At 35.2% G+C, this 72,089-nt stretch overlaps 1 protein-coding gene and 2 pseudogenes across 1 annotated transcript; 1 reads left to right on the top strand and 2 right to left on the bottom strand.

Annotated features, from left to right (window-relative positions):
• Positions 1 to 21,783: 21,783 nt before the first annotated feature.
• LOC136418905 (uncharacterized) lies at positions 21,784 to 27,159 on the bottom strand. Its single transcript, XM_066405116.1, has 3 exons — positions 27,112 to 27,159; positions 23,076 to 27,057; positions 21,784 to 22,472 (listed from the first exon to the last, which is right to left on the bottom strand). Exons 1-3 carry the CDS (start codon positions 27,157 to 27,159, stop codon positions 21,784 to 21,786), a joined length of 4,719 nt encoding a protein of 1,572 aa, XP_066261213.1.
• A 14,297-nt stretch (positions 27,160 to 41,456) lies between these two features.
• LOC136418904 (ATP-dependent RNA helicase SUV3 homolog, mitochondrial-like) lies at positions 41,457 to 48,044 on the top strand (annotated as a pseudogene).
• On the bottom strand, positions 41,897 to 43,629 carry LOC136418910 (piggyBac transposable element-derived protein 4-like; annotated as a pseudogene).
• Positions 48,045 to 72,089: the final 24,045 nt, after the last annotated feature.

The raw sequence follows: 72,089 nt of genomic DNA, 5'->3' as shown, positions 1-72,089 counted from the left end.
AATTTATTAAATGCATTTTAAACACATTCAATTAATTAATCGGTTGTGGTTGGTGACGCTGCATATGTAACGATTAAATAGAGTTAAAAAAAAACTATATCCAAAACATTTAAATCAGGACTGTTTGGTAGTTGTGACTTAAATGTAATATTCTAACCATCAATAATAAGCATCAACGAAATTGTGATCATTATCAAAAGAATGTGATTTTGCATTATCTTGCTGTAGGTAAATTATTTTGTTTTTATAGTTTTGAGGAAATTTTGATTTAATTACTGGAATAACATTTTCTACTATCATTTTTTTTACAGTGGTGGGCAGTAACGGATTTCATATTACGTTACGTCATTACTAATGTTCCTTTAACTCTATTTTTGGAATTTCTTTTAGTCGATTCTTGATATACAAAGGGCCATATTCCAATTTTATCGTCAAAAAAATGTTTTCGATGTGTATTATAGCGTGGTTGAACCACGACAGCCATAAACATCACTAGTGATAAACCGTTTACTTTTGCAGTTTCTATATGGTTTTTCTTCGTCTAACATTATGTAATAGGAACGTTTAATTTTAGTAAAATAAAACCATTTCTCATCAAATATGAAAATATTTATATAAATTAAAAAAAAACTCCATTATCTACTTTTGACAAGCAAAAATGTAATCTATCCAGTTTATTTTTATCTGTTAAAGTAAGTTTAACTCTAAAAGATATGCGCTTAAAATGCTTTCGCTGTTTGAAGATATCAAAAACTGTTGATTTTGGGATATAATTGCGAAAGAAAGGCTGCGAATTGTTTCTCGACGATTCAATGGTATATTCTTTATTTCAGCTAAATTAGTGGGATAACCTTTTCATTGTCTTCCGCATTTTTCTTTCCTTTTTGAAGAAAGATACGCTCAAATTTTGCCCTCTCTGTATTGATCTTGTGTAGTATACCAAATTCTACTTACAAACAAACGGCTTATATGAAATGTTGCTACAACTTTCTTAATGGCATCGTGTTTTAATTTTCGTGTTTTCTTCATCTGTAGTAGCTGTTCCAAGATACCACGACGTTGCTCATTACTTAGATGCTACGATTTAATATCTCTTCTTCGCAAATCCACATTATTTTGATTAAAATTTTCCATTTTGAAATTGCCGTGGTGGATATTTTAATTTGATTAAAAAAATAAAATGTTGATTTTCATAATCTGACTTCACTAATAAATAATAGATCTCAAATATATACTATTGTTCAGTTGTTAATGTCAATTATATTAATTTAATTATTATTGTCATTTGCTCCCAGCACACTAGATAATTTATGATTTTATTTCAAAGTGTGGAAAAGCTAAGTATGTAATTATCATTTTCCTCCCCATATCCTAACAGAATGGTTCCTTGGTGTAAATTCGGAGTAAATCCATTTAGTTTATCGAAAAATAAAGTGCGTTTCATTGTTCTTCCGATATTTGAAATTTCTAGCCGTCGTTCTCCTTGTGTTGTTAGAATTGTTAATATGGCTTAGGCTATGGCTACATCGGGGGTTTTTAACACTTTAAGTGCCATGAGAAACATAACATGCTTCTCAGTTAAATTATACATATATATCAGCTGCGAGAAACAATTGTTGATTCTCAAGCTCTCCTATGCATTTTCGCGCCTAGAGCCACTGTTCGCTTTTCTATTCAATGTGATATTTACGGAGCGTAAAGTATGCGGCTGGAATGTCAAAATGTCGCGGTTGGCCTATGATTATATGAGAAACAAATGTTGCTGCTTGGGGTCTAATTATTATAGGCTATAATAATTACTTATAAATATATACAGGGTGTCCGGCAAGTCGATACAATAATTTTAAGGGGTGATAGATTACGTAATTCTGAATCGATTTAACCAAACATGCCTATATACCAAGTGTTACAGTTTTCCTGATAATTCAGTTTTTAATATTTTTTAATTTAACCGTGCTCTTTCACAATTGTTGGAGGGTAGACGAACACCAAACCTTTTAATCACAAAAATGTACTAAACTTTTTTATTGTCTATAGATAGATTGTTTAAATTATTTAAAGTATAAAATCTAAAATGGCTTTGTTACCTACTTAGAACTACATAAACATGATCTTCCCAGCTTGTAATAAAGCGAGGAGTCAAATTCAAACATGGATTTAATTTAAACGCTTAGGTGTAGGTTTATTCAAATTTCTTAAAAACTTCCTTAGGGAATAGTCTTTCAGTCATGCTGAAAAGATTCTTAAGAAACATTTTAAAAATGAGAGAAATTAACTTTTTGTGTACCCGAGCAGCGCATTCACCAAAACGTTATCTACTAAAAATGATATTAAAAATGAAGATATTTGCTAAAAACGCAAATCTTTAAAAAATACATGATTTATTAAAATACCAGAGGATTCAAAAACTAAATATTTATTTTAATTATTTTAAAAACTAATTTAAAACTACAATGTAAAAAAGAAATAATTATGAGTAACAACTTTACAATTATGAACTTAATAAGAAAGCTGATCATAGAGAATAGTATAATTAATTATCTTTCGTTTTCAAAATGTGACCCTCTATTTCTTATACACTTGCGTGCTCGTGTTCGCATTTAAGTTGTAGCAATTCCTAATGAAATATTTTGCTTCATTTGTATAAATGCTGCGTCGATTCTTTCCACTAATTGTTCCCGAGTCAAAATTGGTACCTTGGTAATTATACTATTCTCTATGATCAGCTTTCTTATTAAGTTCATAATTGTAAAGTTGTTACTCATAATTATTTCTTTTTTACATTGTAGTTTTAAATTAGTTTTTAAAATAATTAAAATAAATATTTAGTTTTTGAATCCTCTGGTATTTTAATAAGTCATGTATTTTTTAAAGATTTGCGTTTTTAGCAAATATTTTCATTTTTAATATCATTTTTAGTAGATAACGTTTTGGTGAATGCGCTGCTCGGGTACATAAAAAGTTAATTTCTCTCATTTTTAAAATGTTTCTTAAGAATCTTTTCAGCATGACTGAAAGACTATTGCCTAAGGAAGTTTTTAAGAAATTTGAATAAACCTACACCTAAGCGTTTAAATTAAATCCATGTTTGAATTTGACTCCTCGCTTTATTACAAGCTGGGAAGATCATGTTTATGTAGTTCTAAGTAGGTAACAAAGCCATTTTAGATTTTATACTTTAAATAATTTAAACAATCTATCTATAGACAATAAAAAAGTTTAGTACATTTTTGTGATTAAAAGGTTTGGTGTTCTTCTACCCTCCAACAATTGTGAAAGAGCACGGTTAAATTAAAAAATATTATATTAAAAACTGAATTATCAGAAAAACTGTAACACTTGTTATATAGGCATGTTTGGTTAAATCGATTCAGAGTCACGTAATCTATCACCCCCTAAAATTATTGTATCGACTTGCCGGACACCCTGTATAATAAATACTTTAGTAAGACCAATACACAGCTAATATGTCATTTATTTCATCGAAAAAACTAAAAAACTTGATTCTCTATAGTTGAAAACGTAACGGTAACTCTATTTCTTATACAAAGAAAACAAGTATGAAAAATATTATTTTTGACATTTATGTACTTCAAAGAAGCAACTCCAACAATAATGTTTGTTACATATTACGCAGCAATACCTTGTGTGAGGCGTTCTAGCTTGCGCTAATTTTCGGTCCGTTTTTAATCATTTTTCGTAACACACTACATATCTTCAACGACGCTGAGTTCCTACGTCTTCTAGCGAATGATTTTGCCGATCTATTGGTGGAGTAATAGCTGATTGGCTCTCTACCTTCAGTAGCTCCAAAACAACTTTTTCTTTGAATTTTGTTATTGTCATTTTTTCATTGGCTACCTCTTGGTGAAATATATAAGAATTAACTAAAGCAGATCCCGCAATCAATTCAATGGCTAGTTTTCTATACCACTTTACATCTTTACGCAGTGAAGTTTCATTTGATGCGAAATATCAATAAAAGTTTTATTCTTGTTATAGTCGATATTTACGGATGGTTTTTCAATTTGTTTTCCATGGGAATTGATAGTTTTTAGTTCTGATGTATGTTTGGTGCTAAGAGTGCACACATCCATTTTTGCACGACGACACCTGTATTACTTTCGGCCGCAGCAATTTCTCCTTTCTTTAGTGTTTTATTGATTATGTGTTTTAGATTTAATTTTCGATTTTCTCTGCGAGTTCCTACTAAACGCGTCTTTTTTTCTTGTAGTTGTTGTGCCAATGAGACACTCTTATAATAATTATCTGTATATATTGTGCGTCCCTTATTGAGCAAATTATCTGCCAGAGTCAAGACTACTTTTCCCGATGAATGCTGATGTAGAGTTTTATCTTTCCCGTAGTATATTTGAAAGTTATAAGTGTAACCTTGTTCAAAGCAAAGCTTATAGAGCTTTATTCCAAATTTGTGTATTTTGTTGGATATATACTGTCGAAAGCTCAACCGGCCTCTAAATGGTACTAATGTTTCATCAATACAGACACTTTCTTTTGGAACGATAAGACTTCGAAAGTTATTTTTTTGCATAATTGATAACGGTGTGATTTTCTGTAGTCCATCTTGAGTAATATTATCATTGTTATGAAAATGCCATGTTTTTAGAATCAATTGAAGACGGTTTCGAGATAATACTGTTCTCACCTTATTATCATAAAGAACGTTTTTAGACCAATATGATTCTAGTGCGGGAAATCGACAAAGGCCCATCCAAATAAGTACATTGATAAATCGGCGCATTTCGTCATGATTGGTGTTCGTCCATTTAGAAATTCTTGCTTGAGGAAGTTCAGAAGAATTCTTACATTGGTTGGCATACCGATTTGTCTTCATTATCATCAAATCTATAACTTCATCGGTGGTAAATAGAGTAAAAAAATCGTAGGATATTTTATCATAATATTTATCATAAATATCATTTGATATGCCACAATTTATTTCAGTAAAAGGAATATCCTTGAGATTTTTTCTAGTTACATCATCCCAAATAAGATCTGTCGAAATACCATGGTCATAATCCTGATCACTGTTGTCTTCTGTTACGTTCTGCATGCTTTGCTGAATCACAGAATTTATAGTGTCCATAACACTATCCGGAACATCCTGTAACATTCAAGAAGAAGAAGTACCGGGTTCATCAGAAACACACAGTCTCTTTGACTGAGGGAGAGATTCATTATCAGACGATTCATCAGATTGATTTGGTACAAATTCGTCTCCCGAATCTTGAAATGGTTTACTCTCCTCATCAGATAATACTTCCTGCTAAACTCTTTGCAACTCTTCCTGTTGTTTCTCATAACTAAACTTTTTTAAACTCATAATTCTTTTATAAATAAATTTCTCGACTTTAATATGCACATAATACGTTCACGTTGCAATTCAAAAACTGGCTAGTTACAAATCCAGAAGCGAGGAAATAACACGAGAGTGGTTGTAACTTGTTCAAACTCGCGGAAACTGAGAAGCAATATTTGCTTCTCGAGTAACAAATTATAAGTTTAGATGCCACGAGAATCATATGCTGCTTCTCAACTTCAAAACACGAAATTTTGCAAATTTTGAACAAATAATAAATATTACATATAAAGTAATGTTATTCAAAGCGATTTAACGAAAAAAAACACTGTGGCCAGAAAAATAGTTATTTTTCTAAATACGGCGGCAGTCAACGTGTTAATGTGCAGCGGTATGGCATTTTCTTTAGTTTAGTTAACTGTAATTTCTTCCACGTTCCAACGATCTCATCCATTGAAAATGAAAAGGTTATTATGTCTTTAAAACGAGTTTGTTATACTAACTTTTTGTCATAATGGTGAGAACAAATATCACGTTAGATCAGTTAAGAAAAAGTTAGGATTGATTGTCAAATGTGAAATGGAAAAATAAGCGGTGTGTATCATTTGCTAGAACTTCATTATTGATCGATGAAGGAAACTGTAATGTAGGGATGTTATATTTATATAGTATATATTTCTGCCGTAAGATTGCGCGGCCATATCGAAAATATTACAATGGTTATACAGAGTGTCCCGAAATTAATAATAAAATTAAATGAAATAAATTAAATAGAATTAAAATAAAAAGAACACCAAAATTTAAATTAACACATGTCGAAAAATGCTTATTGAACGAGCTATGATTCTTTAAAGAGGTAACTTTGATTATGAATATTTTGAAATATTTCCAAAACGGTGCTAGATAACTTTATGAAATTTGGTATGATTTTATACCTTTTAAGCCTTAATTGCCAGATGTCGCCCAATGGAAATATTCCGTCAGAGGCGTGCTGCATCGGGGGTGTCGGAATTAAAAATCGAGCACATAAAAAAAATGTAACATTTTTTTAGTTGCTGATGCAAAATTATGAAATCACATACGCTTCCAGAAAAAAAAGGTACTCTTGGTTCATCATTGATGGAACGCTCAGTTTTCGAATAAAATGAATTTAAATATTAAATTCCATGACAAATACAAATAATTCCTAAATCGATAATTTATTAACCACATCAAAACGATTAAACAGTAAAAAAAAAACAAGAAATTGAAAAGACACATTTTTAGAGTAAGTTTTCAAATAAGTTTCCTGAATTATGTAACTTTTTTGAACTCTCCTTTTTTAATTTGTTTGCTTTTGCCAATTTACAAAATTTCTACAAGATTATAATAAATTTAACTAAACTGACTCTGAATCCTTACTAACTCACATTTACGAACAGTTAGATATACAAAGTGTCCCAACTTTATTTAGATGCTAAATATTACCGCCCCTGTACATACCAGAAAGAAAAGTTTTAGACAAAAAACTCATGGCTTAGAAAACAGTTTTCAATGAGAATTTACTTATATGTACAGAGTGGATCAAAAACGCACTTTTCAACATAAACTTCGTTTTTTTAAATGGAACACTCTGTATTTTATTGAAGATTTGGATTTTTCTTTAAATTCCTAATTAATAATGTATGACACTTTTTCTCATATCAATAGGTTTCGAGAAAATCATGAAAATAAATAACATCTGAGAAAAATTATTAACTAAACTTAGAAAAGATGTTCAACCTAGCCACCATTTTCGGTTTGGCAAACTTCATACCTTCTAAGCACGTTTACAGTCCAAGCATTTTCAATGGTTTGAGGCGTTATTTCCCTGCAAGCACGAGTAATTTTGTTTTTTAAATCCTCTAAATTTCTTGGCCGAACAGAATAAACTTCATTCTTTAAATAACCTCATAGAAAATAATTTAATGGTGTCAAGGCAGGTGACCTGGCGGACCACCCAACTGGTCCTCGGTTTTCTATCCACTTATTTTCAAAATTATTATTTAGAAAGTTTGACACATTAAGGAGTTGTGCGGCGACGCATCATCTTGTTGCCACCACATAGTTAAGCATTCATTTATGTTCATTTCTTCCATCAGTACCGACAACGCTTCGGTCAAAAACAATAAATATCTCTGGCCATTCACAGTATCTTCATAAAAATATGGTCCAATTAATCGTTCGTTAAAAAGACCGCACCAGACATTAATCAGATTTGCTGGAAGTGTGTCTCTCTAACTCAACGTGGATTTTCCACTGCCCAATAATGACAGTTGTGACGATTTCTTTACACTTCCATTATTGTGAAAGCGCGACTCATCACTCCACATAATCTTGCTAAGAAATTCTGGGTCATCATGTAGCTAAACAGTTAAAAGCGCAATAAATTCAAGACGTCTACCATAATTATCTGGCCGCTGCTCTTGAACCAAATGAATTTTAAAGGGACAGTGTCCATTTTTAAACAAGATGCGTTGAGTTGTCGTTGTGTTAGCTTCGGTTTCTTCCGAGATATTCCGAATTGAGATGTGAGGACTTATTGCAACAAGTCCAAGAATATTTATTGTTGTGGCTACATCTCTTATCGGTCATTCACGTCTGGCATTTTTTGGGCTTGGAAAAGCTCCAGTACGCATCTTTCTCTCCACATTAGCAAAAGTTCTTACGGCTGGTGTGTTCCGGTCTGGGAACCGTTCTCTGTAAAGTTTTTGTGACTGACGTGCATTTTTTTACATTCACCGTAGATTAGTAACATATCTACATATTCTCTTGTAGTAAAAAGGAAAGGCATGATTAACCCTTTACTGCATAAAGAGTCATATATATTACTTACCAGATATTTTATATTTTTTAAGTCAGAAAATTGAAGAAATCTAAAACTGCATGATGTATCATGTCTGGGACCGAGTCATATACACATATATGTAGGACTCCTAAGTCAAATAACTTTAACCCTTTTGTATATATGTAGAATCTTCTCTATTTTTACGACAAAGTCGGCACCTTTTTTTGCCGCAATTTTTACGGAAAAAAGATTTCGGGCGATTTTTGGTACATACAACACGTCATAGAGAGTTCCTGCCAACCATGTTCCGTTAGCATACGTTTCGACATTTATTTGTCCACTCCCATAGGCGGCAATACTTTCCCCGTTTCCGACACGTATCATTTGAGGTTCCGGAAAAACTTTAAATTCATCAAACCAGTCCCTGCGGTTCGTGATGTGATTTGTCGCACCGGAGTCAATTAACCAAATATCAGAGTTGTTTTGTTCACTTCTGATTTCTACAAACGCTTGTTTTTCGCCATAATCGTCTATCTGCATTTGAGCACTGGCATTTTTTAGACAGTCTTCTTGCAGGTGCCTTTTTGAATCGCACTTTGCGCACTCCGGACAGTCTTTACGGAAATGTCCCGTTTTTCCACATGTAAAACACTCCTTTTCCCTTTTGAATTCCTTTTTGTGAGTGAATTTTGCTTTTGTCATTAATGCTGTTGTCAATTCTTCCACTTCTGATTCACTCTTCTGCAATCGAAGCTCTTCTGTCATGAGACGAGTTGTTAGTGTCCCGATGTTATGCTTCGACGAGTCCATTGAATCCCAAGCGCTATGGAAGTGATTAAATTTGGCTGGCAGAATTGATAGGATCCTTGCCATCAGCATTGATTCTGGTATTGGACTGTTTAATTTTTTCATCTTACTTGCCATTTGTTCCAATTTTGAAATGTGCCCTGCTATGTTTAACAGAGAGTCCCACTATAATTCAAAAAACTGTTTTTGAATTAATCCTAGACTTTCGTCAGACTTCAAGTCATATACGCTGTGTAACTTGACCTACATTTCTCGAGCATTTTCGCAATTCATCAATAACTGCAGCGGTTTGGTTTCTACGGAGGTGACAATGGTTTTCCTCGCTAGACGATCTGCCTTTGTCCACTCTCGACTTCGTTGGTCGTAGTTCTGGTCTGTGCTTTCTGGCTTTATGAACGATCCATCGCAAACTCCCAGAGCATCCTCACTGCCCAGTAACGTACTTACAACAAACTGCTACTGTTGCCAGTTGTCAGCGTCCCTGAGCTTTTCAATCCTTGGTTTATCACTCTCCATTTGAATGTCCACGTCTTTGACTGTATTACACTAGAAGATAATTTTACCAATCACAATTGCAGCACCTGTGTAACTGGGTCCATAACCTGTTGAAATTATATGGTCTGGAAGGGTGAAGAATTGTGACGGAGGTAAAATGAAATAAAACAGTGTGGTGAAGTTTTAGTTGAGACGTTTAATGCCGAACTGAACCCAATTTATCAGTTATCCAAAAACGGTTTTTCTTATCATAAGAGAATGGCCACTCAGCAGTTGACTAAATCGCACAGCTGTTTTGGCGGTCTTCTCATCAAACAAAAAGGAACATAAACTATTATTATTTTTGCTCAAGAGCTTACACTATTTCAACAGATAGTGCTAATATTGTTAATTAGGTTAGGCCTGTTAGTTTAAGATGAAAGAGATTTGAGGGGGCTGATGTTGCCCCTATAGGACGCCTATGTATGTCGCAACCTGGTTAGAACTACACTGGTTTCGTAGGTGTCCAAGAAGACAGTGATACGGATGAAGAGGCTGACGTCACTACTCTACCTGATTAATAGCCAGTCTTCTCAAAAACATTGAATTTCTTCCCTTCTTTATGGGTACATAATTATATTTACTTGCCCATCACTTTAGAAGGCAGCTCTAGGGGCTCTATGCCGTATATATTGTATAACGACGTCATTTGGTGTTGATGCTGTTTTCTGCCGCGTTAGTTATATGAATTATATGGATTTCGACTTATAAATTATTGATATTTATATACCTATATTTTCAATCGTTATATCCCAAATACTGAGTTTGATACAAATCTGATTCAACGTGGGTAGGTACTTCGAGAGGCCCTCTACACAGTGTGCAAAAATGGTTAGTGTACCAAAGTGCGAACTCCTCTAAAATCACCTTTTTTTTTTTGAGATTTCGGCCCTTTGGCATCAACCGATAAATCTATAAGTATACGAAAATAAGAAGGTGGCTACTGAAGGACGCACCATTTTGCCCCACGCTGTACGATGAATAGTTCCCGAGATATGGCGTTTTAAAGTTTTCACCCTCAACCCTGTCCTACCCTTGAATGGTGAGACTTAGGAAGTTGAAATTTTATGTGGTAAGTCCTTTAAGTAGTAGGGACAATTGGTAAAAATTTCAGATCGATCGCCTGTGGGGGCCGAATTGACCCCTTAACCATACACGGCCTTTGTGTTTTTGAATGTGATGTGAGTGGTGTAAAATGTGTAACGTGTCATGTTAAGCTAATTAAAGATGATAACAATAATTTCAAGGTAAATGGCTTTTCAAAATAATAAAATAAGAATCATACAATTTTTAACTTCCACCAATTTAGTGCATTTTATTAAATATGTACTGTAAAATCTATCAGACCTAAAAAAAAACGTGTAAAAAGCCAACCCACTTCATGCGGCTACTTAGGTAGGTGTGAAAATGAAATAAATACGAGGCGACGTTGCCAATTCTCAGAAAATATTTTTTTGATTTTCAAGGGAAATGATTGTATTTACGACCCCTGTTGTAAGGATTTTTTTTGTTCAAAATGATATTCTTAATCACTGGTTAAATTTACGAAAGTTATTTCACTAACACCCTGTATTTTAGATGGATCCACAAACCTTTTATGGTACTAACAAATTTATTCAAGACATACCTAGTGACAATGAGAGTGATGATTCTGATCTGTCCGAGGATGAATTCAATGTTCCCCATTTAATTCTGACACAAGAAAGCGACGAAGATGAATCTCAAGATTTTTGTGTTCAAGAAAGCTAGACCATTTACCAGAATGGAAAGAAAATCAGAGAGATCCTTGCAAATTTCCAAACTGCAAATCTCAATCATATATGTATATACTGTACGAAGTACCAGGTGTCGCTCTGTTTAAATAAAGAAAGAAATTGATTTGTTCGGTTTCATACAGAGTGAAGCTCTATTACTGTTGAATATCGCATAATGTCCCATATATGATACATACTAGTTTTTATTAAAAAGAAAGTTTAACATTTGAATAAATTTTTTAAAATATTTTTTTACTAATCCGATCTCACTTTTTTTACTTGGAATATTTTTTTTTAAGAAAAATAAAAATTCATGCATTAAAGGGTTTATTGAAAATTCCATTTTCGAAGGGATGAGTAAGTATGACAGTGACAGTAATTATGTTGTTATGGTTGTTGATAAATCACACGAGACTATAAAAACATACCCAGATAATATTGAACTATTTTTTATTTTATTTTTTCGAAAACTATTAATGTGTGAAAAACGTGTCATACATTATTAATTAGGAATTTAACGAGAAATCCAAATCTTCAATAAAATACAAAATGTTCGATTTAAAAAAACGAAGTTTACATCGAAAAGTACGCTTTTGATCCACCCTGTACATATAAGAAAATTCTCACTGAAAGCTGTTTTCTAAGCAACGAATTTTTGTCTGAAACTTTTCTTTCTGGTATGTACAGGGGCGGTGATATTTAGCGTCTAAATGGAGATGGGGCACCCTCTATAGTGTAATATTTCTCGCTGAAGTCGGCTTTTTCCTACAGAGGTAATTCCTATAAGAATTATTATACTGATTATACTGAATTAGCAAATCCAAAAATTGAATATACTATATAATGTTGTTTATGTGAGTCAGAGCTGCCTAGCATGAAGAGGTATATCACTATTTATTCTTACAACGTATTAGAAGATCAAATGCGTATTTTCTTGTACATGACTAATAAAATATTTAACCAGACGCTGAATCAGCAGACTATTATTATTAAAAAAGGAATTTTTAGTTTAGTTTACAAATTGACCTATGCAGGGGATCTTCGAACAACAAACTCAGAAACATTTTCTTAGTAATTTATTTCACTTTCAGTAATACACCCCGGTCGAATTTACAAACTGATCAGCTCGGTTACTGAAGTGCACCAGGACCGTTTCAGTCAAAAAATAGGAATAGTCAGAGAGTTCCTGAACAAAATCGGGAAGTCTTAAATAATAATCTTAGGGCTAACGTCCATAGGCGCGCTATATTTTATTTTGTTATTTGTAATGGTTTTATTGACGATCCTTTCAGATCGTCACATTTGGTCAACAGCGAAAATGGGTTTTTGCTATTATACTACAGTTATACTAATTAAAGCGGAACTTTATTGCATTTGAGTAGTAACGTTTTCACGTTTCTCTTTCAATTTAGTTACAGGATTTTTTAGTCCATGATTTTTCATCATATATTCAATTATAAATTTGTAATACATTCGCTCTAGAAATGTTATACTTACGTCTTAATTTTTTTTTTGTTATAGAACATTTCGTTCTCGACTAGTTCGTAAATTTTTAACTTTTGTTCAGGATTCATTTTTATATTTATTTATTCATATTAAAATGAAATTTTTATAACATCAACAAAACACTGACTACACATATAATCTTGTAACGTAAGTGTAACAATAATACAACAAATTACCTAAATTTCCTCTTTTAAAGTATTTTTTAGTATATCGTGATGAAAACTCATATTTGAAATCACAATTAGGTAACATCGTTCCTTCTGAGGTTCTCGTTGGAGCAGTGACATATAGCTTTATTAAAATTTACAAGAGGAATAATTTTGTTTTTTAAACCAGAGATATTGACAGGCTGCCGAGTATTGTTGAATGGTACAGGTGTATAAAGAGGAACTGTATTACCAAAGAATTTACAAAAGGATGAAGGGTCTGGGAAACTGTTATACAGGGTGTTTCAGAATAGTATCTCATAAATTTAAGGGATGATTCTATGAGTGATTTTGAGAAAGAAAGGTTATATGAACCTAGATCTATTTTCGCTTTCTGTCTGAAATACAGAATGTTAAAATTTGCTATTTTTTTTTGTTTTTTTTTTATAAGTCCGGATCTGTATTAAATATTTTTATCAAACTTGGTGGGCGTAAGTTAAGTATAAAAACACATCTTTTAAGTGAAAAATGAATTTTTAAATTTAAATAGTGGCGCCACCAAGCACATGACCCTGATTATTTCTTGTGAAAAATATATTGTTAATTACTTGTTGTAATTATGAAAATTAAAATGAAGATGGTATCTCTTAATAGATTATATTCTCTCTTTAATACCATCCATCTCTCATTCACTTAGAATCAAGAGGAATAATTGGACCCCGTTATGCAATAAAGATCCAACCGACAAAATTTTAAAAAATGAGTTATTTATTAAAATAGTATAGAGAATAGTTTTCAATGCTCAGTAAAAATTGCAAAAAAAACAGTAAGTATATTTACTGAGTATTAAGTATAATACCGAGCATAAAATTTGTATCGATACATTATAACATAAATAAATAATAGTAAATACGGAACATATCTTACGCCGCTGCTTCTTCAAAAAATAAAAATCATTTTTTTAATTCTAGTTCTTTTTGTTAAAAAAACGGTTTTTTGAATTTTTTTCGTAATATCAAGAGTTTTCATGCAAAAAATTTAAAAAGAATATCTGTAATTTCTTACTTTATTGAAAACCGGATTTTAAAATTATTATAAAATATTTAAATTCGTTTTTTCTTAAAAGGTGTATTTCTACATTTAACTTACGCTCATCAAGTTTGATAAAAATATTTAATGCAGGTCCGGACTTATTTAAAAAAAAACAAAAAAATATAACAAACTTTAAAACCCTGTATTTCATACAGAAAGAAAAAACGGACCTAGGTTCATATAAACTTTCTTTCTCAAAATCACTCATAGAATCGCCCCTTAAATTTATGACATACTATTCTGAAACACCCTGTATTATGTAGATAAAAACTAATGCTTGTGCCAGTGCTGTGCCAGGTGTCATCGCCGGCCATTCTAATCTGGTGATATTGTGATTTTCCAATTATATTATATCCAACCATACTATTAGTGATATAATAAATTGATGTTTGTAATTAACATAGGGGTGCAAGACTTTTCAAAGTGAGTGTATTTATCAACATATCTTAGGGTATGATAATGCTTTCATATTTATAATGCGCAGAGAAATTATTCGTCCACTTGGCTCGCCCAACAAAATATTTGGTATTTCTTTACATATTTCTTTTTTCTAAAGTCCCTCCAGATAAATTGAACAAAGTATTTGTGATATCTGAATAGTATTCACATTCACAAAAGGCGAGTTAATTTTCAAAATGGATCATAGATACTTTATACGAATTATTATACTGAGTGTTACAATTTTTTATAACTAAAAATAGACATAACACCTATATCTCCGCCACTGGTGACTGGTTAAAGTTGATAATTTGTTGAATTATACCTACCCATATGCTAAATAAATTTACGAAATTTGGTTAAAAACTTTTAAGCCGTTTGGAAGTTAAAAATAAAGATTTTTTTTCTTAAACTTTAACACCCCGTATCTCGAAACTAAAGGCCAATTAGACATTTGTTTAAATAAACTTTATACCTCATTTCGATCACGAGAACCTACAATAAGCAATTAGCAGAGCGATTCTGATACACTCTGTATATACTATTGGCCATAAAAATAGTACCCGCGAAAGAAAAATTCTGTTATCCGTAATTTTCAATTGCTTTTGTTCAAACTTTGTATAATGAAAATTCAAATCAAAACTCAGTTTACGTGTTCGAGTAATTTTTGAAAATTTAATTTTTAGCGTGCTTTTCAGAGCCTTAAAAAACTTCTGTTTTGGAAACTTTTTGTGTGGTGGAAATTTTTTTATATGATTGCAATGATCTTCTAAAATGGATTTTTCTAAATGTACCCTGAAAATTTGATCAGAATCGAATCGCAAATAAGGGAGTTTTTTTTTTATTTATTTATTTTTTATTTATATTATAGTGCCTCGACTGCATTGGTCATTGGCACTCGGTACAATGTTTTATATAATTAGGCAATTACACTATATACAATTATACATATCGATATCCTTTAGGAAGTCAATGATATTTCTTTGATTTTCTATCACACTGAGATTCTCCCTTAGGTTTGGTTTTAATCTATGTAGAGTTCGGCTTTGGCTATATTGGGGGCAAGTTATCAAGATGTGCTCGCATGATAGTGGGGTGTTACAGGTTATGCAGTTAGGGGGCGTCTCTCTCGCCATGAGGAAGCCGTGTGTTACTCTGGTGTGCCCTATTCGGAGCCTTCTGATGATTATGGTGTCTTTCCTGTTTAGCGGTGGGTTGTTGGGTGATGTTCTTGCGATTCCTGACCGTGCCAGCTTTGGGTTCGATTGATTCCAGGTGTCCAGCCATTTGGTTCTAGTTGATTGTTTGAAGTGACGTATTAGATCTCCAGGGAGCACTATTTCAGCTGTTGGATATTTTCTGACGATAGCATCTTTCGCAGCTAGGTCAGCTTGTTCATTACCAGGGATGTTTCTGTGAGATGGAATCCAGATTATATGGATTTTGTTGTGGTTTATGTTGAGGACTTGACATATGTCATGGATTTCTTGCACCAGACGGTTGGTAGAGTATGGATTCTTGATGGAATGCAGAGCCGACAAGGAGTCTGTACAAATACCTATTACTTGACCTGTATCATTTACAGTTTTTAAGGCCTGAAGAATTGCATAAAGTTCTCCGGTATGGATGCTACAGTATTTGGGCAGGGTGGAAGTCCATAGTATGTTATTTGTTTTTATGGCCGCACAGCCCACTCCTTGTTCATTTTTCGAGGCGTCAGTGAAGATGGTGATATTGGGATTGATTGTATGCATGCTTTGCATAAAGGATTGATTGATAACAGAAGATGATGCTTCTTTTTTGTCATGGTGTAAAAGGGATAGGTGAATAGATGGAATGATTTTCGTCCAAGGGGGAGTCATTGGGAGATAGCTAGTATTTGTTGTTTGGTATTCGACATCCTCCAATAAGCCCCACAGAATTTGAGGAACAGAAAGTGGGTGTTTGCCGGTGGGTTCCAGTGGTGTTAACATATTAAAGAGTCTGGAAGTCGGGTTTTTCGGGCATGCTATAATTCGGGTATAATATGCCAACGTCAGTTGATGTCTTCTGAGCGAGAGGGGTAGTTCGTGTGCTTCAATGCAGAGTGAGTGAGTTGGGCTGGATCGAAATGCGCCCAGGGAAAGTCTGAGAGCAGTGTTTTGAATTGGATCCAACGTTTTGAGTGTGGATCTGCTTGCGGATGAATATGCGACGCTGCCATAGTCCAGTTTTGACCGGATTAGAGCTCGGTAGATTCTAAGAAGTGTTGTTTCGTCACTCCCCCATTGCTGGTTTGATAGGATTTTAAGGATTTTCATGCGATTAAGGCAGGCAGCTTTGATGTTTTGAATGTGTCTGTTCCAGGACAATTTGCTGTCAAAAGTTAGGCCGAGAAAGCGATGTTCTCGGACGACTCTTAGTGGAGTGGAATTTAATGTAATTTGTGGTATAAACTTCTTATGTTTTCGGCTAAAGAGAACCACTCTCGTTTTCTGCGGTGAGAAATTAAGTCCTGTCATGACTGACCAAATTTGAAGGTTGTTTACAGTATTTTGTATTAGTCTGCAGGTACTTGTTGTGCTTCTTCCCGTACAGTATATGACCAGGTCGTCTGCATATAGCGAGTGTTTGACTGGGGTAGGAATGGAATTACAGATGTCATTGATGGCTAGGTTAAATAAAATTGGACTTAAGACTGATCCTTGAGGGACTCCCTCATTCAAGGTGACGGTGGTCGATGTAGCTCCGTTTAGAGAAACTTTGGCAGATCTATCCGATAAGAAGTTTTTTATGAATGCTAGCATGTTACCGGTTATGGAATATTTCTCTAGTTTGTCGTATATGGTCGATTTGTGTACTGTGTCGAAAGCAGCTGTTATATCAAAAAAGAGAGCTACTACTTCTTGTTGAGACGTTAGTGCGTTGGATATTTCTGTTTGGAGCAATATCAGACTGTCCATGGAACTACGTTGTGGTCTGAAGCCAAACTGGAATGGGTTCATAAGGTTGTTAGACTCCAAGTGCCATCGTAGTCTTCCATTAATCATTTTCTCCATTAGTTTGCACATTGTACATGTGAGAGAAATGGGGCGAAATGAGTTTTCATCTGGCGGTGATTTGTCATTTTTCCTGAAAGGCAAGATTATGGTTTCTCTCCATATTGATGGGAATGTATGGCTTGTCCATACCTTATTGTACAGTTCTAGCAGTTTGCCCAGTGCAGAAGAAGAGATGTTCTTCAAGAAAATGAACGGAATGTCGTCCGGTCCAGCAGCCGAGTTCTTACATGTGGATAGCGCATGCAATAGTTCTTCGGAAGAGAAAGGCAAGTTCAGTATGTCTGAGCATATTGGTATCTTTTGCTGCGGGGGTATTGCTACCACTGGGATTGATGTGCTATTGGATTTTTCCTGAAAGGTTTTTGCTAGTATGTTGGCAATTGTTTGGCTGTCGGTGATAATGCGATTGTCATAGTTAATGCAATTTATTTTCTGATTATTCTGCTGTCCTCTTATTTGTTTGATTTTCTTCCATACTTGTTCAGGAGGGGTGTCCGAGGAGATGGTGTTTACGAAGTTCTTCCATGACTGCGTTTTACTTTCTTTCAAGACTTTTTTGGATTTAGCTTTAAGTTTTTTGAAATTTATATAGTCAATCATTTCCCTAGTACGCCTGTAGCGGTTAAGTGCCTTTTTACAGTCTTTGATTGCGGATTTACAAGCATCATTCCACCATGGGAGAGTCTTTTTTGTCGGGTCTATTTTTATCTTTCCTATACACTTGTTAGCTGCAAGTAGAATAGTGTCTGATAGTTGTTTGGTGGCTTCGTTAATATCCCCAGAGAGGATTAGTCGATCACTTAGAACTCTCGTTTCCTTCTCAAAGATAGTCCAATCTATTCCGGTTAATTTCCATATAACAGGCATATGAGTTTCAGAGTTAACGTTATTGGAGATCACTATGGGGAAGTGGTCACTGTCATAAAGGCTGCTCAGTGTCTGCCAGGTCAATTGTGTTGCGATATTTAAGTCAGTGAAACTCAAGTCAATTGAGGAGGATGTTCCTGATGAAATGTTGAAGTGTGTAGGATGACCAGTATTCAGAAGATGGATATTAGAGACATCCAGTACATTCTCAATGATCTTTCCTCTGCTAAACGTTTTCTCAGATCCCCATATTTTATTGTGAGCATTGAAGTCTCCAACAATTATGAAAGGTTTTGGGAGTTGTTTGATGATGCCGATGATATCAGACTCTTTGAGGGAATAGTTGGGGGGAATATAGATGTTACATATTGTTATTTTTGTTGGACACCACGCGCTGACAACAACAGTTTCTAGTTCGGTGTTTAGAGGTAGGAGTTCTGAATATTTTTCATTGGAGATAAAGATTGACGTACCTCCACTGGCTCGAGTGCAGTCTTTGCGTATTTGATGATATCCTTGATATTGTTTTAGAAATTTTTTGTATGATTCTTTAAAGTTAGTTTCCTGTAGGCAGAGAATATCTGGGAGATGTTCGATGATTAATTCTTGAATTCTAGTAAGGTGCGGATAGAATCCGTCACAGTTCCATTGTATAAGTTTGAAGACGAAATTTTTTAATATGAAGTGATATTAGATTGTTGGGAGCAGTCCGAAAAGGATTCTTCTCCATCTGAAGATTGAGATATGCTTTCGATTTCCACTTCTTCCGATAATAGACGCGTTTTGATCTTTTTGTGCAGTCTTGTAAGTCTATTTTTGATGGATCGTTCTTGCAGATGAGGATACAGATTGTAGATATTCTCCAGAAGTGCCTTTATGTCACTTGTGAATTTTGCTGCCTCAGTATAAGGGTCGTTTCGTTCAAATGAATTTTTTAGAAAAGCTATGAAGTTGTCTATTGGGAGTACAAAATTATCGGGTTCTTCCTGATATCTCTCTTCAATTATTTTTTTTGTGTTTTCTGATAGTGGGTTTGGCGTTGATGAGATTTTTCGTTTTTTCTTTTTGGCTGGTCCTGTTTTCGTAGTTGGGGGCGGCATAGCTGTTTCTGTTAGCGATCCTGGATGCTGCTCTATTGATGAAAGTGTGTCTGAGTGTTGCCGTTTTGGATAATAAGCAGGACTGTTATTGAGTGAAAACTGTGGATCATTAGGTTGGGTGGTTGGCTGCGCAATGATATTTTCTGAGGGTGTTGAGGGAATTGGGCAGTTCGCCGCGATATGTCCGGATTGTTTGCAAATAAAGCATTCCATTTTGTCGGTTGATACGAAAATTCTGTATTCATTGTCATCGTGTTGCAGGATTATGGATGTTTGCAATTCGAAATCCTCCGAACTTGGTAGGATATATACTTGCCTGCGGAAACTTAGAATATGGTTGTATTCATCTCCAGGTATACCAGCCTTCAGGAAGGAAATTGGGGATGTCAAATTTAATCCGATGTTTTTCAGAGAGGCCTCCACCAGTTCGTGCGGGATGTTTGGACTGACGTTAGAGATTACTATTCTTTTTGTTGGGGAAATTAGTCTACGGATGTTCATTTGTATTCCCTCAATGATGATTGTTTGGTGGGTGCTCAGAAGTTGATCCACCATAGTACTATTCAGTAGATAGATGCAGACTCTATTATTGGATATTCTTGAGGCAAAAGTGATATTTTTTGGACCAGTTAGTTCTCCTATTGCTTTTACGTAGTTAAATAATTTAAGAGTGGGTTCAGCATGTAGTACTATGGCTTGGTCTTTTTTTGGAAATACAGGTTTTGGAATAGTTTTCGTTATTGACGAATAGGACATGTGGTTTTCACTATTTGGCAGTTTGTTTTTACTTACAGTAGGAGTTTGATTGGCTGTTGGGGTTATCTTCATTGTTTGGGAGTCCTTGTAGACAAAGACGTCCCTATCTGGGTTAGACATCTTGCTATGTTTCTTGGTAAGTTACTAAACTATCGGGCATTTTTGCCTATGACGATGTGAAATCTGAATAAATGCTAGGAGCACTCGTATTTTCTTATCGCGGGCAGCGTAAAAAAAAAACACACCGGGATAGCACTATCAAAGATGTTTACACTTTGGCAGTCCTACACCGAATCAAATAAGGGAGTTATATCCTTTTAAAATCGCCAAAAATAACCCGATTTTATCATTTTGTTGAAAACCGTTACTTATATTGAGTATAAAGTTCACATTTTAAAGATGAGCTGCAGTGATTGAATTTTGATGTAATTCCCCGCATGCCACTATCATATCCACGAGTTCTTCGTTTGAGAAATTATGTGCCATACTTTCGAATACGACCACAATAGTTAAGAAAGTACTGTTAGAAACATCACTCATATCGTCCTGACTTGTTTACTTCTTAGTTTTTATGAAAAAAAACCCACCTTATAAACATTTCTTTTTAATTATTTCTAAAATAAAAAATATTTTACTATAATTTATAAAAATGTTTAGTAATTTTTTGCCCTCAGCCGTAATTTCCCAAGTTTATGCGTATAAGTTATGAATCACCCTCTAAATATATCTGCAATATTTTGGATTGTGAAATTGTCAAAATCCGATTGTAAAGATTTTATAGAGGTGGTACGGTTGTTTATTCGTGGATCGTGGTACCAAGATGTTGATTAGACGTGGCCTAATTCTTGATACGTCTAGTTAGCAATGGACTGGATGCTTGCGAAGGACCACCCTGAATTCGCGGTCTCAGAGACACCGTGTTCGTGCAAATGAAGAAAACAAAAACCCTTTTTAACGGTAACGAAGGTTTATTGTTCACAAACAATTTCGAGTAATTTAGCAAAAAAATAACAACTTTTCGTGACAAGTTAACTAGTGTACTAATTAACCGTGTATAGGAACCGTGAGTAAAGAATCGCGTACGAGTAACGTGCAAAGTACGGAGTTAAGAGTCGACGGAGACGCACAAGAAGAGAGCGAATTTTCTTCTTGCAAAATCTTAAATACTAAAGTTAATGGTAAGCGTACATAGGCTTACCAGAAACTAAGAGGTCATCATCGGCACTTCTTCTAGATTTGTCCTTGTGACTTGCCTAACTTTAACAATATAATTGGGTTTTATTGGAGGGCGTTTATGACCAGCTTCGAGAACGTGTCTAAATTCTAGTACGCACAAAAGGTCGGCGAGGAGTTTTATTACATAGTTAGTCTAAGATCAAACGAAATGCGAATCAACATCTGGTCATACGGGCAAAGTGGCAAGAGAAACGAATAATGTCCATAGGCGTAGCACACGGGTTCCTTACATACTAGTCACAGATTTAATACTAGGCTTATGAAGAATACGATATCGAACTAATAGATTAAATTAATTATCGAATATTCTGTCCTCTACACAAGCCCTAACATGCCGGCCCCGTTAAAAGGTCGTTACCTTTTAAATTAATTACAAAGAGTTATTCGTTATTCATGGGCAATGGGCATATTTTTGACAATGATCTTCGCGATATAGTTCCACTGGGTAAGCGCACTGACACTACACGTATCACATGATCCTTTCCTTCATGGAGTTCGACAACTCGAGCTAAAATCCAGCGCAGTGGGGCAGTATTGTGTTCCACCAGTAAAACTAATGCTCCAATATCTATGGTTTTATCTACAGTGTTCTTCCATTTGCATCGAGTTTGCAAATTTGTCAAATAATCTCTGGACCAACTATTCCAAAAATGCTGTTGGAGTTGTGGTAGTCGTTCGTAATGAGATAAGCGAGAGATAACGGCGTTCTGGTAGTCGGGTTGTGGTAAACTTGCCAACGAGTCACCAATAAGGAAATGCGCGAGGTTTAAGGGTGCATAATCGTTTATGTCGTTTGAGATTGGCATTAGTGGTCGCGAGTTGAGACAAGCTTCGATTTTTACTAATAAGGTGTACATCTCTTCATATGTTAGAGATGATTCACCTAAGACGCGGCGAAGATGAAACTTAGTCGATTTCACCACCACCTCCCACAATCCTCCCATATGGGCACTACGCGCGGGTATGAAATGCCACTTTATCAAAAGATTGGCTAAAAATGTAGTTGTGGCGTTAATGTGTGATTCATCATTTATTAAGTTATTGAGTTCGATAAAATAATTATTGGCCCCTACAAAGTTAGAACCATTGTCTGAATGTATATTTGTTGGTTTTCCTTGTCTTGAACAGAACCTTTCCAATGCATTCAAAAAGCTATTAGTTGAAAAATCTTTAACCAGTTCGATATGTACTGCACGTGTGGCGAAACAAACAAAAATGCATATGTAAGTTTTTACGGATTTGGCTCTACGCAGCGTACCCTCCTTTATGAATATAGGCCCTGCATAATCCATTCCACAATTGGAAAAAGGTCGTGAAGGCGTTACCTTTGCGGCCGGAAGGGAATCCATTAAAAATTTCGAAGGTTTCGGTTTTACTCTAAAACATCTTATGCATCTACTAAGGTTACGTTTAACTGCATTTTTTCCGTTTATTATCCAAAATCTGAGGCGAATTATCGAAAGCAAATTTTGAACTCCCGCGTGGAGGTGTTTCATATGCTCATTCTGTATTATTAAGTCAGTGAATTTATGTTTATACGGTAATATAATAGGGTGTTGTTGTTCAAAATTAAATTGTGAATTTATTAAACGTTCCCCAACTCGAAGTATCCCTTCTGAATCGAGAAATGGGTTTAGATTCAAAATTTTACTATCGCTTGGGAGTTTTTTACTTTTGGATAAGTCGGAAATTTCTTTTTCGAAGCTATTCCGTTGAACCAATTTTACTAATATAAGCAGTGATTCGTTCAATTCTTCAACTGTCAAGGCTGTTGACTTATTCATCACTTTGCGGCATCGATTTTTAAATCTGCATATGTAACCTACTACTCTGTGCAGTTTGAAGAAGGTAGAAAATCTATCAAAAATGTTAAGTCCGTAGTTGTCGCTATTTATACTCGTTGTTTTATATACTGTGGTATAATTATTTTTTAATTCGGGCAAGACAGCGACGGGAACCTCATGGCTATCTAAGTTCGCTTCCGTCCTTAATGTGTTTTTCTTTAAAAATTCGGGACCGTGAAACCAAAGATCACATCCCAGCAATTCCCTTGGGCTCAATCCTCTCGATATTACATCTGCAGGGTTGGCCTTGCTTGGCACGTGAGCCCACTCCGTTATCTTAGTCAATTCATTAATTTTTGCCACTCGATTGGCAACAAAGGTCTTAAGGTGAGCAGGATCAATTTTCAACCATGCCAAAACAATACTAGAATCCGTGAAGTATCGTACGTCTAATATTTGTATGTCTAAAATTTGTCTTACCGTATTCATTAGTTTGGCCAAAAGGTGGGCCGCTAGAAGCTCAAGTCGAGGCAAGGTCAGTTTTTTAACTGGAGCTACCCTTGATTTTCCTGTCAACAGTCGTAATTCGTGACTACCTGACTCATCCTCCGAGGCCACGTAAATACAGGCTCCGTAAGCCTTTTCGGAGCTATCAGAAAATCCGTACAATCTTACACAGGCCGTCTTTGTTGGAATTACAAGCCTATCGATCTTGTATTCATTGAGACACTCCAGTTCATTTGAGAATTCCTCCCAAATCTGTCTTAAGTCATTCGGGACTGCTTGATCCCAACCGATATGTAATTTCCATAGAGCTTGAATGATTAACTTGGCCCTAGTTAATGCGGGACCTATCAACCCAAGCGGGTCAAAGATCTGCGAAATTTTTGAAAGAATAGTCCTTTTGGTAACACGGGATGGCTCGTATTTAATATTTACTGAGTATTTCAGAGTATCTTGTTTAGGATCCCAGCTGATTCCAAGAGTTTTTAGATGCTTATTTTCATGAGGTAGAATTAAATTGTCGTGATTTTCGTTACTGTTTGCTTGTAGAATACTGTTTAAAACTATGTTACTGTTGGACGACCATTTTCTCAATTTAAAATTAGCTTGACTTAAAATATCGTCGAGTTCCCTATAAATTTGGAATGCATCTGTTTCCGAATCAATGCTAACCAACAGATCATCCATGTAAAACGAGCGTTTAATTATTTCTGCTGTTCGTGGATACCTGTCTTTGTTGCTCTCGGCCAATTCTATCAAGCAACGTGTGGCTTGAAAGGGTGCACTCGATGTGCCATACGTTACCGTGTTGAGTTTATACACATTAATCGGATCATTAAGATTTGGTCGCCATAGAATCTTTTGGAAGTTCCGTTCTTCCTCATGAATTTTTATACATCGGTACATCATTTTGATGTCCGCGCTCAAAACAATTTTGCGAAGTCTTAGACGTATCAAAATTGAGTACAAGTCATCTTGTACTACTGGTCCTACCAAAAGCGTGTCATTCAGGGAAATTCCTGAACTTGTTTTGCAGCTTGCATCAAAAACGACGCGACACTTCGTGGTAATAGAATTCTTTAGTACCGCACTGTGGGGTAAAAAATAAGAATTGTTTGGAATAGAGATGTCCTTTTCAATGGGCCCTTGAAGCGTCATGTGGCCTAAGTTCTCATATTCCGTCATAAATTTTACGTACTGCTTCTTGAGGTCCTTGTCCTTTTCTAACCTTTTCTCTACATTTTTTAACCGCTTTAGGGCATTCGATTTGGAGTCACCGAGACTAAAATCTGTTTGATTATTGAACGGATACCTTACGACAAAACTGTTGTCCATGTCGCGGGTTGTAGTTTTACTAAAGTATTCCTCACAGTAATTTTCATCTTTTGATATGAATTTAACATTTTCAAACTCCTCAATCTGCCAGAATTTCGTCAACGAGTCATTTAATGTTTTATTTGAAATACTAGTCGCAAGGTTGCACACTACTTTCCGACTTTGAGATTCTCTGCATATTAAATTGCCCGATATTACCCAGCCTAAAGAGGTTTCTTGTAACATTGGCAATCCCTTTCCTAATTTAAGTTTACCCGAACCTAACAGATTATAAAATATGTCTACCCCTAATAAAACATCAATTTGTTTTAGTTCATTAAATTTTTCATCAACTAGATTGATATTTATTGGAATTTGAAGTACCGAACTAGGAAATCTAAATGAGGGTAGATTTTCGGTAAGAATGGGCAAAACCAAAAATGCTATGTTAGATTCATATTCGTTGAACCTGGATTTTATTTTCGTGTGCACTCGCTGATTAATCTTTGTGACAATTTGACTGATACCTGACAATGAAAGGTCAATTTTTTGGGGACTTAAGTTTAACTTTCTGCAGAAGTTTTCTGTCATTAAATTTGACTGGCTTCCGCAATCGAGTAAGGCATTGCATTTATATCCTTTTCTGTCTGAGATGAGGATGGTAGCCGTGGATAGTAGTACATGATTTTTATCAATACCTAACGATGATAATGCCAAAGGATTGTTTTCCGTATCGTACGTGACCGCGTTACTTTGGCCGATTGTTAGAACTGTAGATTGTTTGGATTCTCCATACCTTCTAGATACATCGTGAGCCGAAGGATTAGATGGAAAACTGATCGATGATTCATGTTCAGTTAATGATGAGGAAGGTTCATTAGTGCTGCTGTTGCTAGAATTTTGAACATGTTCACTCCCTGAACGTTTCTCTATATGTAACGTGCTATTATGTTTTTGGTTGCATTTTTTGCAGCCTCTTGATCTACATTCCTGTTTCAGATGCCCTGGACGTAAACAGTTGCTGCACAATTTATGTCTTCGAATTTCGTCATATTTGTCCGACACTGATAATTGGATAAAACGAGGACATTGATGAATAAAATGGTTTTCGGTGCAGATGTAGCACTTACTGATTTTTTCGGTCAAAGAATACGAATAATTCCTAAACTGATGTGATTCGTTTCTTTTCTCGTGGCCTTTGTTTTGCGTTCTATCCCTGTCATGCTTATTTGATTGTATGGTTGAGAAGCCGCGAACCGCTTCCAACAAACGACATTTTTCGGTTAAAAATTCCGTTAATTGATCAACAGTCGGCAATTCAGTATTACATTGTTTCCGCTCCCACTCGTGATTAGTACTATCATCCAGTTTGTTTAATATTATCGGTATCAACAAAACATCCCATTGATCCACGGGTAATTTTAATTTTTCTAATGATGATTTATGTTGCTGAACTGCGTCTATTAATTTTCTAATATTTACAGATGATCCTTTATTCGCGTTTGGTAAATTAAGAACTAAACCTTTAGCGTGAATGTTAATAACTGCCTTTTTATTCTCGTATCTTTTTTGTAACAGATTTAAAGCGATTGTATAATTATCGGGAGTTATGTCGAGAGTGTCTATGAGATTTAGCGCATCGCCTTTACAGCATAATTTTAGATATAACAATTTTTCTGTTTCACTCAAGTCGGTTCTGCTATGGACTAAGGAATCAAATATGTTTTTGAAACTGAACCAAGTTTCATAACTGCCATAAAATGAACGTAAGCCTAAATCTGGTAGTTTTCCCAGACCTCTTGGTGAATTTTGCTTTCCTAAATGAGTATTAGTACTATTTTGATTTTTGCTAATTGAATTTATTAACTTCTTTAATTCTGAAATTAAATTAAAGTAGGCTGATTCGATCTCAATCCGTTGTTCTTCTTCGTTTAAACTTAAAAATTCTAGACGAGATTGTACTTTATCGAACTGATTATAGTTCTCCTCCACGTTCTTGAGGCGGATTTCTAATTGAACTGTTTCTTGAATGTCTCTGTTATCACAAAGGTACTATTTAAAACAGGATAAACGTTTAGTTAAAATTCTGTGAGCGTGCAAAAGTACTCGAAATTCATCGTTTTCGCTCAGAGATTCTGCTGAGCCTACTTCCATTTCGGATCGTTTTGAAATTTTTTCTTTTTGAGTTCTCGTGGTCATTTTTAACTACTATTGATAACGTGGCGTTAAAATAAATCAATTTACGTAATTCAAACAGAAGTATGACTGGAGAAATTAACTAGTTTCGACTTCTTTAATGTGCATAAATCGAGCATAAACCAAAGTAAATAAGTCGTATCAATCTCATACAACTAACGACCATTTAAGGTATCAAATGGAAATCGGGATTATGAGGTTATGCAAATTCAAAGAGGAAAAATCGTGATAAAAAGGAACTGACTCACCGGGATTGTTTCTTGCTCTTCTTGGGATCCACCATTCTACTCCTTATTCCGCTTTCGATGTCCTATGTTCCACAGGTTCTGATCCAGTCCCGTGATATCCGGTTCGAAGTGACCAAAAATGTTTAATCCGTCTCGAAGGACCAAAAATGTTTAATCCGGGATCGTGGTACCAAGATGTTGATTAGACATGGCCTAATTCTTGATACGTCTAGTAAGCAATGGACTGGATGCTTGCGAAGGACCACCCTTAGTTCGCGGTCTCAGAGACACCGTGTTCGTGCAAATGAAGAAAACAAAAACCCTTTTTAACGGTAACGAAGGTTTATTGTTCACCAACAATTTCGAGTAATTTAACAAAGAAATAACAACTTTTCGTGACAAGTTAACTAGTGTACTAATTAACCGTGTATAGGAACCGTGAGTAAAGAATCGCGTACGAGTAACGTGCAAAGTACGGAGTTAAGAGTCGACGGAGACGCACAAGAAGAGAGCGAATTTTCTTCTTGCAAAATCTTAAATACTAAAGTTAATGGTAAGCGTACATAGGCTTACCAGAAACTAAGAGGTCATCATCGGCACTTCTTCTAGATTTGTCCTTGTGACTTGCCTAACTTTAACAATATAATTGGGTTTTATTGGAGGGCGTTTATGACCAGCATCGAGAACGTGTCTAAATTCTAGTACGCACAAAAGGTCGGCGAGGAGTTTTATTACATAGTTAGTCTAAGATCAAACGAAATGCGAATCAACATCTGGTCATACGGGCAAAGTGGCAAGAGAAACGAATAATGTCCATAGGCGTAGCACACGGGTTCCTTACATACTAGTCACAGATTTAATATTAGGCTTATGAAGAATACGATATCGAACTAATAGATTAAATTAATTATCGAATATTCTGTCCTCTACACAAGCCCTAACACAAATTAATAATCTGTTTTTATATCGGCGAAATTCCGAATAGTTACGAAGATATCCGGAAAAAAACGAATTTGGCGGTTTTCGTTTTTTGCAAATAACTTTTATACGGTTATAGGTAGAGGAATAAAAGTTTTACATTATTAAAGCACTTTTTTGAGAACTGTTTAGCAGTGTTGCCAGTTTTCTTATTACATCCTTACTTTCGGAGAAAAATGAGTAAACTTTTGATTTTCATATGGGCGTGATATCAATTATTTATATTTTCAAAATCGTCATAAAATTCCCTTTTCAGCCATGTATTACATTTAATATTTTTCTTAGAAACTCTAATGGTTATAACTCATAAAGTATTTTTTGATAAGTCGGCCATGATTTTGACTTATAGTAATGGTACACATTAAATAAATGAATGCTGTGGAAACGTCAAAATTATTTAAAAGTTGCAAAACCTTAAATTTGTTTGACGTGTGCATAATAATGGCTCAAAATTGCTTTTCTAATGAAGAGAAATTTGATATGTTGTCATGCTACATATTATGTCATAGAAATTGTGTAGATGCTGAACATATGTATTTTAATCAGTTCCCGGAAAGAAAGCAACCCGGAAAATCCATATTTAGAAGACTGATGTCTAATTTAAAAGAATATGGTTCGTTTAAACAACCAGTAAATGTTCGCAAAAAGAAGTTAACCGAAGATATACAATATGCTGTTTTACAATCTATTATAGAAACTCCCGAAGCATAATGTAGGTATATTGAGATGCGTACTGGTGTTGCTAAGTCAACGGCCCGTCGTGTTTTAAGAAAGAACAGTTTTCGTCGTTATAAATTTAAAGTTTGCCATGCTCTTGTACAAGGTGATGAAGTGAGGCGTAGAAGTTTTTGCGCGTGGTATACAAGAAAATGTGAAGATGATATAAATTTTCCTTCTAAAATAATTTGGACAGATGAAAGCATGGTAACCAACAATGGAATTTTTAACCGACACAATACTCATTATTGGTCACAACAGAATCCACGATTAAAAAAATCATCAAGACACCAACATCGCTTTGGGTTTAATGTGTGGTGTTGAATATTTGGAAATAGAATTATCGGACCAGTTTTCTATTACAACTCTCTCACTTCAGACCGGTATCTCAACATATTGCAACATGATTTTGAAAATGCATTTGATAATTTACCATTAGCGGAAATTCGTGACTGTTGGTTCCAGCAAGATGGGGCTCCAGCACATAAGGCGAGGGTCGTTAGGGAATATCTCACTAAGCAGTTTCCAAGAAGATCTATTGGAACTCACAATAACGTTTTGTGGCCAGTGCGATTTCCGGACATAACACCATTGGATTTTTTCCTCTGGGGTTACATAAAAAACAAAGTATACACTCAAAATTTTGAAAACGAAGAAGAATTAGAAATATGTGTAAGAGAGGCATTCAATACAATTACCCCAGAAATGTTAAACAGAGTTTTAGATTCGACTGTGAAAAGAGCATACCTATGCCTGGAAAATAATGGTGGTTTATTTGAACATTTGTTATAATTTGAGATTTCGATTCGATCCAAGTTTAGCTGCATTGTTGTTATTAAATACATAATTTGAAACAATTATTTTTTTAACTTTAGGCTGATACCAGTAATATATTTATACTTTTAAATAATTTTGACGTTTCCACAGCATTCATTTAATTAATGTGTACCATTACTATAAGTCAAAATCATGGCCGACTTATCAAAAAATACTTTAATGGCTATAACTCATAGAGTTTCTGAGAAAAATATTAAATGTAATACATGGCTTAAAAGGGAATTTTATGACGATTTTGAAAATATAAATAATTGATATCACGCCCATATGAAAATCAAAAGTTTACTCATTTTTCTCCGAAAGTAAGGATATAATAAGAAAACTGGCAACACTGCTAAACAGTTCTCAAAAAAGTGCTTTAATAATGTAAAACTTTTATTCCTCTACCTATAACCGTATAAGAGTTATTTGCAAAAAACGAATACCGCCAAATTCGTTTTTTTCCGGATATCTTCGTAACTATTCGGACTTTCGCCGATATAAAAACAGATTATTAATTTGCTTTAAATTGCCCAACTTTTTCCCAATTTAAACCATTTTGTATCTATTACCGTTTCCGAGATCCCCATGCTGTTCATCCTTATCTGGGACAGACTGTATACATTTTTATGTATTAATTAGAATCACTAATTAATTCTCGTTCAATTGTTCTATACCTATCTTTTACCGTTTTCCCATAATATGAAATTTTATATAATTTTCAATAATAACATTAAATAATACAAATTATTGTCAGGTTATGCCTTGGATTGGTTGCTATGGTTACAGGAAGATCTGAACATCATATATATAAGTTATGTTGAGTGTAGGTTTAATTTTCGGTAGTTTTTAAAATTGAAACTAACGGTTCGGTAGCGAGATTTTAATTTAAAAAAAATAATACAAGGCGTCTGGTCGCAAAGAATACCAAATCAGTTCTGGCCCTTTTAGAGACCCGATTCGTAATCGGAAAAAATAATATAAACTATACAATCGATACGCCGAATATCTTATTCAGTGTCTGCAAGATGTGAACGTTGGCATAACATCTCCTTTCCCAAAATACCGACGTAGAGATGAACGATGGTCCGTGCGAAGTGATTTTCTTCTTTGTTCTTATCATCTGAAGTTCTCGAAAACAAAGGAACACTATAGGTTAATGGTGATTCGTTAACAATGTCTTTCTGGGTACAATTCAAGTTAAAGTGAAGTCAAATTATAATATAATATATTCTCATCAATAGTTAATTTTCTTGCATTTTCACTGTGAAAGAAAGTATTCTAGTTATTCGTAAAATGGTTTCGTACTATTAAAATGGAATTTTCGTTTTACGTTATTATCAAGTAAAATTTCCAAGATTTTATTTTCGTTATTAACAGATAAGATTTCATAAGGTCCGCTGTTAAGTACAGTTTTAGGAGTATTTGGGTTTCTCGGCCTTTTTAACAAAATTTTTGGCCAGTTTGGTATTGTATCTCGGAGTTTCTCGTGTTCAATTTATCGAAACGACGCTTCTGAATTGTTTTTTGAATAATTTGTTTGTCTCTAATTTTTTGTATTCTACTTCCAAAAGATTTTATTTGATGGTTGAAGTCAAGGTTGCTACGATAGGGAAATACGAGATCGTATGGACTTACTGACGTAGAATCATGATTACTAAAATTATATGAATTCACAGCAATGAGCAGAGCATCATTTAAATTACAATTGTTATGTTTCAACAGATAAAAACGCAATGAATCAGTGAGCGTAGCATGAAGCCGCTCAATTATCCCATTAGAGCAATGGTATTCTGATGAAGTAAAATGCCATTTGATGTTAAGATTATTAGCAAAATTTTGTATCTTTTTGTTGTTATATTCACCATCGTGATATGACATTATTTCTTTAGGAACTTCAAAAACGTAAAAATAATCTTGAAGGAAAGAAAGTTTAGAATCAGGTTTTTTGTCGGGCATAATTTTTGCTTGTGCAAATTTTGTCAAGTCGTCAATTATGGTCATTATAATTTTCCTATCCAAGAAAAACAAATCTGTAGATAAACGTTCAAAAGGTTTTTCGGGAGAGCTTTTAATATTTAAAGTTTGAGTGTGATTCTGTCGATCAAATTTGAATAATTGACAGGTGGGGCATAAAGAAATGAACTGAGGGATCTCTCGATGCATGTTCTTCCACTTATAAAGTTGACGAATTTTATGAGTAGTCTCCTTGATATCTTTGTGATAATTAGATGGGTCAGTATGATATTCAAAGATGATGGTTTCCCGTTCGTCTTTCTCGGGAATTGTCACGATATTTTTACAAATGATAAATTTAATGTTAGGGTATAGAAAGTTTAATATTTTATAATAATAATTTTCTTTAAAATAAGTTACAAAGTATGTGTCATTTTTGGATAGTTGTAAGTCAGCTAGGATTTTAAAATTTTGTTCGCAATGATGGGGTTTAATTTTTATTAACGCAATATTCCTGGTTTTCGAATTATTCTGCAAAGATAAAATGATTCTCATTTTTGTCAAGATCGTCATAAATGTAAAGAATATTCTTATTATAAATATCTAAGATTTGTTCGTTGGAATATTCGAAGTTTTCTATTGACAAATTAGATTTGTGGAGTTGGAATGCATCGAACGATTTAGGATTTAGTTGGTTAATATTTATGCGCGACAGAACATCTGCTACTTTATTTGTTTTTCCAGGAATATGTTTAATAGTAAAACCGTATTCGCTTAATTTCAAACGCCACGTAGTTAATTTGGAATTTGGATCCTTCAGATTTAAGAGCCATACAAGGGGTCTATGGCAAGTTGGAACTTCACACCGAATAAATATGGCTTATAGTGATTTACTGCCCAAATTATAGAAAGAAGTTCCTTTTCAGTAGTGGAATATTTAATTTCGGTATCGTTAAGTGTGCGAGAAGCGAAAGATATCGGCCTTTCTACATTAGTTTTATCGTCTATTTGAGATAATACGGCTCCTATGGCAAAATCTGAGGCGTCAGTTGTCAGAATAAACTGTTTATCAAAATTTGGATAGGCTAAAATAGTGTCGGATGTTAATAAGCATTGACATTCTTCAAAACAATTTTCAATTTCCGAGGATATGTTTATTTTTGTGGTCTTCTTTAATAAATTTGTCAAAGGTTTCGTTAAGTTTGCAAAATTTTTTATGTATTTTCTATAGAATCCAAAAAGTCCCAAAAATGATTTTATCTCCTTTTCATTTTTTGGCAATGGAAATTTCACAATGGCTTGAATTTTAGCGGGATCTGATTTTATTCCGTTGGCGGTTATTAAATGTCCTAAATAGACAACTTCATCGACAAAAAAATTGCATTTGTGAGGTTCAATTTTTAGATTATTCCGACGTAAGATTTCAAAAGCATCAGTAATATGGTATAAATGTTCATTAATAGTGTCGCTAAAAACTAGAATGTCGTCAATATAGATATAACTGAACTTTCCAATAATTTCTTTAAAAATATCATTCATGCAGCGTTGAAAAGTGGATGGAACGTTTTTCAACCCGAAAGGCATTCTTGTGAATTCAAAATGCCCTTCTTCTGTTGAAAAGGCCGTCTTTTCTATGTCTTCTGTAGCCATTTGAATTTGGTGAAATCCGCTGGCTAAGTGGATTAATGTGAAAAATTTCGAGTTCTTTAATGAATCAAAAATGGTTTGGACATTTGGAATTGGATACCTATCGTCAATAGTTATTTGGTTGAGTTTTCTATAATCTATTACTATACGATACTTTTGGGTCCCGCTACTACCTAATTTCTTTGGTATTATCTATATTGGAGAATTCCAAGGGGATATAAAATGCCTTATAATTCCTTGTTTTAAGAAATCATCGACTTGTCGGCTAACTTCCTTTTTGTGGATATGAGGATATCGGTAATTTTTTGAATAGATGGGATTTTCGGTAGTTGTTCGAATGCGGTATTTAATTTTATTATTGAAAGTTAGTGATTCATTTGTTTTAACAAATACGTCCGAATAATTGCTACAAATAATTTTAATTTTTCTATGTAATTCTTTAGGTAAATGATTTAAATTAAGCTTATGAAGGGCCTCAGTATTTTCAGGTTTGATGGATTTTATTAGATTTCTCTTTGTCTAGTGAACAAAGTGAAAATATTTCATCTCCAATAAATAATATCTTCATTTCAAAATCAACAAAACACTTATTTTTAACTAAGAAGTCTAAACCTAGAATACCATCAAAAGGTGAATTGAAATCTGCGATGTAAAATTTATGAAGGTTTTTATACATTTTGAAATTTACACTTTTTCTATTTTAATTGGTTTATCTTCAATGCCAAAAATATTAAAATTTTCGTCTTCGAGTTCGTAGTCTTTCAAAATATGCAACGGTTTTAAAATAGAAACAACTGCACCAGAATCAATTAAGAGTTTAAATTTAAATTTTTCTCTTTAACATATAATAAATATTCGTTAGTTAGTTGGTAAATTCTAGTGTGTGTTGAGTATTTTTCTTCATCTCGTTTTTTAGTAAGTTGGCGCCTAAAAAATGTTCGTCTAACTCAATTTCGAATTCTTCTTCATCATTTTTGGTTTGCTCGTCAGTCATGTGATTTACAAAGGTTCTATTTGTGTTTTTGAAGCATGTTTCCGCTTTGTGTCCATATTTGTTACAAATCCGACACTTCGAAATTGTAACTTTTATAGGCAGTTTTGAACTCGATACATCATCGTTAGTAAAAAATGGTTTAGCAGAATTTTGTCCTTTATCATTATTAATAGATAACTTGGCAAATTCAGTATTAGTTTGTTTAAAAATTTGTTGATTTTGATAATCGATAGTTATCTGTTTTACTCTTGCCACTGATGCTGGTTTTAAAGATCTTAACATTTGTGATAAGGGTTCTTTGATTTCGGTAATAGCTGTGAGCAAAGCAGTTTTTTCGTGAAAATTTTTCAAACAATCCTTGTCAGTAGCCTTTAAATTCTGATCATATTGAATAACTTTATTGATTCTTATCAACTGCCCTTCAACTCGATCAATAAAAGCAAGTGGTTTTTCATTTCCTTTTTGTTTAAACTGACATAACTTGAAATTCAAACATTGCAAATCTATAATTTCTTCAAACTGTTCCAAAAGAGCATTTTTTATTTCATCCCAATTATTTAATTCCCTTGAACTAATAAAATCTAAAGCTGCGCCGTCGAGCCGGCTTTTAACTACAAAAGGAAAAATAGTAATTTTGTTTGGGTCAAATTTCGTAAAAACAAAATCTACAGCATCTATGAAATTATGTAAACGAGAAGAAGTTCCATCATAAGTGTTGATAAGCTTTATTGCTTTATCGTAATTTATGTAATTTGCAGTTGCTTGGGGAGTAGTCATACTTTTGAATTTTTATGAAAAGGAAAAAAAATACAAGTGCGAATGCAAGAGAAAATAAAAAGATAAAATCGAAATAAAATTTAAAACCGAAATATATTATTTGACTCACTCCGACTGTTACGATGTTCCAAGGAGTTGAGAACTGATCGATTTCTAGGTTCCAGCAGCTTTACACAAACTACAGATGTCTTTTATCTTCGCTCTTCTTTAGAAGATGTTGATCACGAACAGGAATGGGCAGCTACAATTAGTGTCCAGTTGTCTTCTGAAGTCTCGTGGCCTTACACGAACTACAGATGTCCTTTATCTTCGCTCTTCTTTAGAAGGTGTTGATCACGAACAGGAATGGGCAGCTACAATCAGTGTCCAGTTGTCTTCTGAAGTCTCGTGGCCTTACACGAACTACAGGTATTCCCGGTATGGCTGATGTTTCTCCCAATTCAAAGTAACTTATGAGCTCCGTTAAATCGATTAAAATCGAAAAAGAAAGCTTTATTTCTTCTCCAGAGATCTTACTGACTGCGCCAGTTATGTTGAGTGTAGGTTTAATTTTCGGTAGTTTTTAAAATTGAAACTAACGGTTCGGTAACGAGATTTTAATGACAAAAAAAATAGTAAAAGGTGTCTGGTCACAAAGAATATCAAATCAGTTCTGGCCCTTTTAGAGACCCGATTCGTAATCGGAAAAAATAATATAAACTATACAATCGATACGCCGAATACCTTATTCAGCGTCTAGCAGGATGTGAACGTTGGCATAACATATATATATGTCGGGGTAATATTAGAAACGTTTTCCATGTTTAACGTTATAATAATTTAAGAAAGCAAAAGTAGAAAGGCGAACTAACGAATTCACTACTACTCGACCGCCCTTCTGCCCTTCTATCTCTTAACTACTTGTTCCTTTTCTCTTCTTAACTTTCCCCGATCGGGTGGTCCTTAAGACCCAAGGGGAGTACCTGCTAGTCCCTGTTTCTCGTGGACAAATCCCACACGTGGGCACTTAATTATGTCGGTAGTAGTGACCTCGTTTGACAATGCTTTATCTTCAAGATGGCTTTGTCAGCCTGCCCCTCATCTATTATCGGTTTTAATGGTATAATTCTAACTTAAGGACTAATAAATCTCCGACATATATGTATGTGTGTGTGTATGTCGGAATAGCGTTTGATGCGTTTTCCATTTTCGAGGAAAGGTATCTTTTTAATAGTCAAAGAATGAAGACAGATTAGCGAATTCACTACCCCACGACCGCTCTTCTGCTCGTCAATCTATTAACTGCCGGTTCTTTGTCCCTGTTGTCTTAACTTTCCCAGTTCTGGTGAGTCCTTCAGAACTGTGGGAAAAGTACCTGCTAGTCACTATTACAAAGGAACCCATAGTTTAGTGTCACCCAAATAATTAGCACACATGACCACTTAAGAGCGTCGTGGTATTAGTGACCTCGCTCGACAATGCTTTTTCTTAAGAAGGCTGTCAGCCTGCCCTACATCTTATTGTCTCTTCTAATATTACATTTACAGAACTTAAAAACTAAGAAATCTCCGACATACACATATTGCGGCATCGATTAGTGTCTATGAACGTGCACCCACGTCGCGCATTTGGTACGATATGTGGTGCAGCGGCGACGGAAATTTACGTATAGACAACATTGGTTACTTTTATATCGAAAATTAACAAAATTATTAGTATTAGGTAGAGGTATTTGTGTTAATTTTCGATATAAAAATAACCAATGTTCCCCACATGCAAATTTTCAATTCCTGTCGCCGCTGCACCAGAGATCATATCGAATGCGCGACGTGGGTGCGCGTTCATAGACACTAATCGATGCCGCAATCCGTATATATTTCGTATAATTCTAATCTCCCAGAAAAAACTGTTTATAGGGAGTCCGGAACGGAAACGGAGTCCATCTTTAGTACAGAGATACTAACTACTTCCCTATCGTGTTTTTCCATTCTCAGATTTTCTGAAGGTAATGGATCTGTCTCCCAAAGGAAACCTAAGATTCGCCATTCTGTTTCACGTAAATAATTTTCGGGAATGCAATAAATTTACCCAATGGAGAAAAATGGATGCGCAGCTTTGCACATTTTAGAGTATAATTTTGACGCCGCATCCGCAAACCTATTGACAGCGAAGCCCCATGATTTGAAAGACTCTTGATATTGACTTGCAAATTCCCTAAACTGGTCGTATCTTAAGCTGAGCGTGCGGTCAAAATTTTTGAATTGGGTTTCATTCAGGAAACCTCTTACTGTAATATGTTCGTTCTGTTTAAATATCTCCCAATTTTTCCTTCTCTAAAAGATAACAAGGTTAATTAAATTAATTCACAACAATTAAAGTCACATAAACTAACAATCTCACTGTTCAATTTTTCTAATTTTATTTTATACTACTGGATGGTAATTTGTAGTTCTTTTTTGAGAAGTTGAATTTCGATATCTTTTTGGAGCTTCTGGAGTTCGGCATTCTTTAGGACCTTCTGGAGTTCGAGTTCGGCGTTCTTTTGGATCTTCTGAAGTTCTAAATCTTTTTGCAATAATAACTTCTCATAAATAAATTTTTCTATTTGCCGAAATTCATCAACTGACTGGGCATTAACTTTTTGTAACGCACCTTCCTGAAAACACATTACATTACATTATTTGTATGCAGTTACAATTTATAAACAATTTACCATTCTTAAGAAGTTTCTTCAAATCGCAAACCTGAAAAAGAATATTGGGTGTAATATTGGCTGCATATCAGTCAAATCAATAAACTTTAATAATTATGGCATTTCTAAATATAACACCTAAAAATTATTTTGCATCTATCGGTTTTTATATTCTAAAAATGTATCTCTTCTCATTTTGAATGACGCGCCTAGAAAATTTAGATGTGTGAAATAAAGGGGTAGGCTAGTAAGATCTGCTTCCAGCAGATCATTTTACAGAGTGTCTAATAATATCAGATTCGATTGCCAAGATCACTTATTAGTGCCTATGCTTCAGAAGAAAAAAAATCGGTGTATAAAAAATGCGTACGAAATGTATAAAATGTGATGTTGGACTTTGCGAAAACTGTAATTTAGTTTTTCACACAAATATATGTGTACAGCATGAATCAAAAGGGTGGTGCCAAACTTGATGAGGTTATAGGGGACATTGCGATAAAGAATTTTTGCATATAAACCAGTAATCGAAAATGAGAGCAGTTTTGGCCTTGGAGCAATTTTTGTCCAAAAACATAATATAATCTCGTTGATGCCAAAAGACTTCGATGTTTCACTATTTTTTATTAAAGACATTCCATGATTCCATGATTCGATGGACAAATTTATGTAACGAAGTTGGAAGTTGCCATTTTGAATCCATTGTTATAATTTTTTTGCGTTATCTTCAATAAAAAATAGTGAAACATCGAAGTCTTTTGGGATGAACGAGATCATATTATGTTTTTGGACAAAAATTGCGCCAACGCCAAAACGGCTCATTCCCGATTAGGGATTTATATTTAAAAATTCTTTACCTCAATGTCCCCTATAACCTCTTCAATCAAAATGTCAACATGTTATATATGTCGGGGTAACTTTAGAAGTATTCTCCATTTCTTTGTATTTGGTATATCGTTTTTTTATTAACAGAGAAAAGAAAGATAGAAGAGACAGACAAACCAGTTCACTATTCCACGAACGTTTTTCTTCCCATCAATCTATTAACTGCCAGTTCTTTCTCCCTGTTGTCTTAACTTTCCCAGTGCTGGTGAGTCCTTCAGAACCATGGGAAAAGTACCTGCTAGTCCCTATTGCAAAGAAACCAATAGTTTAGTGTCACCCAAATAATTAGCACACATGGCCTCTTAAGCGCGTTGTGGCAATAGTGACCTAATTCGACAGTGCTTTGTCTTCAGATGGTCCTGTCAGCCTGCCCTTCATCTTATTGTCTATCCTAATGCTACTTTTACAAATCTTAAAGACTAATAAATTTCCGACATATACAGGATGTTTCAAAATTATGGTGACAAATTGATAGAGGTAACAGATTATCGAAAAATAAATATAGTTTACTTAATAAAAGATTGTCTTAAGACCCATCATTTCTGAGATACAGGGTATTAAAATTCTACTTTTTTTTCTTTTTTTAAAATTTATTGTAAAACTACTGGGACTATTGAAATGAAAATTGGTGTATCTTTGTTTCGTAATCCGATAAATTTGATGGGCATAATTAAAATTTGTACATAATAGAGGGCGCTAGTTACATGTGTATCATTACATATTTTCATCCAAAACTTTTTTAAATTTAGATTTATCGGTAAAAGAGTTCAAAAATGTTAAAGAACAGTCAATTCTGCATTAAAAGTCACTCTTAGTAAAATACTCTAAAGTGAACGGTAGTCCAGAAAAATGACAATTATTGTCATATCGACTTTAAACGCTTTTTTTAAGGAAAGTCTGAGGTTTTTCTATTATTGCTTTTAATACTATCTAATTACAATGAAATAAATACTAATATTACAATAAATGTTCAAAGTGATGACCGCGGTGATCAATACATAAATTGCACCGTCGTAACAAGTTTTGTTGTACCCTTTGGAAAATTCCAGGGGTATTCCAAATCACATCAAAAGCATTGAAAATTCTTTCAGTTAATTCTTCAACATTTATTACTGGTGTCGTGTACACTAAACCCTTCACATGACCCCAAAGAAAATAAATTAATGACATGATTATAAACTGTCAATTGACTGACAGTTAACTTACTAATAGTTTTACAGTAAAATTGAAATAATTTCAAAAGCAACCAAGCTAAACGCGTGCACAGACTAATTTTATTTTTAGCACAAAAAATACAAAGGAAAAAAAAGGTTTTTTTTGTCCTGATGGAGATCTTGGTTTTAGTGTCCTTGAAACCACAAGTTGTTAGTGAAATAAAATCTAGGTGTCTGTTTCATTAATACTAAAATTACAGGGTTGAGGTTCCTAAAATCATTTATACATTAACTGTTTAAGAAAAATCCAACAAATAGGACATCATTAGCAAGATAAGTGTGTGCTCTTTAAAAGGATTTATCACTCAACCCCACTTCCCATTTAAAATTTTAAGGGTGATATTGTCTTCCGCCGGAGGACTGAATATGTGAGTTAGAATTCATGCTTAAAATATGTCCCCTTTCGAAGCAAAATCGACGTGTTTCCAGCATTTGTGTTTTAAATTGCACAAAAAGAGACAAAGCAAGTTGCATATTTTTCATTGGATCTCTCTGTATAACCATATTAATTATGGTATTTTCTCAACTCAGTGCGATAAATATTTAAGAAAATATTTTAATTAAAGTTACTAAAAACGGTTAATACTCATCCAACGTTTACCCTTCGAAGACGAAACCAACCAAAGAAGCCCACAAACTAAATATATGATCGTCAATATTGTATGACCTTGACAACTGATGGCGTTGTTAGATTTAGAAGTGTGTTTATGAACACCGACTTGGCGTCGATACGGTGATGCATGTAGCTGGAGCTAACGGGGTAATCAAATAACCCGTTCCTAAATGAACACACTGGAGGCATCAGTATTCAACCCGACAAAGAAACTGATCCTGGACATAAGATACGTGTTTTCCTACTTAATCACTTTATTAACACTGGACTATTTATTTACACTAGTATCACAGCTTTGTATAATAATACTGCGTGATACACTTGGTACTTTATCTTAAGAATGCTTAGAATTATGGAGATGTTCCGAATCGAAGGAGCGGACCAGAAAGCAGAAGTTTCAGGGTGTCGTTTGCTTTTTAAAGGCGAACGAACCCTTTCTGTACTTCCGGTACTGGGTACCAGCCAAGTGCAACTTGAGTATGTGTCACTTGTCGGTGCAGGTTCCGGAGTGAACAGCTTTCGAGTAAGGAATGCACCACAAGGTCGACGCACCTCAATTTATAAGCTGTATCGAATGACAAGCTTGCAAAGTATGCCTTTCTCTTTTTATACAGTAGCAATAAAGGAGGGGACACATAGCCTGAATTGTTCTTTCACATTGCCTTTCTAACACTAATGAGGTTAGATTTTATTTAAAATGTTTATATTATAATTTTACAATTTTTCTAAAGATTTTTCTAAGGAATTTTTCTTATCTAAAATGTTACAGAAGTCAAAAATGCGTACAGTACTTCGCACAGTAAACAGTGTTTTCCTTCAGAATCCTTTGCCCCTAACCGATGTAAACCGTCAAATAGGTCTCCTCCTTCGCCTGCAAATCCGGTTTAGAAAGGGTTCCAAAGACAGTGTCTCCTCCCTATTTACCCCCATTCAAGTAAATCCCAATCCCGATGATATTAACGTGGAAGCGGAGCTCACTGGCAACCTTAACCTTTCGGAGGTCGCTCTTAAATCAAGACATAAAAGGTCGCACGCGGACTACTATTCCGCTAAACACTTTTGTGCTTTCTTAACCAATTATTTATTAATTTTTAAACAGGGAATAAAATGTAGTATTCTATTATTGTTAAACATAAAAACTAAACAAATTATTTTACTATATAGCAAAAAATGAAGTGAAACTAATTCTAGAAAACGAATGTCTTATTCACTTTCTTCTTCTACAGCAGAACACTCATTACAAATATTTAGTGAGTGCTCTAAAAATAAAAATTTTCTGCATTTAATACATGAAAATCGCATAGGCCGATTTTTTTTTTGGTCACAATAAACGCAACGACCACGCACATTCGCCGCCGCAGCAGCGGGTTTCGGATTGGCATCGATCCCCAAAATGCTTCTTATTCGTCGTTTCAAAATATTTGAAACATTTTGCGTTACACGGCGTCGAAGGTGGCCTTCTATTAGTTGGAATGATAATCGTCGTAGAAATTGACGTCTTCTAACGTTCCATGTCGAGTTATTGATAGAATATACGACGTATGAATTAATTCCTGCTACATTGAGAAGAGAATAAAATAGCACCATGGGCCATCTCCGAGTGTTTCTCGAAACATCATAAGCCGCACATAGTTTATCAACGCAGTCCACTCCACCTTTGGTGGCGTTATAATCCAATATTATTTCGGGTTTTCCTGTGTTTCATCAATTTTGTCATCGTGATGTGTGCTCGATACCAACAGGACATTTTTATTTCTTTTTGGAAGAAAAGATACAAGTGTGGCATGGTTATGAAAAGCAAACATGCTTGATAAATTAGGACGATTTGTAGGACGGGTAAACTCTTGCGGCAGCTCTCTCTTGTTCTTTCTTATTGTACCAATAAGAGTCAAGTTAAAATCCTTTTTCAAAGTTTGAAGAAGTTCCATGCTGGTAAATCAGTTATCCACTGTGATATTTCTGCCAGTACCTTTTATCGGGTCGCAAAGCCTCATAACCACATCTTTTGGCGAATTACTAAATGAAAAGGGACCTTCTGGTTGACGACCAAGGTAAACCTCTAAATTCACGATGAAAAATGTTTTTGAATCAACTAGGGCGAACATCTTAAGTCCATATCTACCGGGCTTGCTAGGTATGTATTGCCGAAAGCTGCATTTTCCCCGGAAAGCTTCGAGCTTCTCATCAATGGTCACGTTCTCAAAAGGCACATATGCAGCTTTACATTTTAAGACAAAATCAGTAAAAATTTCCCTTATTGGAGCCAGTTTATCATACTGCCGTCTGTCGGATCGTGTGGTCCCATCATCAAATTTTAGACGCTAAATGAGGAAACGAAATCTTTGTTGAGGCATTGTCAGTCGAAACAGCTCCACTCCTGTCCCATTTTTGTCCCACATTTCGTCGAAATTTAGCCGATTAGATTTTAGAACTCCAGATAAATACAGAAGTCCGATAAGTGCTTTAACTTCAAATAAATCAGTAATTTTTGCATCTTTTTCTCTTTGGTAATTATCTCGATTCCCTAGTATATACTGATTTGTGTGAATTACAATATCGTTGAGAATTTTATCCGAAAAAAAGTTACTAAAAATTTTTGATTCTTTTTTTACGTGTTTTAGACAAGTTTTGACACCTGGAAGATCTTTTATAAGATTTTCTTTTCGAGTCCTTCCATATCTTGCTATTGGATGTTTTGACCAAATTGTTGTTTTGTCTTTACCAGTGAAAGTAGGCCCCTGTATTGAAATTTCTTCACCACTTTCAGAATCGGAATATTCTTGTTCGGTGCTGCTATCAATACGTTGTGTTTCAACCAGATCATCCTCTTCCAAATCTTTATCGTCATCATCAAAAGTATCTTGTGGTATATCTTCCCACAAACACTCTTCCATAAGTTTTTTCAAATGGTTCTGTTCGTCTTCCCAAGAACACATCTAAAAAATTAATAGTTCGAAACATTTAGATGTCATTTTTAAAGAAAAAAAACAACTTATCTTGTTTAGTATCACAATTTTAACTTAGTTGTATACTTTTATTAAACACAAAACTAAGGCAAGGAAGGTCGTATGGGGAATTACCGTCCGCAATGAAGAAAGTACCAAGACGAAACGCACTAAATGACGTACAAAAGCGCATGCGCCACTATTAACGCATTTTATGAGACTACTGTGCAGCGCCACATCAGCAGGTGACGCATCACGGAATTATTTTAAATATATTAATCTTGCGGAGTGAGACTCCGCGCGCGGCCCCCGAAAGGTTAACAAGGCAGATTTGTTGACAATTTTAAACAAGTTTTTCCAGAACCCGTCCATCGAGCACTCGTTAGCGGAAAATGAGTTAGACAGTGAGTTCTTCGTCTTCGCATTGGTGTAATATAGTTTCATTGTAGATTACCTTCAACACCAAGCATATGTTAGTTTTCGAAGGTATTGCCTAGAGACATCAGCCCTGCTTGTTGATTTACATGTAATAGTAAGCGATATTCTACAGGGCTCACGGAATCATACCGACATTTTCCCTTATTTCTTGCGACATGCCAAACAAATGTTCCCACATTTGGAATGTATGAACGATTTGAAAAAGATCTCAGTGTTTGGTCCAAATTTGGCGCGTGTACGTGGTTGGGTCGATTCACCCCTTTCGATACGATAACCATGAACTACGTAGATCGTGGACTGGATTGATCGATTATGAAGGACCACCCTGAGTTCGCAGTCTCAGAGACACTGTTTTCGCGTATAAAAGAAACTAAACCTTCTTAACTTAACAAAGGTTTATTGATAACATTAACAACTATACAATATCGAGAATAAAGAATGTTGACGAGAGTCTAACGCGTACGAGTCCGTGATGAAGTAGGGAGAAAAGAGAGCTTCTTCAGTTTCGCACTCTCCTTAAATATTGATACGGAGGTGTAACACCCATAGGCGTACCCCCGATAAGGCCCCATTAGAGGCTTCTAGGCTACCTTGTCGCGTTAAAGCGTAGCACTTAGAAGCACGATTGCTGGACTTTTATTGGAGCCCAACCATTGTATTCGTTTGGCGGTATCTTTAATTTAGATTCGCAATGTTAGTCCGACAAAGAATAGTGCTGGAAATCCCAATCATAAAATAACTTCCCTCAACCGAAGATGGGTGTTAAGCGCTAGGAATTCCAACAGTATTACACAATGACTGGGGTTGTCCATGGGCGTAACTTCAGTTTCTTACTCACTTTGAACATTTAAACTAATAAATAACCCAACCATAATCCGTGATAAAACAATACGTCGCAAGTCCTAACACTCAGATCTGCAGTAACTAACGTTTGAGTTATTAGTCCTGCTAAGTTATGCAGGAGCATAATTTTCTACATTTGCTTTCTGTAAAACTGCTTTACTAAACTTTCCTTTACTGATTATTATGTACAGATTTCCTGCTAATTGGTACCCTGAAGCCAGATTTATAAACAGGAAAATTATCTTTTATACAGGTCCCGCCAACTTGGACAAGACTTACCATGCCTTTGAATGCTTTATTACAGCAAAATCGGGCGTTTATTGTGGGCCTTTGAAGTTATTGGTCTCAGAAGTTTTTAGCAAATGCAATGACATGGTGTATAAGTATTGAAGAATATCTGCGGTTTTTAGGAAACCCCATGTGACCTGGTCACAGGAGAAGAGAGAAAATTTGCAGATCCCGCTAAAAATGCCTCAGCCCAAGTTTCTTGTGCAGTTGAAATGACTTTAGTAAACATTCCTTGTAAGTATTGGAATTTTGAATTGCCTCAATTTCCTACTTTTAACAGTTTTTGCTTCTACAGCTTGCCAGTTTGCTTGCTTGCAAAAGTTTTATTTGAAATTCTGAAGTGGACACCTGAAGGAGAAGAAGTTGAGTTAAAAAAATATCAACTTTGATGGTGCCTTGTAATCTGAAAAATATCATTTTATTTCATTGTCATGGTTGGTTCATCAAAATCTGCTCATAAATAACTGAGTTATAGCATTGCTTGTTATTATTATTTTTTTCACAGCCTGTATGTATAGGATGATTTCTTAGTTTATGAAATTTATTAGAGTATCTTGAAAATCTATTAGTTTTATGTTTTATATTGACTGTTGACCCACAATTTCAGTTTTTTTAATAGTCATAATAACTAATTCAGTTTTTAGAAGACCATTCAAGTCATTGACACCATTTAAAGAACTTTCTATTCACCTCACATTTTTGTTTTAATTTCCCTTCTGAAAAATTCAAGAGTTAAAGTTTGTCTAGTGAGATAATATTTCACCCTTAGATGAAGTGGCCATAATCGATGATATTTAAATCATAAGGGATCCACAAAGAGATTGGGCCTGGACTAAAGCCCTTTCAGTGCTCACTGCAAAGGAGATTCATTTATGCGGCGAAATCGGCGCAGTGGATTTAATAAACCAACTTTGCTTGACTACTGGGGAGGGCGTAAAAGTGCGTAATTATAAAAGGTTAACTGAATTGAAAGTTGAAGACAAAGCTTTAGGTATGTTTGACTTGATACTTTATTGGCGCTTAGTGAACCCATTTACAATGTTATTAACTATATATAAGCAGATGTTGGCCGACAAATCCATCTTAGCGTTAAAACTCACCCTCCTTTTCCAATTTCTTAGTCTTGTTCCCACGTTCTATTTGCATAAACTCTGCAAATAATATAACTACTGTGGAGAAAAGCCCTTTCCTTTCATGTGTATTTATTTCTTTGCAGGTAGTTTGCAAAACGTGCATCCTGGCGACTGTATCGTGTGCTTCAGCAAAAATGAGATATACTCTGTTTCACGTGCCATTGAAAGTGGGGGAAATGAAGTAGTAGTGATCTACGGTGGTCTGCCTCGAGGTAAATCTGTGGCAATTTTCAAAACAAACTTTTGATTGGTAATAGGTACCAAATTGGCGCAGGCAGTTAAATTCGACGATCTCAAAAACAGCTGCAAGATCTTGGTGGCCACTGATGCTATTGGCATGGGACTAAATTTGTGAGTTTGCTCCACTATTCATACATAGTTTTACCCAAAATAAATCCATAATAGGAGCATACGACGCATCATGTTTTATTCTTTTATCAAGCTTACAATGAACAATAAGGGTGAGAATGAGAGATGAACAGCATTTCAGTAGGTAGGGCTGGAAGGTATGGAACCTGGTGGGAGCAAGGCTTCGTGACTACCTTTAAACTTGAACATTTGCTCACTTTACGGAATTTATTGTTGTCTGAACCTGAACCTATAATTCAGGCAGGACTCCACCCTACTGCAGAGCAAATCGAATTATATGCTTATCATTTACCAAATTCTACTTTAAGTAACTTAATCGTACTTAGGAACAACTTTCATGCCTTCAAATAGCATTGAAAATTTGAGGAAATTTTAGGACATATTCGTGAATATATCCACGGTAGACAACTCGTTATATTTCATGTGTAACATTGAGGATTTCAAGTTTTTTGCTGATATGATTTAGTACGTACCTCTTCCCTTGAGGGCCAGATACGTCTTCTGCTGCTCTCCAATTAACAAGAAAATGCCCTTTGCGTGTACCATGTTTCTAAAAGTAACAATTCTGTTTTTTTTTCTCCTTTTTTAAATTCCCTTTTCTTCACTATACGAGGCAGCTCAGCAAAAACGAACCGATAACGTTTGGTTGGCTGTGCAGATTCATTGAGTTACCCCTACAACCCCCTAAAACCATAATTGATTTAGTACACCTAGAGGCTGTTTTCGATGTTCTAGATCTATATTTGTGGCTAAGGTATGTTTTTGCTTGATGAAGAAATCGCTCCTCAAATTGGCAATAATTTGTTCAGTTATCGATTTGTCGATTTGTTCAATGAACCGGACTTGGTTCAAGACGTGGAAAGAGAGTTGGACCAAATTATCCAGGAGGGCGTAGTGCAGCTCACTCGTTTGCTTAAAAACTCCGAAACGGGAATTAGTTCTGGGACATTTAAAGCTGAAGATGAATTCAATAGTCACACTAAGAAGCAGAATTATTTAAGAAGTGAAAGTAAGAATGTTGTTTAGACTAAGTTTTATTGGGAATTTCTTTTTTTTTGCCCAGATATCCAATCGGCTACAGTAGGCAATCCCCCACATTATAAAGCTGCCTATAGTACGGCAAAACTACGAATTCGTTGCCACATACAGGGATTGATATTAACGGAACTGGAAAAGTTGGAAACTTGTTGCAATCGCAACAATTATTATCCGCATCCAAATTCCCAAACAGCATTGCAAATATCTGAATTTCCCAATATAGTATCTTCTCATTATTTCGACCAAGTGTGTCTGCCTTTGCTTTTAACAACCAAACATCGGCACAACGAGTTTTGAACACTTTTGATTATGATAACGGCAACGACGAAGTTTGACATATAGTTAGCTGTACTGTTAAAATATAAAATACCATTATCACTACATACAAATGTTTTTTACTAGTTATATGATGGAATATACTAGATGCATCGCCATAAGCCAACAACGCCATTCCTATTTCTGCTGACATAAACAGAATTAAAATATAAATAGTTCTAAGCTCGATGTAAATTATTATTATTATTCCTGTTGTTCTGATGTTCACATTTACTATAATTTTTGAAGTTAATATATAAAACCAATTTTATGACTTAGTGATTTTTTTTTAAAGTCCGTATCGGTTTACGAAGATATAACTGGTGCAGTCGATATAGAATCACTTTTGGGCTCGTTATCGAATTACCGATACCGAACTAACCTGGAGTGACCGAATTCTACGTGAAGAAGAAAAAGAAGCCATCCAAATTGAGAAGGGGTTAGGCCTAAATTCGCCGACCTCGCAAGGACCAGCATCTTTGGAAGGATAACCATCGCTGACCAGAATGCCTGCCCTTATAGCTATGATAGTGAAAACCATCGTCATACTGTGATAAGTGTAATTGACGATTTATTGGTTCATTTAGAAAAGCCTTCAACAGACTTTGCCACAAATAACTGTCATTCCATTAATTCAATTAAAAATCAAATTAAAATGGCTGAATTCAGAACTAAGTATGTTAAATGCATCCCTGATTTTAATGGTAATCCTAATGATCTTGGCAGATACTTGAGTGTATGTCGATCAATAAGCGACTCATTCATTCTATATTGCTCAACAACCAAATAAGTTTCAAAATGTATATCTTTTAAACTGCATCATAAGTAAATTAACAGGAAATGCAAAATTGGTACTGGGTACGCAGAACATCAATACATGGGAAGAATTAAGGAACATTTTAAATAGACATTTTGCCGATCAGAGAGACGAAGCTTGTCTAAATAGAGATATGGTAATGGTTCGCCAACAGAATAATGAAAGTCCGAGTCAATTATATGATAGAGTTTTGTATATACTTAATTTATTATGTTCATATATTGATGTTCATGAAGAAACAGATAATGCGAGAACCTTGAAGAAGAATTTATATAATAATCTAGTTTTAAAAAGATTTTTGTCGGGTCTTAAAGAACCGTTAGGTACTACAATTCATTGCATACGTTCAAGAGATCTCCCTGAAGCTTTACAGTTCGTAAACGAGGAAAGTAACATTCACTATTTTCAATCAAATACAAAATTACAAAATTCCAGATTACCTAACAGTACACATTCATACGCATATAATAATTTCCAACGTCCAAGTTTCAATACAAATAATTCAAATTTACCATTTAATCCCTTTATACAATTTCAATCAAACAATCGTCCGCAACAAAACTTCCAAGCAAATTCTCAACCTTTCGTTAACAGATTAACGACCAATGTTTTCAGACCTAATCAAAATAAGCTTTCGCCAAGACCCATACCAATGAATATGTCAACTAGACAAAGAGCAAGATTTAACAAACCATGTTATAATAGTAATAATATTAATAATAATAATAATAGAAATAATTTTCAAAATTCCAACCGTGATGGGCAAATTACTAATCAATCCCCGAATTACGCAGTTGAGGAATTGTATAATAAAAACATCGTAAGAGAAACGTTTGATTCTGTTGTTGACACGGAAAATTGCACATAATTAAATTCATTAATTCGAGAACTCTATAAAGAACCTTGAAAAAATACGTTTCAATCCGATGTTTATTACGAAAATGTTGAGTCAGCAAATGTTCAAGTAAACAACTCGAATAAAAATTTTCCCCGAACCGGCCGAAGGAACAACGACACATGACACTATAAGTTATATCGGTAAACAATAACAACGCAAGTGAGCTATCCTATGTGATCTTTCCTGAACATAATTTAAAATTTTTAATCGATAGTGGATCAACAAAATCTTTCATGGATCCACACTTGGCTAATATTTTTTTTCTAAATTGTATTAAATCAGATCTATTTATAGTCTCAACAGTTTTTCAACAATCCGCTCATAAATTCAGTGTTGAAATTCCTGCTTCAAAATTATTCAAATTGCCCACTCCTGTTTTGATGAAGTTTTATTTATTTAAATTTCACAACATTTTTAATGGTTTGATAGGTGTAGACAATCTAAAAATTTTGCAAGCTAAATTGGATTACGATAAGGGAATCTTAGTAACACCATATACTAAAAAATAATTCCAATTTCATAAAACTAAGAATCAAATAAATAATATTACAATACAACCGCGTAGTGAACAGGTTATTGAAATTAAAACAGATGTTCAATATGGAAATATTATAATACCACATCAGAGATTGAATAATTGTGAAATTCCAAATTGTATTACAAAAGCTAGATATGGTTACGTTCTAACAACGATATTGAATAATACAATTGAACCAATAACCTTGGATATTTCTGAGCCATTTAAAGTAGAAACCTATAACTATGATTACGATGCACCGATTAACATAAATTTCCTTGAAACCGATCTTAAAGCACAAAAAGAGTTTGATCCCTCGGAAATTCGAACTGATCATCTTAACGAAGAAGAAAAATTAAAAATTTCAAGTCTCTGAAAAGAATATTCCGATATATTTTATCACGAAAATATGCCCCTTACATTTACTAGTAAAATTAAACATTCGATAAAAACATTTGACGAATTACGGGTCTACGCGAAATCGTATCGATATCCATTTGTACACAAACAAGAAGTAGAAAATCAAATAAACAAAATGTTAAATAAAAATATAATCCGTCCTAGAAGTTCACCATGGTCTGCACCAATTTGGATAATACCAAAAAAGGCTGACGCATCAGGAAAACAAAAATAGCGTGTATGTGTAGATTTTCGAAAACTCAATAAAAAGACAATTGATGACAAATACCCGCTTCCAAACATAACCGATCTTTTAGATAAATTCGAAAAATGTCAGTATTTTAGCACGATAGATCTCGCAAGTGGATTTCATCAGATAGAGATGGAAGAAGCTGACATACCGAAGACCGTCTTTAACACAGAACAAGAACACTTCGAATATACTCGTATGCCTTTCGGACTAAAAAATGCCCCAGCAACTTTTCAAAGAGTGATGAATAACATTTTGAGAGGAATTCAAAAGTGTTTAGTTTATTTAAATGATATAATAATTTTTTCTACATCATTACAAGAGCATTTGGAGAGGCTTAGATCAGTGTTCAATAGATTAAGGGAAACCAATTTGAAAATACAAATGACAGCGAATTTTTGAGAAAAGAAGTAGCGTATTTAGGACACATTGTGATACCAGAAGGAGTAAAACCGAATCTAGACAAAATTTTGGCGATAAAAAACTATCCGATACCCACAAATGCAAAGCAGATTAAAGAATTGTTAGGATTATTGGGTTATTATCGGAAATTTATTAATAATTTTGCTAAATACCAATGCTTAAAGAAAGGTGCTAAGATCGAACATAATAAGGAATTCATTGATTGTTTCGAAACCTGTAAAACTTTATTAATTAACGAGCTAATTCTTCAATACCCAGATATGTCCAAATCGTTCAATCTAACTTGCGACGCAAGTAATGTAGCATTAGGTGCAGTGTTGTCGCAAGGACAAATAGGTCAAGATTTACCCATCGCATATGCATCGAGAATTTTAAACGATTCAGAACAAAAATATTCGACTATTGAAAAAAATGCCTCTGCCTAGTATGGGTAACTAAATATTTTAGACCTTATCTTTTTGAAAGGAAATTTAATATAGTAACAGATCATAAACCACTACAATGGTTATTTAATTTAAAAGACCCGTCGTCAAAACTTTTAAGATGGCGTATTAGGTTAAAAGAATTTGATTATAATATAATTATAATATAAATAATGTATGAGAAAGAAAAACTAAATACAAATGCTGATGCCCTAAGTAGAATTGAAATACATACGAAATAAACTGATGGATTTACAGAACTCGTAGAGTATATGGAAAAGTTTAACGAAAATTTACAAAAACCAAGTACTATTGGCTTATATAATAAACAAATAAATACGAAAGAGGATGAGATAGACCGAATGTCGATGATTGTGCAACATGATTTGGATCAGAATACAATGCGGGAGCCAATACAATAAATCGAATTTGATAATGAAAACGAAACCGTACATACGAATTCAGAACAGAACCCCACTGTCGGTGTATCTATAGTGGAAACTGCAGTAAATTATGGAGCCAATCAAAATATAATTTCTCGTGTTTTCCATTCACCAGCAAAACCTAAAAAGTTAGAATTATTTGGAAGAAAAAGAAGATATTTATTACAATTATATGAAGATAACTTCGAAAGGGATATTATGAAATTTATAGTGGAGAATGTTCCCACGGAAAAACTTGATTATTTATATTTTGAAGACCCTGATTTATAACCGTTATTTTGTGAAACCGCGAGAAAGAATTTTAGATGTCCGTCTTTAAAATTTAAAAGATGCACCATAAAGTTAATCGATGTTACAGAAAAAGACGAAATACCAAAGATTATTCAGGCTTATAATAAAGGAAAAACCAATCATAGAGAAATTGAGGAAACGGAATAGAGAATAAAAGTTAAATATTATTGGCCAAATCTTAAGGAATCTATTCAAACGTACATAGACCAATGTGAAATTTGTCAAAGAAGTAAATATGCAAGAAATTCAATAAAAATAGAAATGAACATAACGCCGATGGCAACTAAACCATTTGAAATTATACACATCTCGATACCTATATTTTAGATAAGACAACATTTTTAACGATAATAGATAATAGATAGTTTCTCCAAGTACGCTTAAGCATACGCGTTAAATACATTAGCAACGACGGAAATTGCTGATAATTTGATATCTTTCTTTTCACATCACGGAATTCCTATCAAAATAATCGTCGGTAATGGAACCGAATTCAAAAACACTGTCGTAACGGAATTCTGAAATTACACAGAATTCAAATTCATTTTTGTTCACCGGAACATCCGCAATCAAACGGAATAATTGAAAGATTGCATTCGACTTTAACAGAACACGTAAGATTGTTAAACAATCAAGGTCAATCGAAATTACCTATCGAATAAAAGATGAAATATACGATTTTGGCTTATAACCATTCAATTCATTCGACAACAAAATTTAAACCTATGGATATAATTAATGAACACATTGGCAATGAAGATCCGGATCAACTTGGATATCACGGAAATTACTTAGAGCGTTACTTTTTTTCCCGTAATCTACTCGCTTAGTAGTTCACCAATATGTTTTTTTTTGGTGCGGAAATGCTTTGTTCAAAAGTTTGCTTTTCCACATTTATTTCAATACTTGACTCTCTTACGGGACCGTGGAGCGAACAGGGGTGCTGGGTGGGATAAATGAAAGTAAATTGAGGTAAGTTTAGGTAAGTTGTAGTATTGTTGGTGCCTTGAGTTAAGTAATTAGTTAATTTTAATCGTAAACTAGCCGTAGTTAGTCCCTTAAGCTACGCCAATGTATGTCAGTATTTGTTGGGGAGATTTTATGTGGAGGGAGTGACGACGATACCCAAAAAGCCATACCGAAGGTTATTTTATGTTTGGGAAATACGCTACTTGTGAATAAACGCAGTCTAAATTGAACTAATGCTGAGATCCGCAATTTAGCGTGTCTCCGATATAGGTATGCGCCCGTCGGTTGGGTTTATGATGGTAGGCGCCCTTATGGCACAGAAAGTCCGACCTATATAGGACCGATATAGGTAAACGATTTTATTTGGAAATTTAAAGTTGAAATCATGGAATATAAATGGTATGATAATATGTTGCCTAAAACCCGTGAAGAAGGCTATCAACTAGCTTTACGAGAAGGACTTCTTCCGAAGCCGCCATTTTGTAGAAGCAAAACAAAAGGTCATTCCGAACCAGTTGCGCGTTTTTCGCATTATTTTGACTCTGACACTAATTTGGGTCAATATCAATGTCTAAAACGGAATAAATGTCGACCTGATATATTCGTCTCCAGTGGCACATGGTTTGAAAATTCTCGGCTTTCAATTCAAAGTGAATTCATGTGAGTATTAATTAATAAATATATATATATTTTTTAATTTAATCTTTTTATACTAGTTTACTTTATCATTACGGTCACGGTTCAAGTTATGAACAAATCCAGCGAGCTTGTACGCAAGATGGGGAAAAGCTGTTTGCTACAGACACAATTTTCAATCGTGTAAGATATTGTAGGGCAATGGTAACAGAAGCTTTTTCCAAAATGCAGGAACAAATGCCTAAAACTGGATGTCAAGGTGTTGTAGTTCAGGTTAGTTCGGGTTAGTTCCAGAATCTCTTTATGATTCAATTTTACATAAATACATTGGTAAATAAATAGTATTACATTTTAGATTGCCGAGTCTATGTTTGGTCATAGAAAATATAACAGGAGAAGGATTTTTAATGGGCATTGGGTTCTAGGCATAATAGCGGAAAGATCGGAAGATTTGCGTTGTGTACTATGTCCTGACAACAAGCGTAGTGCGGAGGTTCTGCTGCCCATCATTCAGAAACATGTAGTTGAAAGATCAGATGTGTGAACTAATTGTTGAAAGGCGTATGATGGCCTTAAGAATTTGGGCTACAGTCATCATACGGTAAATCACAGCAAAGAGTTTGTTGCTGAGGATGGGACACATACACAAAGGATAGAATCTCAGTGGAACGTATTGAAGCGAAAATTGAAAGGACGATTTATACCGGAAAGTCAATGGAAGCTTTATTAAATATAATTCGTTTGGAATATGGTGATTTCCGTTAATAAATAGATTAATAAAAAAAAACAAAGTTTATTTTGCTATATACTTACCTTTTTTTTTCTTTTTTTTTTATAGAGGTGGGGGAAATGCATTTACGCACTTCCGCCAGGCCGTTGATGTTCTGTTGGTAGATCGATCTGGCTGTGTGGGGCTCCGGTGAACAGCGAAATGCCGACAACCCACTAAAACCCCCTTCCTCTCTTCACCCGGATCCCCCCCGAAACCGCCGTTAGGCATTACTTCAGGGGGGGGTGGAATTCTTAGAGTCTACGCCCCTTCTCTTTCCCTGGGGCGAGACGCTGCCTCACTCCTCCTCCTGCTCCCTCTCTCCAGTTTCCGGGCTTTTGCCAAGGCTTTCCTGAAAACCTCACACCCTTCAGATCCTGTCCTGTGTCCAGTTTTTCCACAGTTGCAGCATCTTTCCTCTCCTTTGCATTCTCTTCTCCTATGGCCTCTCTCCCCACAGGCGAAACAACATCCCGTCTTATCCTCTCCCCTGCAGTCCTTGGCCTCGTGTTCTAGTCCCCAACAGCGGTAACATCTTCCCACCTCCAATCTCCTTTCCATCCTACACACAACATATCCAATCCTTATCCTTGGATCTTTCATCAATTCCTTCACTCTCCTTTCTTCCAACATCACCGTCACCGCTTGAGTGTCCCCTCTGTTTGACCGCAATTCCCCCACCGTGAATTCCTACTCCTTCATATCCGGTATCCTTTCCATCACAGCCTGCTGCACCTCTGTTCTATTTGTTGTTGCATCCATGCCTCTCAGATGTATTGCCACTCTTTTAGTGTTAGGTCCCACCAGTCTTACCCTCGTCACTGTACCATCCTGTATTCTCTTCTTGATCTCCCTTGCACTATCTTCCTGTTTCCCCATAGTTATCAAGATTTTCCCATCTCTTGTTGTTCTGAGTCCTCTTATCTCCTTATTCCCCTCCTCCTCCTTTATTGAGTTCTTGATTCTGTCTATATTTTCTTCCAATTGTATTCCTGGTTGTCTGTCCACTATCAGCGCGTACGTTTTCCTTTGTTCTCTTGTTTCTTTCTTTTTGTTTTCATTTTCGTTTTGCTTTTTTATGTAAATAGTTACTTTTGTTTTCTTCCCTTCGAACACTACCTCTACCATTTTCCATAGGTTCCCAACCTTCATCCCATCCACCTGGTGAATTGCCACTTCGTCTTCCCCTATCATGTCCTCCCTAAGTTTCATCAGGTTCCCCCACAGGTCCTCCTCCCTCTCGGTTAATACTATCCTTACCACCTTTTGCCCTCTCATTCTCCATGTTCCCCCGGTCCTGTAACTGAAGCTATACAATCTGCTCCATAATCTCATACCCCTGTGTACACTCCATAATTTCCGGATAACGTTCCCTATATTTGGCCTGTATCCCCCTTTCCATCTTTAAGTCCCCCTTTTCCACGAAAACCACCTTCACAACTTCTCTTCCCGTTTCCATAGGATTCCCAACCTTCACTTCCGTGTTCTTATATACCTCTTTACTCCATACTTTTAGCTCCACTCCTTTATAATCTTCGTAATTTCTTATCCCATCCAAGGTAAGTATTACCTCATCCCCTTCCGTCTGACTTCCTTGTTCCTTACTGTCCTTCCTCCTGTCTTCTGTTTGAACATCAGCGTCATACACCATTTTTTTAGTTTTTTCAAATTTGTGTTTCACCAGAAAGTTTTTAATTATATCCCTGTTTAGAACTTCCCTCTGTTTTGTCAATTTTGTACTGATTTCCTTGATTTCCCGATGTGTATTCTTTTCTATTTTTTTGTTTAAATCCTCTATCAGTGTTTATACCCTCTCTAGCGCCTCAGTTAACAAGAAGACCTCCGTACTTTCCTTCCTCTTGTATGCCCCACAATCGTCCCTTCCTAGTGATGTGTCCAAAATTTTTCTTTTTCTACCCACTTCCGCTTCCGAATTTCTTCTCCTTTCCTCCTTTTGTATATTTAGATTCCAGAATACTTGTTTATTTAATTCTATCTTTAATTCTTTTGCATGTGCTTGTGTTTTACTTTGTGTTGCATGTTCCTTATTTGTATCCACATCCTGTGATTGTTTTTCTTGTGCCTGTTTGTCCCTATCCTCCCTCCATTGTATTCCCGCCGAAGGTTCGGATAGTCTTCTCTCCCCATACCTTTCGCTGTACCACTGCGGGTACCTTGAGTGTACTTGGCCCCCCCCAGAATCCGTGGGGCCAGCACCGGCCACCGGGGCTTCCACCCGGTCGGAACCGGTGGCGGGATTATCACCCGCCTGGGGTACAGTGTTTTCCGTTTCACTCATTCCCATTCCTTGTCTTTGTGCTTCTCTTTGTCCGGTCCCTCTCCCAGGACCCGTCCGGCACAGTTGCACCCACCGGCATGGCTCCTGGGGTCGCAGGGACCCTCAAGCCCTCCCACCACGTCAAGGTGGAGACACCTCGGGAGGGTGCTATATACTTACCTAAATTTACCTAAACTTACCTTTTTTTTGTGCCCGAGGAGGTGGAAATCTTCCAAAGACACCCGGCCTGGTAGTCCCGCGGCCGGGTAGTGTGGGATTTGACCGACCATTACGTCGCCGGCCTACCCACTAAAACCACCTCCTCTCTTCTTATGGCCCCGGTATCGCCTGGTCAGCATTCCTTCGGGGCGCCTGGTCCTTCAATCTGCAGTCCGCTCCTCCAGCCTTTTTCTCCTGATGCGCTCCCTCTCATTCTTCTTGCACATAATCTTATATAACATACATTCAAACGCTTTCCACTTACTCTCCTTTTCCACAAGTTCGCTGCCAATCGTCCCTCGGTCCAGGTTGAGTCCAGCCCCCCTAGCCTCGGTTCGCTCAGCCTCCTACTTCGGGCATCCCCAGAGTATATGCTCCAGGGTATCCGCGACTCTCGGCTCCTCGCAGAACCAGCAGCCGTCACTCCCTTCAACACCTATTCTGTGCAGGTGTTTCCCGAACACACCGTGTCCAGTAAATACCTCCGTCAGTTCATACCCGATCCTCGTCCATTCACATTCGACCCAACATCTTATGCTCGGAACAAAGACCTTCATCCACCCATCATACATAGCCCATTCATTCTCCCATTCATTCATCACCCATTATCTGGCCTCATTTCTGATACCTTTTTCTCTTTCCCACACCATTCTCCTCTCTTCTACACGCAATCTGATCGGCGGGATCTTGGCCAGTGCCCACACCGCCGCACACGGACCGTTCGATACACGCAGGACACCCTGATCGCGAGCATTCTGTTCGCCCGCTCCAGGACGGCCCTGTACGTCTTGGTCCCTAGCACTCCTTTCTCATCCTTACTGTAAGTTCCCTCTTCTCCCGCAAGTGCGCCTTGGGCGCGGCGCAACTTCCTCCTTTCTTTCCTGATGGTCCTCCCGTTTTTAGGTCCTGGGCCTGCATGGCTACACCAGGGGCTCCCGAGGCTCCGAGTGCCTCAGAGATTTTAAGTGCTCCTTGATAAGTTTATCAGTAGTCCTTCTTTTTCGCAAGTCCACTCCAAAACGCTAAAACAGAAAATAACGTTAATAATTTTGCGGAACGCTGAAAGTTGGTCACGCGAAAAGTCGCCAAGTTGAGCACACATGCCGGTGGTGGGGACTGTTTTAGTTTTCGCACACCTAAAACGCTATTCTCTGCACTTAGCATTGAAAAACGCTGCTTTACGCTGTTTATGCAAAAACTATTTGCTGTTATCTCAGGAACTCACTTCCGCACGTCCGTCTTCGACCGTGGTCCGCTTGCAACTCAACCTGAACTAACCTGAACCTCAACTTACATCAATTTATTTTTATTTATCCCATCCAGTACCTCTGTTCGCTCCACGGTCCCGTAAGAGTCAAGTATTGAAATAAATGTGGAAAAGCAAACTTTTGAACAAAGCATTTCCACACCAAAAAAAAAACATATTGGTGAACTACTAAGCAAGTAGATTACGGGAAAAAAAAGTAACGCTCTAAGTGGTTTCCGTGATATCCAAGTTTTACCGAAGATCCTTTTAATATTAAATTAGATCAAATGATTAATGTCCAATTATGTGACGGAGCACAAAGATAGAACTAAGTTATTATACTCTAAAATAAATCAAAGGCTAGTTGAAAATAAGGGAAAAGTAATAGGAAAAATAAATGAAGGTAGGGATAATTCGTCTTTATTCGAACCCACAAGAGAGGTTTACATTAAAGAAAATACGCGACAAAAATTAGGCAATACATTTAGATCTCCGATACAGTTAAAATCTATAAACCCTGTTCGTAAGACAATTACCAGTATGAAACAAAAAAAGGTTCATATGGATAACGTTAAAAGACCGTTTAGGAACAGATAGAGTTTCGAATCAAAGTAATAATTTAAATTCTATTGTCTCTACTGTAATACGTAAATTAAAATTATTCATCTACACTCTGACTAATTTAAAACGTTATATTTTAGCATTTTGACCGATGCACACGGAACTTCAACACAGGAAAATGTCAAGATAACAGAATTAAAAGATAACCCCGGTATCATACCTTTTAAAATCGGAAATGCAAAAATTATTGAAAATACTCACGCAATGATACATTATTATGATTTAAATCCAATTGTTCACCAAATGAACATACTAAGAGTAAGGACAACAAACGTGACAGAAACACTAGACACGATTAATCATTTGAAACCATATTTGGATGAATTTAAAAATTTTCTAGAAATATTAAAATTCGTTTGAGAAAGAGTAGAAAGGAAATTAAATAGAATTATACCAAGCTATCCCAGAATAAAATGTGAATTAGTAAATGGCATAGATACAATATTCAAAACTATAACGGGAAATTTAGATGCATCTGACGGAGAAAGATACGATAAGCTGATAAACAATCTCCAAATAAATTAAAGAAATTTACAAGCAAGAATTCTAACTCAAGGCACATTATTTTTAACTGTATTAGAGAAATTTAATCAAACTTTCTTACAGTTATACAGGGTTCGCCATTACTCCGGCCTTGGTTCCTGGTGTCTTTGTATAAATATTAATATGAAATGTTTAGTACAGTATTCATTTATATTGGAAAGCTGCATGATTTAATAATATTTTTGTTTATACAGAGTGTTCCGTTTTCGCTGGGCAGCATAAAGTTATACTTTTTTAAATAGCAACCCATAATGTTTTTTACACCATGAAGCCTAAATTTAGAAGAAAAATACATTAAACATTTTTTAAACTGGTTGCGGCGTTGCCATATTAGAGTAATTTCTTTAAAAATGCAGCATCAGAAAAAAATGATCACAAAACTAATGTTTTTTGAAATTTGAAAATTTGTTTTTGTAAAGTAGTAAATGAAAGTCAGAGGTACTTAAAAACTTTAAAATATTTTCTTAATGCACCATACTTTTTTTGTATAAGAGCAATAATTTGCAAATTTTACAAATTACTGAAACTCATTTTTTTCAAATGGTACCCATGATTTTTTTCAAGTCTTTCTAATGTAGTTTTTAATTCTCTATTAATTTGCAATAACATCTTTTTATCTAACATTTACAGTTGTGGAGATATTTACAAAATTTCAATCAAATTGCAACAGACATTATTATAATTAAGATTTACAGTTTTAGAAATATTCATAAAGTAAACTTTAGTTAAACTAAAGAATAATAAAAAAACAGTAAAATTAAAAAAATGCTTTAATTTTTTTATTAATTTTATCAATTTTTTTCTCATTCACCCAAAATAAACACAATGTCCACTAATTCGTTTTGTAGAAAATTCATTTTAATTGTAAGTTAATGATGCAGAAGGTAGTGACAGGTAATATGACAACTAAATAAAATAAGTAACTTATACTTTTGTTAAATAGAAGCAAAGCCTACTAGAATAAACCTGTTAGATTATAATAATACCTGTTGCAATTTGATTGAAATTTTGTAAATATCTCCATACCTGTAAATGTTAGATGAAAAGATGTTATTGCAAATTAGTAGAGAATTAAAAACTACATTAGAAAGACTTGAAAAAAATCATGGATACCGTTTGAAAAAAATGAGTTTCAGTAATTTGTAAAATTTGCAAATTAGCGCTCTTATACAAAAAAAATATGGTGCATTAAGAAAATATTTTAAAGTTTTTAAGTACCTCTGACTTTCATTTACTACTTTACAAAAACAAATTTTAAAATTTCAAAAAACATCAGTTTTGTGATCATTTTTTTCTGATGCTGCATTTTTAAAGAAATTGCTCTAATATGGCAACGTCGCAACCAATTTAAAAAATTTTTAATGTATTTTTCTTCTAAATTTAGGCTTCATTAAATGGTGTAAAAAAATTATGGGTTGCTATTTAAAAAAGTATAACTTTATGCTGCCCAGCGAAAACGGAACACTCTGTATAAACAAAAATATTATTAAATCATGCAGCTTTCCAATATAAATGAATACTGTACTAAACATTTCATATTGATATTTATACAAAGACACCAGGAACCAAGGCCGGAGTAATGGCGAATCCTGTATAAAAACGACAAATTAATTGAGGGAAAAATGAATCAAGTTTTACCATATGTAAGAGATGTAATAGATAGCAGAAACTATGTATTTCTAAAGGAAATAATTAACGAAATTGTTGACATATACGAGTTAATTAACTCTATTCTTCAAGATATAGAAAACTCAATAGCGTTTGCTAAGCTCAGAATTATGCACCCTAGTATAATTGAAACAAGGGATCTTTACAATGAATTGTATATTCTTCAGAATCAATTAGGAAAGACTCAACTCCCTTTAACTGTAACAATTAAAAACACTCCATTATTTGAAAAAATGATTAATATTGAATGTTTCATTTCGAATAATAGAATTACGTACATCCTCCACGTCCCGATTGTTCATAATTAATCCTTTAGTTACTTTCACTTGTATTCTATCCCTGTGTATGTGAAAGATCTGTTTAAGGTTGTAATACGAAATAAATTTCTCTTAATCAGTCCATTGTACTATAGCTATTGTAAGAAGGAATGTCAAAAAGTCACACCAGAACTTTACCTGTGTTCTAGAGAAGATCTGATAGAAATTCAAGATAATGCCCCTTCTAAAGTTAAGCTGTTGAACTCTGATAAAACCATATCCACTTGTAACCAAGTAGAAGCTAAAATCACCGAAGTATTACTCAATTAGTTGGGTAACACAAATATATGGATCCTGGCGTGTCCAACGAAAGAAATAGTATGGATATCCTGTCAAGGAGGACAGAATGAAGCAAAGAAAATAAAGGGAACATTTTTATGTCAACTTCCTGTAGGATACCAAATTGCCATTAGTGATAAATTTGTGCATAATAAACTCAATAATGTGATGTCAAGTTCACAACCTTATTTCCGGACTTAAACAAAAACTATTAAATCTAACACATATTGAACTTAAGTGTACATTTGCCGGAGTTAAAGTTAGATGATTTCCATAAACTAAATAGTGAAGTTTTTCAGGAACAGATCCGACCTGCCTTAATGAGTGACGAAATCTCCACCTCGCCAAGTATATGGACTATATTTATACATGCTCTGATGATAGGTTGTTGTGTAGCTGCCATTTGGAGAAGAATATTATTGTCAAGGATTCAAAGGAAAAAACCTGCCGAAACCAGAGTCTCCACATGAGGTTATCCAACTTCCACGTCTAGCCTGAGAAGCTGGAACTTAGGGAGGAAGAGTTATATGATGGAACATACTAGATGCATCGCTATAAGCCAACAACGCCATTGTCATTTCTGCTGACATAAACAGTATTAAAATATAAATAGTTCTAAGCTCGATGTAAATTATTATTATTATTCCTGTTGTTCTGATGTTCACATTTACTATAATTTTTGAAGTTAATATATAAAACCAATTTTGTGTCTTAGTGGTTTTTTTTAAAAAGTCCGTATCGGTTCACGAAAATATAACTTACTTTAATTCGGTTTTACTTAGCTCAGAGAGTGATAAAAAGTTCAGGATTTATCGGTTCCATAAATTAGTAGTTACTTTTGTTAGCCTTTCTTCTAGCTTGGAAAGTAAGCAATTGAATGACTGTTCAGTCATACGTAAATATTCGCAAAAAATTTGTCGTTGTATAAGCGAGCTTGAAGTTATAAATTGTTAAATTTACCATGTTCATTCTGTTAGGGCTTTTGTAGAGGACAGAATATCCGATAAATAATTTAATCTATTAGTTCGATAAGTTGTATTCTTCATAAGCCTTGTATTAAATCTGTGACTAGTATGTAAGGAACCCGTGTGCTACGCCTATGGACATTACTCGTTTCTCTTGCCACTTTGCCCGTATGACCAGATGTTGATTCGCATTTCGTTTGATCTTAGACTAACTATGTAATAAAACTCCTCGCCGACCTTTTGTGCGTACTAGAATTTAGACACGTTCTCGATGCTGGTCATAAACGCCCTCCAATAAAACCCAATTATATTGTTAAAGTTAGGCAAGTCACAAGGACAAATCTAGAAGAAGTGCCGATGATGACCTCTTAGTTTCTGGTAAGCCTATGTACGCTTACCATTAACTTTAGTATTTAAGATTTTGCAAGAAGAAAATTCGCTCTCTTCTTGTGCGTCTCCGTCGACTCTTAACTCCGTACTTTGCACGTTACTCGTACGCGATTCTTTACTCACGGTTCCTATACACGGTTAATTAGTACACTAGTTAACTTGTCACGAAAAGTTGTTATTTTTTTGCTAAATTACTCGAAATTGTTTGTAAACAATAAACCTTCGTTACCGTTAAAAAGGGTTTTTGTTTTCTTCATTTGCACGAACACAGTGTCTCTGAGACCGCGAACTCAGGGTGGTCCTTCGCAAGCATCCAGTCCATTGCTAACTAGACGTATCAAGAATTAGGCCACGTCTAATCAACATCTTGGTACCACGATTTACGAATAAACACTTTCCGCTTTTTGTTAGTTAAAATCATAAACTGAACAAGATCTATAAGATTTTGGTACGTCGTAGAGAAAAGCCGTCGAATTTTCAAACAATATTAATTTTCTGGACAATTTTGATATCGCCATTTCGACCAAATCGCGTTAACGCTACAATACAAATAAATGCAATATGTGCACCACAACTCTTGGCACTAACCCCTTAGCGATCCGCTAACTTTTAATCACTAAGCAAATCTGTTCCAATATAAACGAACCTTAGTTATCGAAGCTGCAACTTCGCAGGAAGTGTGCCATTGAGTGAAAAAGGTGACGGTCGAATTGCGCAAGGACCGAGCTGTATGCTGGATGTGGTAGAAGTTCGATCGCGTCGAGTTCTTTGATTTTTTCCTTGGTTCGTGTGCGGTTTGGTGTTACAGTTTTGCTGCAGAAGTACTCGCTTTCGATTGACCAATGCTGGTTACTTCCAACCTAACTCTGCGTACATTCGGCTGAGTTGAGCACAATAACGGTATGCGTCGATGGTACGATCGTTTGGAACAAGTTCAAAGGGAATTACACCTTCAAAATTCCACCAAATGCACGATAAAATCTTCCTGGGAAACCGGTCTCGTTTGGTTACCAGTTACCAGCCATTTGTTCGGGATTCAGTCATTGATTTTACTTGTCTAGGTTGCTGAAGTAAAAACACACTTCTCATCACAAGTAACAATTTGGCGGATAAAACGGTCGTCGTGCGGATTTTCCGACAATTTTCGCACGTGTCTACACAATTTTGGGCTCGATTTTCCATTAAATCATGAGGCACTTTTCGACAGCGCCTGTTGACTTTTCTAATAATGTTAAAATGTCGAACAACTGATGTTTGCGGAATATTGAATTCAGCCGACAATCTGCGTGTGTGTACTGGTTGATGGATTGGCTTTGACAACGGCTTCATGGATGGCTTCAGTATTCACAGTGATAGGACGACGCGAACATGGCTCATCTCTGTTGTCTGTGTGTTCTTCGTTGAACCTTTTAAATCATTTTTGCGCTGTTCGAACTAAAACTACATCTTCTTTTTCTACTTCGCATATTTTCTTTGAACCTTCGTCACTAGCTTTATTCTCTTGCCTCCAGTAGTGACATAAAATTACTCGAATTTCAAAATTTCCCATGTTTTTACTTCAACGGAAATAAATTAAATAAACAATAAATTAATTGTAGCTAACAAGTAAATATAAAAGATCTTTTCAAACGATACAAAGTAATATTATGTAACACTTGCGTATAATGTAATTTTATTGACTTCAAAAAACTGCACAAACTGAAACGACGCAAGGAACACACGAACTTTTGGTTCACCCTAATAATATATTTGATATTTGATTTATATTGTCAGTAATTTTTCTAACGAGACGTTAATAAATGTAAACATGTGACACATCAGTGAAATTAGGATAAAATATGGATTTAAAATAGCAAACAATAAATGTAGGTCCGTATTTTAAAAATTGAAGTTATTGTCAATATCTCAGAAACTAAAAGTGCTATTTTTTAAAATTTAACATTAATATGTAGAGCTTTAAAACCCAATAAAATGTTGTAGGAAAAACTTTTTTCGAAAATCTTTAGTTTTCGGTTTATTTACAAAAAACGTTTTTGGCAAAATTTCGTATTTTCCTAATGTTTCAGAAACCGAAGAAATTTCGATGAAAGTGCCTCAAGATCTTAACTTGTAATCAAATTTGACAACTTTTGTCTAATTTAACCGAACTTGTACCGTTTACGGTTTAGAAGACAACAATACTGGCCTAGAGCAATTGGACAATTGGAAATATAAGTCGAGCAATTAATAACAATAATTGCTTGGAAAAGAATCTGAAAACCTTTTAAAAAAGTAATTGACATCTATGCTTACTAAGTGCTTTTTGCGTGCTAAAGTTGTGCTGCAGGGCTCACATGACTAACTTAAAAATGTAAATGTATTGCAATTATTTCTCTTTGCCCGATAAATTATTATGTGCTTAATAAGGTTTTGAGGCTTGTTTCACATTTCATAACATAGTATTCATAACATAGTCATATCATTCAATAACATAGTATTAGGCAGCTACTGGTAAATCCTAAGGATTCCCTCCTTTGATGAGCATTCGTCGCGCCACTAGGAGAGCGAAAATCAGTATCTGTTTTTTTTAATGTCGATCTCGCTTTTATATTATAAAAACAATTAAAATATATACTATTCCATATGATTCAAAAACAGTTTAAGGCAGCTGAGGAACACGCTTGCAGAAATAGTTTAGGAACACCACCGCCCTTCTGGAGGCACTCCGTATATTTTCCTATACTTCATGCACACCCCTTAACCTGAATTTTTAAAACTAATTTTGAATGAACGAGCAGGGAAAACAAATTTGGCACCTCTCTGTGGTCAACAAACGGACGTTTTTATGTTATTGCGTTAAAAAAATACTGGATTAATTTAATTTACATGCATGCCAGGTTATTAATTATAACCAATTATTATGCTACATCTTTGTAATTATTACCTTTTAAACAACCGTTTCGAATTGTGAGCACTTTTTTTATCACAGTTTATTGTTCCTGTCCTAATTATAAATTCAGCTGATACAACTTAATTTCCTGAAGAACAATCTCTTTCGTAAAATTCAATATTCCTTAGCAGCGGCGGTTTTACTGACCACAAACCCACCTGGGCGAGTTAATTAATTACATTCCCGGTACCGTCTAAACGTCAACAAATTTCCGCAATTTGGATCTTCAGACCTAAGCTTTTTCATAATTAGCCAGCCGTTCACTACACTAACTTCGAATAAATATAAAAAGATGGGCCAATACCATTTTCTTTGTAATCAGTATGCAGCTACCAAACCATCAATTTTATTCACTCCACCCATTTGTTGTTTGTTATAATTTGAAATGATTTTAGGCTGTGGAAGATTTTGTTTAGATTTGGTTTCTCTACACCAACATTTGGTATTTGATATTGACTGATCTTCAAAATAATAAACGTAATAGTTACCACTTTGTCGTCTTTCCATTGTGCCATCATAATCTTATCATATTAGTTAAAAAAAATTCATATGATCCTCTGGGTCTTTTTTTTCAAGATGCTGAGTCTGGAAAGAAACGACCTTCCAATCTATTTTGACGCATTGTTCCTGTGGCATAAACGTTGTGATCAGACAAGTAAGACAATAAACCACTGCCAGTAAAATAATTATCAAAATAGAGCTTATGCCCAGTAGTTTCTTCAAGTTTTGCTAATTTTATCAGAGATAATACCACATCTCCCCCTAAATCGAACTACCTTTCGTCCTTAGTTTTACCCATATAAATTTGGAATACAATCATATATCTGCTATTTTGACAAAATGCCCAGTTTTATGCCCAAATTTTATGGGTTTACCTTTTATATACCGTTTCGCGTAGTGCTTTCCGTAATAAGGAATCATACTCTCATCAATTGATAAGTATTCGTCAAGTCCGCCATATTGACAGAAATTTTCATTTAGTGAGTCAATAAGCGGTTTTAGTTTGAAAAGTCTGTCGGTATTGTTGGCACTGTTGCCACCATTGAAATGCAGATGTCTTAGAAGTTGCTCAAACCTACTGAGTCTCATAAAATTCTGAAAATAACCGGAACGTCATTAGTGGAATTTCAGAATGTGCATTTGTTTGGATATTTAGAGTAACCACTAAGTAAGAGAGCACCAAAAAAAACGTAAAGTTCGTTCATAGTAAAATTGAGGTGCTGATTTTTTTTGCGAACCGTAAAAATTTGTTTGATAGACAATATGTTCCATAACATCATCGGAAAAAAACAGTTTGAAAAATCTACTGGCGATTCAGCCACGCGAGCTTTTTCAGAAAATTGTTTTGGGATAAAATGTAGTGTTTACATGGTTTTTTTGAGGTTTCGTACTCCACATATGATTTTTGTTCTTTCCTGTTGGTGCGTTCTTAAAATTAGTGCATTGGGTCGGCTTCTTAGATTTCACGTAATCTCGAACGACTGACAAAGGAATGCTCTACAGATAACCACAAGGCGGAGAAACGGTGGTATTTCGATATAACGATAAAGGCGTAATAAATTTCTAGCATATCTCGTTTTTTTTCAATTAAAAAAGGTATTTTGTTGGGACTGTTACTGGGTGGGAGTCTCACGCTCTCTCGCTCACTGTACTTGCGCCATTCTAGCTCTCTTTCTCCACCACTACCTAGACGGTACATGGATCTTCCTGCATTGTCCGGCGAATTCGAGAAGGGTAGGCCCTTCTAGAAAACACGGTCACAGACTATAAAAGGTCGCTAGGAAGTAACACATGCTCTTTTTCAACGGGTTTCAAAGGAGTACGATACAGTGCAGTGAAGTGTTCTTGAATTGTTAGTCGCTTGTCTGTATTATAACTTGGGATTAAATAAATTAACTCCCCAAACTCAACATATTTTGATAATGATATACCCAATTTACAAACGTATGTAACGTTGAACTAAATTCAGCCGGAATGTCATAAATTTGTTTATCGAAACAAAAGCATGATTGTTATTTCCAAGGCACTCTTTGCAGAAACAGGATTTTTGATATTTCCACCAAACTGTAAGTCTGAATCTTAACATGTGATATATCATAGTAACCAGAAAAAAAAATGAATTTAAACATGAAAAAATCCAAGAAAACGCCCATAAGAAAAAACAAAGTTGATGTTGGTTCCGGAAAATCAAAACGTCGAATTCCAAAATTGGAACCGCCATGTTGTAGAGGAGAAGAAGTAGCTAGGACAATGTGCCAGCCATTTTCAATTATCTCTTCAAATAAGTTCAGAAAGAAATAAAAATCTTTTTTCAAAATTTCGTATTTTCCCTTGTATTTCCGGAAGTAATCGGAATTTTGCAATTCTTCAAACGGCATCTTACAAAGCTCAAAAATGTCCCCATCTTTGCCCTAATTTAACCGATCTAGTATCTCTATATAACCGAGATCCCCATGGTTAAGCTCGTAAAATGGACACCTTGTATGACTTCATATAGAACAAAATTGTTAACAAGCAGACAAATGGAATAAAGCTCATTGGAAAAGATCTCCTCAATTACTCATGGTAACAGTTTACAATACGGTTTTCTCTTATTTTCTTATTGTGAGGAATATTTCGCATATAAACAGGTTCTACCGTGTGTCCTAAAAATTTTAGATGAAGTAGGCCATGGAGTTATTTGACAGCAAATTCGTATGCCTTTGATATGTTCTGCGAAATCTGGAACATAAATGAGCGAACTTAACTCTATTTAAAAATACAACTCTGTTGTGCTAAAATACAACCCTGTTTACCTATATTATTAGTTGATTTTTATTTAAAATAGTCTTTTCCAAGGCTCCACGGATATGTGTGTTGCTAAGTTAAAGGTGTAAGTACGTTTGTATGTCTCTTTCAGTCTGAAGACTATTTCCATTACTTGCCTCACATCTTCAACAAGTTCAAGGGTTCACTTAATTGGTCTACCATTTTCCAATTTTTTTTTAACACTGCCCATTTCACGAAACAATTTCACAATGTAATTCAAATTGTTACAAAATTGCATTTCCAGCACTGCAATGTAGGGAAACTTTTCACAAAACTCTTAAAGACACGGTTGAATTTTATAAGCCCATTCTCCGCTTAGGAACTGGCTATTCAGATAATAAGATTCAACCATAAAAACTTTTTGTTCGAGTGTAAACACCATTTTTAGCGCCCAGAAAACTTTAACTGACCAATATATAAGTTCGTGGAACCTTGGCAAAGACTATCTTTGTGGTGCATTATACACTCGAGAGCAGTTCACTCCGAGAACCTGCACCGACAAGTGACACTCACAGGAGTGACAGTTGACGAATGGCAAGGGCAGAAATAGCGAAAGGGTTCGTTAGCTATATAAACACAAAACAACCTTTAAAAGCTCTCTTATTATTTATTTTTCTCTTAGCTCTCTCGAGATAGAGTACCACGATTATCACCTTCAATATAGTATATACAAACTGTGATAATAAACGTAGCCATAGTTTTGTGTAAATAAAGATAGCCGAGCAGTATCAGCGCATATTTTGTATCTAGGACTAGTATCCTTGCCGGGTTAGAATACTGGTTACTTCAGCGTGTTCACCTCGTAACGGAAATATAGATTACCTCATTAGCACCAACAGCACGCCGTGTTACTCCGAATCCCATCAGTAAATGCAAACCCCTATAAACCCGACATCTTTAACAAAAGTCAACTAACAATTAAAGAAAACAAAGTTATATTTTGAAATGAGGTTAGGTTCGTTCATATGTGTTCGAGATTACGCAGGACATATCCTTCAGGTTTTTAGGTATTTGCGTATACCGATTGGATTCGCGGTAACGCTGCGTACTATTGGTGCTAACGGGGGAATTTATATTCCCGTTACTAAGTGGGCACGCTGAAGCGACAGTATTCTAACCCGGCCAAAATACTAGTCCTAGGTACAAACACGTGCAAATACTACTTGACTATTTTATTAACACAAAACTATTATTATCACAAACTGTATATACTATACGGAAGGTGATAATTGTGGTACTTTATTACAAGACAGCTCTGAACTTTTAGGATCGCGAAGAGAAAAGCAAGAGTCAAGAGTCTGTGAAAGAGCCAAAAGACCAGAGGGTGAAGAGAGCAAAATAATAAGAGAGATTTTTTAGGGTCGTTATATAGCGAGTTTATATAGCTAACTAACCCTATCGCTATTTCCGCCCCTGTCACTCGTCAAATGCCATTGATGTGAGTGTCACTTGTCGGTGCAGGTTCTCGGAGTGAACTGTTCTTGAGTAGATAATGCACCACCACCACCACATGTCATATGGTGCATTATCCACATTACAGTACGCTTTCCATTTGTGCAATTGGCGCATTGGGTCAACCTAAATATTATTTAGCAGAGATAACGAACGAGGATGGTTCCCTGAATGTTGATTACTTAAAGGAAAATGCAAGTATTTTGAGAGTACAATCTCGTTTTCGGCATTGCAATCGGAAAACGTACACTTCTTTCGTCGAGTATACGCTAAAACGAAATAATGTATCGGGTCTAAGCCATTATTGCTGTGATTGCGTAAATGAGAAGCGTACTGTCGGTTGTTGTTCTCATGTGGCTGCAATTATTTATTATTTATCACATGCTCGTTACTTAGCTCGAATTATCAACCCAGCCGAGATTTTGACCAACATGTTTAAAACCACTGGTTTCGTAGGTGTCCAAGAAGACAATGATACGGATCAAGACGCTGACGTCACAATCCTCTCTGAATAATAACCGATGGTCTCAAAAACATTGAATATTTTCACTTCTTTCTGGGTACATAAATTGTACTTACTTGACCGTCACTTTATAGAGCAGCTCTAGAGACTCTATGCCGTGTATATTGCATAACGACATCATTTGGTGTTGGTGCTGTTTTTCGCCGTGTTAATTATATGAATAATATGGATTTAGATTTATAAATTATTCATACTTATATGCATATACTTCGAATCGCTATATCCTAAATACTGAAATTGGTACAAATCTGATTCGATGTGAGTAAATATTTTGACAGCCTCTGTACACAGTGTGCAAAAATGGTTGGTGTACCAAAGCGCGAACTCCTCTAAAACGGCCTTAATTTTTTTTTTTGAGACTTCGGCCCTTTGGCATCAACCAGTAAATCTGCAAGTATAGGAAAATAAGAAGGTGGTTAATGAAAGACGCATGATTTTGCTTCACGCTGTAAGATGAACAGTTCCCAAGATAAGGAGTTTTCAAGTTTTCACACTCAACCTCGTTCTATCCTCAAACAGTGAAACTTAGGAAGTTGAAATTTTATGTGGTAAGTCCTTTGAGTGATAGAAACAATTGGTAAAAATTTCAGATCGATTGTCCGTGGGGGTCGAATTGATCACTTAATCTTACACGGCCTTTCTGAGCTACAGGATCATTTATATCCCCAACTACTCATTATGAGCGTATTTTCAAGCTTTGAATCTCGATAATTAGGGCACATGAAATCCAATTGCCACACATAGTATGTCAGATTGATGGCTTAGAGGTCCCCCTTTTGAATATTCACACTAGAAGTTTACAAGTTGTAACATTTCTGAACTACAGGGTCATTTATATTCTCAATCACTCATTATGTGAATTTTTCAAATTTTGAATTTCGATAATCAGGGCAAATGAAGTCCAATTGTCCCATATAATAAGTCAGATTGATGGCCTCGAGGTTCCCTTATCGAA

This window comes from Euwallacea similis, unplaced genomic scaffold (assembly GCF_039881205.1).
Source record: "Euwallacea similis isolate ESF13 unplaced genomic scaffold, ESF131.1 scaffold_44, whole genome shotgun sequence".
Lineage (NCBI taxonomy): Eukaryota > Metazoa > Arthropoda > Insecta > Coleoptera > Curculionidae > Euwallacea > Euwallacea similis.
Note: the sequence above shows the minus strand (reverse complement) of the source record. Positions and strands in the feature narration are given on the sequence as shown.

What these genes read in the sequence shown, in the direction of transcription:
- LOC136418905 (XM_066405116.1), bottom strand. Translation starts at nt 27,159, where the DNA reads ATGGAAGTAGGCTCAGCAGAATCTCTGAGCGAAAACGATGAATTTCGA. An exon ending in GCGAAAACGATGAATTTCGA is followed by an intron (nt 27,058 to 27,111) that starts GTACTTTTGCAC and finishes TGTTTTAAATAG; the next exon opens with TACCTTTGTGATAACAGAGA. An exon ending in AATTTCCGACTTATCCAAAA is followed by an intron (nt 22,473 to 23,075) that starts GTAAAAAACTCC and finishes CTAACTTTGTAG; the next exon opens with GGGCCAATAATTATTTTATC.